At 45.6% G+C, this 71388-nt stretch overlaps 3 protein-coding genes across 4 annotated transcripts; 1 reads left to right on the top strand and 2 right to left on the bottom strand.

The window, feature by feature from the left end:
- Nucleotides 1-2270: 2270 nt before the first annotated feature.
- LOC307237819 (myosin-7-like) lies at nt 2271-16681 on the bottom strand. Its single transcript, XM_080010587.1, has 39 exons — nt 16555-16681; nt 16107-16185; nt 15690-15897; nt 13360-13503; nt 13020-13176; nt 12894-12921; nt 12679-12784; nt 12371-12463; nt 12187-12250; nt 11990-12088; nt 11190-11293; nt 10844-10982; nt 10610-10728; nt 9902-10051; nt 9610-9780; nt 9188-9497; nt 8922-8995; nt 8624-8829; nt 8420-8543; nt 8206-8342; nt 7859-8114; nt 7481-7723; nt 7218-7394; nt 6988-7133; nt 6776-6866; nt 6273-6662; nt 6049-6175; nt 5830-5948; nt 5530-5726; nt 5259-5442; nt 4994-5159; nt 4784-4908; nt 4359-4667; nt 4058-4261; nt 3668-3964; nt 3479-3583; nt 3284-3379; nt 2660-2794; nt 2271-2405 (listed from the first exon to the last, which is right to left on the bottom strand). The coding sequence occupies exons 3-39, from the start codon at nt 15888-15890 to the stop codon at nt 2385-2387; spliced, it is 5814 nt and encodes a 1937-aa protein (XP_079866713.1). The 5' UTR covers nt 15891-15897; nt 16107-16185; nt 16555-16681; the 3' UTR covers nt 2271-2384.
- A 14837-nt stretch (nt 16682-31518) lies between these two features.
- trnau1apb (tRNA selenocysteine 1 associated protein 1b) lies at nt 31519-51716 on the bottom strand. Of its 2 annotated transcripts, XM_080010593.1 has the most exons (10): nt 51553-51716; nt 50082-50179; nt 48815-48914; nt 47153-47205; nt 45728-45856; nt 45172-45288; nt 42834-43131; nt 41634-41673; nt 40525-40669; nt 31519-31896 (listed from the first exon to the last, which is right to left on the bottom strand). In XM_080010593.1, the coding sequence occupies exons 1-9, from the start codon at nt 51586-51588 to the stop codon at nt 40533-40535; spliced, it is 1008 nt and encodes a 335-aa protein (XP_079866719.1). In that variant the 5' UTR covers nt 51589-51716; the 3' UTR covers nt 31519-31896; nt 40525-40532. The 2 variants fall into 2 exon arrangements, with proteins under 2 accessions (XP_079866719.1, XP_079866718.1); XM_080010592.1 differs by lacking the exon at nt 31519-31896 and having other exon boundaries at nt 39775-40669.
- On the top strand, nt 34642-39625 carry fitm1l (fat storage inducing transmembrane protein 1, like). Its single transcript, XM_080010595.1, has 2 exons — nt 34642-35830; nt 38166-39625. The coding sequence occupies exons 1-2, from the start codon at nt 35652-35654 to the stop codon at nt 38839-38841; spliced, it is 855 nt and encodes a 284-aa protein (XP_079866721.1). The 5' UTR covers nt 34642-35651; the 3' UTR covers nt 38842-39625.
- Nucleotides 51717-71388: the final 19672 nt, after the last annotated feature.

The raw sequence follows: 71388 nt of genomic DNA, 5'->3' as shown, positions 1-71388 counted from the left end.
CTTTCTCTCTCTCTCTCTCTCTCTCTCTCTCTCTCTCTCTCTCTCTCTCTATCGCTCGCCCACTCTCTCTCTCTCTGCCAACCCCTTGACAGCATTTCACCATTCCAGCAGCGATGCCCGTTTGTTAATGGACATCACTGATGTAGAATGCGGCAGCAATTTGCCAGGCAGCACCTCCCACAGCGGTGGGTGCCAGTAACACCACGATACTGAAATTGTAATATCTCAGAATTACGGAGAAGCTCAACTTGCTCAAGCTTGGTGCATTTATCTGTTGAGGATTTTTAAAACAAACAACTGGTCTGATTCTACTCTGACCTTTTACTTCACCCTTGTATTATGTTTCACTGTTTAACCAGTGAGTACTGTTTCGGCCAGAAATGGCTGGTGCTCAGTCAACTCAAAATTGTGAGATATGCATATTTAATCCCCTCGAAATATAACAATTTGACTATTAATACTGACTGACTATTATGACAAACTTGACCAAATATTTAGATTTTTTTTGTCCACATAGGACAGGTTTCCCTCCATATTACACCATTCTTCTTGACGAAACTGACCGTGACGGTCATAATATGCATGTGATGTCTGTCTCGCATTTGATGAGGGGCAGATATGGCACAATAACATTCATTATGACCAGCCGCCCCTAACCCTACATCAAAACTGTGGCATGAATAATTGAATTGAATCTGCCTTCAATAACAAGGCAGCACATTTTTTGAAACTGCTCAAAGGCAGATTTCATGTCATGAAGCAGTGCATCTGCCAGTCTGCCGCGGTGCCGGCGCTGGGAGCGCTCTGATCATGTGTTCCACCGACAGCCTTCCCTGACTTGCACAGGGGGTGCGCAACCGCACCGGGGTTCCTCTCTTTCGGCCCGCGTGTGTTCTCCATCGGAGGGTGATTCATTGTGCTCTGAATGGTGTTCAACACCGTCCGCGGTTGCGGGCACCACCTCCTCCATCACTGTCTAAGATTAGAGCGAGGGCTTCATTGACCAAGAATCTTCTGCTCCTGTTCCTCCTCTGACAATCGCCTCGGAGTGACTGAGTGGGTGGATGGGGAGTGGGACCTTGTTACGTTATGTTTCATCTCAGACAGCAACCGAGTCGGTTCGCACAACGTGGATCTGCGCCGCTCTCATGTTATGACTCTGAGGTCCGCGAGGACCAGGACTATGAGCCTTTTGGAGATCAAATATATTTAGTACCTTCTGTTCAAATAAAAGGGGATGGTCTTTATGTTTGTGGTGAGAGCTGTGTGTGTGTGTGTGTGTGTGTATGTGTGTGTGTGTGTGTGTGTGTGTGTGTGTGTGTGTGTGTGTGTGTGTGTGTGTGTGTGTGTGTGTGTGTGTGTGTGTGTGTGTGTGTGTGTGTGTGCGTGTGTGTGGTCGTGTGAGAGTGAGACTTATTTATACAAGCTGCTAGCTCATAAAGGTCTATTCTCCTTTGTGGTTTAAACTGGCTGAAACACTGCAATGGGGTGCAAAGTGCTGATAGACAAAAACAAAAACATCACTATTCTGTATCGAAGTTCATGACCACAAATTAGGCAAAGTCACCTGGCCTCAGGTTGAAACAGGTATGCTACCCAGACTTTTAGTTATGGTAAACACCGCATTTGGGTCAAATCTGGCCAAGATAATACAAGGGATAAATAAATGTACAAATACCCTGATCCCAAAATGATCCCTTTGAAAGTTAAAGGACCACATCTACTTTAATATATTTAAATATAAAAATTAAATTCATGTGTCAAAGCCGGTGCCCAGATGTAACAAAACCTATCATGTGGGACAAAGCAAGATACTTCCTTTGAAATGCAGAGGAGTAAAGGTCAGAAGTCTCCAAATCTGAACATAACAGATACGAGAAAAAATGTACTTAAGCACAGTTATGAAGTACTTCTTTCCACCACTGGAATCCCCAACCAGTGCGGTACACCAGTTGTGTACCGCACTGAATGTGTGTTCAGCTGAGTACCCCCTTCACTGGCATTAGGAGTAAAATAAAAGAATAAAATGAACATAAATGATGTAATGTATGTGCGTCTTATGTGTTTTTTTCAACATTATATATCACAAATAGTTTTAGCACATCTTTTTTTAATACCCCCTGCAGTACCCCTGCAGTACACATAGGGGTACTTGTACCCCCATCTTAGAAACACAGCAGTACACCATGGCTTCAAACTTAATACGTCGATCACAACGTTCAATACTTAGTTCTCAGGAAAGGAAACAGAAAACAAACGTAGCATTTGATGTTGCGTTACAGCATTATGCGATTTTATTCAAAACTACAGGAGGTGGAGAGTTATAGTAGAGGGGGAAGCTATCGCACACAGCAGAGAAAGGATTGCCGGAGGGGTCCAAAGCTTCACTCCTCATCAAACCCTTTCTGTAAAAGCAGGGGGTGTTTGGAGAAGGGAAGAGAAATAAATATCTGTCATGTTTCGGGAGTAGCACCATCACATGAGTTGCATTAGTATTACAGAACATTAACAGTAATATGCGGGCTACACATGTTTTCCAGAGGGCCTCTGGTGAGATGTTTAAATAGCACACAGCGTTAAAACGATAGGCAGCCGGCAGAGGGCAGCGCTTGCCAGGGTCAGAGGCAGCAAGCCCGGTACGATGCGTGGCGCTACAGACCTTGGACGCCACGTCGCGGCTCTTGATCCGCATCTTGTTGATCTGGGACTCGGCGATGTCCGCCCGCTCCTCGGCCTCGTCCATCTCGTGCTGCAGCTTACGGAGCTTGCCCAGGTGGATGTTGGCTTGCTCCTCCTGCGGGGGGAGAGATGTATGAAGCGGAGCGGTCGCATGTCATCATGCGGCAGGGGCGAGATGCAGAAGCTCAACTCATGATATGAGAAACATACCCAATATCCAACACAGTAGAGTAAAGCCTGAGTTCTACAGCTTGGACCCATGTCTAAATAGAATATTGTTTGCCCGTAATGATTAGAATGACTTAGAAATTTGGCCCCTGGGTCATCTAAAATTATGCAGACATGTTGCATAAATGCATAAAATAAATGTTGCTTTGGATTCCAGTCCTATTCCGCTGTGTAATAATTAAACTCTTCAATGTTCACCGTGTGGTATTCCTTGTTTAACAACATCACGGCTGCTCGAGACACGTTTTGAGGCCCATACACTTACTAAAAGTCACGTTTTACGCTCGGATGAATGTAATTGCTTGATTATATTTGTAACGGTGTTTTCAAAAGTCATTCCGTCTCCCGCGAGTGAGAAGACTCCTTTAGGACTCACGGCCTCCTCAGCAGATCTCTTGTAGGCCTTGACTTTCATCTGCAGCTTGTCCACCAGGTCTTGAAGACGGGCGATATTCTTGCGATCTTCCTCCGTCTGCGGATTTGCGGAACATCAGAACATTTCACCTCCTGGGGGGTCACATCACATCTGGGGACGCGGTGGTAAGGACTGGAGAACCTGAAATCTACATACCTGATAGGAAAGCTCTTTAATGCGACGCTCGTATTTACGGATTCCCTTCACAGCTTCGCTGTTCTTCCTCTGTTCCACTTCAACTTCATTTTCCAGTTCCCTCACCTGCACATTGAGAGTGGTGAATTGGACGATTTCCAAAGTTCCAAAAATGTCTCTTAACCGCAAACTGTAGCCGAAAATACTCACCCTGGCCTCAAGCTTCTGAACCTGCTTCTTGCCCCCCTTCATGGCGATCTGCTCGGCCTCGTCCAGGCGGTGCTGCAGGTCCTTGATGGTCTGCTCCATGTTCTTCTTCATGCGCTCCAGGTGAGAGCTGGTGTCCTGCTCTTTCTTCAGCTCCTCCGCCATCATGGCGGCGTCGGTGATCGCCTTCTTGGCCTTTTCCTCTGCGTTCCTGCACTCCTGCACGGCCTCCTCCACCTCGGTCTGAAGCTGGGACGCATCCGCCTCCAGCTTCTTCTTCTGGTTTATCAGGCTGGTGTTCTATCCAATATATGTCACATTGTAAGAATAGATATTGGACATTAAACTGTTGCCCAAAGAACACAGCATACTCAAATGAAGTGTAAACCGTACCTGTGCGTGCAGTAGCTGCACCCTCTCAGTGACATCCAGCAGCTCTTGCTCAGCAAGCTTGCGGGCTCTATCGGTTTGTTCCACTAAGACCCTCAGCTCCTCCAGCTCGGCCTGCATCAGGTTGTTGCGTCTCTCGACCATGGCAATGTTCTCCTTCAGATCGTCATTGGCTCGAAGAGAGTCGTCCAGCTGCAGTTGCGCATCCTTGAAAGTGGGAGACAAAGGATGTAGATTGTACGTATACTATCACGTTTCTGGATGCGAAGAGTTCTGCGGTCCACGTTTGATCCCGCCTTCATACCTTGAGGTGAGCATGGACAGACTTGAGCTGCTTCTGGGCTTCGGCCGCCTGCCTGTTGGCTTGGCTGAGCTGGATCTCCATCTCGTTGAGGTCCCCCTCCATCTTCTTCTTCAGGCGGAGGGCCTCGTTCCTGCTGCGGCACTCTGCTTCCAGAGAGCTCTGCAGGGTGTCGATGTTCCTCTGCAGGTTCCTCTTCGACTGCTCCATCTCCTCGTCCTTCTCAACCAGCTTACGCTCAATCTCAGCCTTTATCTGGTTGAACTCCAGCTGGGCTCTGAGAATCTTGCCCTCTTCATGCTCGAGGGAGCCCTAGGGTGAACATCAAGTAGAAATTCATTCACCATTATTACAATGAATGTATACATCTATCAGCCGACATGTTTTCCATACCAACAGCGCTTTAAGATTGTACATTTGGCACATACCTCTGCTTCCTCGAGCGCAGATTGAATCTCACACTTTTCTTGCTCCAGTTGCTTGCGGACCTTCTCCAACTCATGAATAGTTTTTCCTCCCTCACCGAGTTGCTCAGTGAGGTCAGAAATCTCCTCTGTTGATAAGAGAAATAGCGTTTATTTGTTGTGTTTTTAGTGTTGTTCATGCTTCACTAGCCAGAGGATGTTCCGACAGCTTACCCTGGAGGTTCTTGTTCTCTCTCTTCATGGTCTCCAGGTGGTCCAGAGACTCCTCATAGGAGTTCTTCAGCTTGAAGAGCTCAGTGCTCAGGCACCTGGCCTCCTTCTGGGAGCTCTCCAGCTCGCACTGACACTCCTCATACTTCTGCTTCCACTCAGACAAGACCTATATTTCCACATGAAATTTGAAAGAGAAGTTTTGTTTTTTTTAATAAATCATTGATGGGATTGAAGTGTAGGAATGTAGTTGAATATTATTCTTTACCTTATCAAAGTTTCTTTGCTTCTTGTCCAGGGCGGCGGCAGCAGCATTAGACCGCTCCACATCCACCATGAGATCTTCAATCTCATTCTGCAGCCGGTGTTTGGTCTTCTCCAGGGAGGAACATTTAGCATTGGTAGCCTCAACAGCCTCCTCAGCATCCTGCAGACGCTGAGCCAGCTTCTTCCTGGAGATGGGATTGGAATATTATAAAAAATGAAATTCTTACATACATATTATAAGCCTTTCTGGTGACATGTGTAGGGTTACTTACTTGGCCTCCTCCAGCTCCTCGGTCCTCTGGATGGCGTCAGTTTCGTACTTGGTTCTCCACTGAGCCACCTCAGAGTTGGCCTTGGACATGCTGCGCTGCAGCTCGGCCTTGGCCTCCTGCTCCTCCTCATACTGCTCCCTCAGCAGGTCGCAGTCATGGCGAGAAGACTGCACTGCGTGGGCCAAGGCACTCTTGGCCTGTTTGAATTCAGAGAGTGTTGTTATTATTCATAGACCGGCCATTGCAGTCTAAAACATCTTGAGGAGTGTGAGGATGTCTTTAAAAGCATTTGTTTCATACCTTGACTTCCTCCTCTAGCTGTCTCTTCAAATCTTCAAGTTGTTGATTGTAGGAATTCTTTCCTCTGGTCAGTTGTGATACAAGAGATTCTTTCTCTTCCAGCTGTCTAGAAAGCTCTTCTGCAAAGATAGATGCAGAGATTAATGTGTTTGGAAAAAAATATTAAATATTGCAATCAAAATTGGGTTCCCTACTTAAATATGGAAGAACGATACCGACCATTTTCAGCTTGGAGCTTGGCCCTTTGAGTGGTGAAGTCATTAAGAGATCGTTGGTGTTCATCACACTTGGTTCTGTATTCATTCATTTGATCCTCCATAGTTCTGCTGACTTTCTCCAAGTTAGTCTTTAAGAGTACATGTCATAATAATTTTAGTACATTTAAAAGGTATTTATTTTTTGACTGTGATTGATATGTTAACCCTATGCCAGGGTTTACGCACCTTGGACTTCACAATATGTTCCATACTGGAGACCACATCATCCAGCTCGAGTTTGAGCTCACTCTTCTCCTTCTCCAGCTTCTGCTTGACTCTCTGCAGGTTGTCAATCTGCTCGCCCAGGTCGGCCACGCTGTCCGCTTGCTTCTTCCTGAGCGCGGCCGCCGTGGCCTCGTGTTGCAGAGTGGCCTCTTCCAGGTCTCTGCGGAGCTTCAGGAACTCGGCCTCCCTCTTCTTGTTCATCTCAATCTGGGCGGATGTTGCTCCACCGGCCTCCTCCAGCCTCTCGCTGATCTCCTCCAGCTCCCTGGCCAATTCTGCTCTCTGCTTCTCCACCTTGGCGCGGGCAGCTCGCTCCGCCTCCAGCTCCTCTTCCAGCTCCTCTACACGAGCCTATTAACATAAGTAGAACTTTAGATTAGAAATTCAATTTTTCTATGACATACCTTTGAGTTAGCTGTAGGGACGATTATTTGGTTTTGTTCATGATAGTGCTTGTTATCTACCTGCAATTCCTTCAACTTCTTCTGAAGTTGAGCAATTATAACCTGGTCATCTTCAAGTTTACTGTTCAGCTGACTGAGTTCAAAGTCTTTCCTGCCAAATGTGTTCAAAGTTAATTTAGTTGAAGAAAAGTGAGAAATGCATAGGCAATAAGACTGTAGAAAAATATAAATACCTATATATATATATATATATATAAATAAAACATTCATACTTTTTCAGTCGCTCCTCTAGTTGTTGCTTGTCATTCTCCAGATCCATTACACTCTCCAGGGTCAACTTTAGGTCTCCCTCCAGCTTCCTCTTGGCTCTCTCCAGGTCCATCCGAACCTTCTTCTCCTGCTCAAGGGACCCTTCAAGCTGCATTGGAAAATATCACAGATTCATCGTGTGCAGGTAATCACAGTGCGATCTTATTTGCATCGATGTCATTTGGACTCTCACGTCATCGACTTGCTGCTCCAGCTTGGCCTTGGCCTTGGTCAGAGTGTTGACTTTGTCTTCCTCACTCTGCAGGTCATCCAGTGTTTGTTGATGAGCCTCTTGGAGGGCTTTCTTCTCCTTGGTCAGCTTGGCAATGATTTCATCCAGAGAAGCCATTTCCTCAACCAGGTTCTTCACCTGCAAACAAACATTTGTTTGTCAAGTATAAAACCGAATGGAATTGCTTACATAGGCCTTACAAAACACCTTGAAAGCGACCATACCTTGTTCTCGGTGGCGTGCTTCTCTTTCTCCACCTTTGCCAGAGTTAGCTCCAGGTCATCGATATCCTTCTTTAACTCAGAACACTCATCTTCTAGCTTCCTCTTCTTTGCGGTCAGCTCAGCGTTCATCTCCTCCTCATCCTCCAGCCTCTCAGTGAGCTCTTTGGATTTAGCCTCCAGCTGAATTTTGTTTTTGATCAGACCTTCACACCTTTCCTCCGCATCGCAAAGGTTGTCTTGCTCCTGCCAAATTTGATAGATATTAGCACCTGATGACCACATGATGCTCCAAACCTTGTGCATGTTTACTGTCCTCCTGCTACAACATACAGTCTGTCAATATGTTATAGTTTCAGTATATCATTAAAACATTCTCACAGCTTGAACTTGGAGCTGCAGGTCGTTCTTCTCTTGCAGAAGGGACACCATTTTCTCCTCCAGTTCCTTCCTACGAGCCTCTGACTTTGCATAAGCCTCTTTCAACTTCAGGAATTCTTCCTTCATGTTGGCCATCTCTTTCTCCGCTTCGGCAGATTTCAGGAGGGGTTTGATCTTGAAGTACAGCTTCATCCAGGGCCAATTTTTGACCACCATGAAGGCACGGACGTTCCACTGGATCACCAGCAGTGCGTCCCTGATAGAAAATTATGGAAATCAATTTTAAAAGTTTGCATGGCTATAAATGTTGAATATTTTCAAACTAAAGGGTAGAAATATAAATGTACCGGCGTTCCACTATCTTCTGATACTCTAGACGAGACAAAAGACCACGAGATCTGGCCTGTATACCGGTGATAATTTTGGACAGACGCTCGTCTCTCATTTCCTCCAGCTGACCCAGCAGACCGGCCTTAAAGAACACCTGAGGAGAGCAATGTCTTTTCACCTCAGCATGAACGATATTTAGATCAGATCTTTCCCCTTCAATGTAAACGTTACCTTGGTGTGTCCAAACTTGTACTGGTTGTGATCGATATCCAAAGACCCAAGTAGTTTTTCAGCTCCCTTCCTGCTGTCAATGAACTGACCCTCGGGGATGGCGGCAGGATTCAGGATGCGGTATCTGCGATGGCAGGAATATAATATTTGATTCTCACGCGTTTAATCAAAGGGTGTCTTGCCACCAGTTCGTTAAGATGTTACCTCTGTCTGAAATCTCCGTACAGGATCCTGTTGGGGAAGCCCTTCCTGCAGATCCTGATTCCTTCCAGAACGCCGTTACAGCGCAGCTGGTGCATCACCAGAGGGTTCTCCATGGCCCCAGGAGTCTTGGTCTCATTGGGAATGATGCAGCGGACAAAGTGAGGGTGAGTGGACCTCAGGTTGGTCATCAGCTTGTTCAGGTTCTCCTGTTATGAAACAAGGAACAAAAATGGTATTCGTTGGGCAACCATTACTGTCTATATCATAGAACAACCTGTTTAACAGAGTGGACACGTACCCTGTGAAGAGCGGACACCGTTTGAAAAGATGATCCCTTCTTCTTTTTCTCCTTCTTGCCACCCTCTACCAAAGCTGTTAAAAAATGCAAGGTATTCTAAAAAACAATGTTCTAAAACAATTCACAATATGCAAAATGTCCTTTTTAAGAACATCGGTAGGAATGTCATAATGTGATATATATTGCATGACCCCTGTTTCCCATATGTGCATTTTAGAAGAAAAATGCTGTGAAATCTTTATTCTGAAAGACCTACAATAAGGTACCTGAGTCTGCCCCAGCATAGCCAATAAAAAGGATGGAAAGTAGCTTCAGGGAAGACTTTTGGTACAATCCCACCACTGTCTCGTTTAAAGGGTCCTTGTTCTTCACCAGCCAGTTGTAGATATTATAATCAACCGTCCCGGCATAGTGAACTAGAGCAAAATGGGCCTCTGGCTTCCCCTTGACAATCCTGGGCTTCTGGAAGTTTGCAGATTTCCCAAGATGGTTGTCGTACAGCTTTGCTTTAAAGGTTAAATCGCTGGCCTTGGGGAACATGCACTCCTCTTCAAGGATGGACATGATTCCCATGGGCTGGATAAAATAAAACACATTTATTCAGGACAGTTGTCATGTCTATGCATTCCATGTGCTACGTGTTCGGTCATTTGTTTCAAAAAGATAATGGCATATTCCCATGAAACACCTTCTCAATCAGGTCGATGCAGGCCTGCAAGTCCATGCCAAAGTCAATGAAGGTCCACTCGATGCCCTCCTTCTTGTACTCCTCTTGCTCCAGCACAAACATGTGGTGGTTGAAAAACTGTTGCAGTTTTTCGTTGGTGAAGTTGATGCAGAGCTGCTCGAAGGTGTTGAACTGAGAAAAATAAAAGGTTTTTTATTTTTCTTCGATAAAATTCATAGAGACATCGTAAGATTGAAAACAAACAGTAACAAACGGTAAACAGCTTGAGAATGGTGCTCTCAGAAGCGCTCACGTCAAAGATTTCGAAACCAGCGATGTCCAACACGCCAATGAAGTACTGGCGAGGCTGTCTGGTCTCCAGTGACTGGTTGATTCTGAGCACCATCCACAGAAACATCTTCTCATAAACAGCCTTGGATAGAGCCCCGACAGCGTAGTACACCTGTTGCACACAAATCATCGTGAGCACTATTAAAATGTAGGAATACAGTATATTGGTCATGTGTTATAGAAATATGGTAAATTCAAGTATTTGACATATTCAACATTGAATATGTTCAGGAAATTATATATACAGTGTAGATACAAAATGCTCATTTAATAATGAAATGCAGGTTTCTAGAGGTTTTTAGGGTAATTAAAAAATTCAGCATCACATGGAGCACGACAATCAACGACATGACAATCAAACCACGACCGTCAAGAGCAAATAATTCAAACCAATTCATTTTGAATTACGAAAAGAATAAATCAGGATACCTAATGGGAAAGAAGAACATTCAATTCAATCTCAAAGAAAGCCCCAAACGTTGAACTCGTTGGGGAGAGAGGCATTCTAGTTGGGTAGAGGAGGGTTCTCTAGACCCTATACAGATATAATGTGATGAACAGAATTTCAAATGCAAAAATGGATTCACATTCGATGCAGGAATTCTGTCTGTTCCTGCACATGTTAAAGAATGGACGCTGGAAGAGGCTACCAACACGCCGGTGGTCTCACCTGGTCGACATTCTGTCCCTTGGTGACCCACTCGTTTCCCACTTTGACCCTGGGGTGAAGGAGACCCTTGATGAGGTCGGCGGAGTTCAGGCCCATCAGGTACGCTGCTTTGTCAGTAACTATGGGAGGAAATTGAAATATCAAAAAACAAAAAAGAACTCCCCCTTTGGTGAGTTCTTCGCCATTTGTTTTTTCAATCGACTCAATTAACAAAATAAAAAAATATTTTCTCGCCCTCGGTGCCATCGGCCTCTGCCTGCTCCTCTCGCGCCTTCTGCTTGAACTTCATGTTGCCATAGTGCATGATGGCGCCGGTCAGCTTGTACACAGAGTTCTTTTCCTCTTGGGTGAAGCCCAGCACATCGTAGGCGTTCTGCGTGGAAAGATCGGCCACACAGTTGTAATACATGTCATGCGAATCCCTAAAAAAACACTTTATTGGGCCTTATTGCCGTATCCGGGCTCTGTGCAACCACGCTCTATATTTGAATGATTTATCTTGTGTTTACTGCCATAGCTACAACCGCGCCCGGATCCCAGCGTGTGACACTGTAAAAAGAACGGTGAGCAAGAGACTGACATCTGTCGCCATGAGCTCCTCTGCATCGTCGATGGAGGCCACTTGTGTTTCCCCCTGAGAGATGAAGGCGTAGTCGTAGGGATTATTCGTGACAAGCAGCATCTCTGGAGGACGGAGAGAGACAGGGGGGTCGGGCGGGGTCAGACAGATGGACAGGCGCTTTGGACAGTCTACAAACACACACTTAGTCACAGGAATACGCTGCGTTCTGTTTCAGCTGTCCATCTGTTTCTGGGGTTCAGATGGGAGCCGCTCTTTAAGCGGAACATTTTTCTGGACAGTTGTTATGGGTTATTTAAATTCTGTGAAAAATCCTTACAAAAGCGGTGGGGTTCCTGTAAATGTCGGCCAGTATATATATATTATATTATACCACAGTATAGTACAGCAGGGTACAGTGGTTTTCAGACTGTATATTGATATTGTGTCATACTGTAGATATATTTATATTTATAGTAGACATTTTAAATTCCTGAACTTTCTGTATTTTCTTTCAGAGTTTTTATGAAAAATTCTACAATTTCCTGTATCTCCCACTGGGGATTGGCCAACGTTAATTAAAAATGTCTTGATTATAGAGTGCGCATTCCTTCATCAATTTCAGGGCCAATGAGCCATCGTGAAACTTACTTCACTAATTTGTTGACAGGCAGTTTGTCGTCTATTCCACTTAATAAATGTATTTGCTGGGTTCGGAGACCAAAATGTGACTCTTCACATGGGTCTGGCTTAGAAAGGTTTGGGGCACCACTGCAGTGTGGGATCGGGAATCGGAGAATGAAGCGCTCTGCAGTACCCACCCAGGAGTTCAGGCTTCTTGTTGGACAGTATCTGGTAGAAGATGTGGTAATCCCTCTCAGCCTTGAGCTGGAAGGTCACCCGAGACTTCTCCAGGAGGTCTGGAAAGAATCCGGAACGGGGAAGTCATTAAAATTATCGCAGGTGAAGACGTAATGAACTTTTTCATTCTGAACTACAGCTATGGCGTTCTCCTTACACGTCTCGATATCAGCAGATGCCAACTTCCCCCTCGTGTCGAAATGAATTCGGATGAATTTACCCTAAAAGGGAAAACATTATCGTTGCCAGCGGATATTGATCCTTATTTTATTTTACTTCATCTCTATTTTATCCTCGCATCACTTGCTCTTTATTTTGCTACACAAATGTCAGGCTCTCACGAATCGGGAGGAGTTGTCGTTCCTGATGGTCTTGGCGTTACCGAAGGCCTCCAGAGCTGGGTTGGCCTGGATGATTTGATCCTCCAGGGTGCCCTGTGACGGGGAAACCCCAAACACTTTAGAACGAGACGTCGAACGCCGGGTCACGTTTTTTTTCGCTCCCGTCAAGCAAACAACGGGACAATTCCGTCGCTCACACGCAAGGATAGAGCGCCCTAGTCACACACGCACATTGGACTTGATTAAGGAGAACAGACTTGCAGAGACACACAGTACAGGAAATGTAATTAACATGGAGTGGAGAGGACCTTGTCTTTTGAGACGGTTTCTTTCTTTCCGCCTCCGGCAGCGATGCTGGCAAAGTACTGGATGACTCTCTTGGTGTTCACAGTCTTTCCTGCACCAGATTCTCCACTACGACCATAAAGCGATAATAATCATAACAATATTACCTCGGGGAGGATCAAGCGCATGCCAGCCCACGTGATGCGGATGTGTTATTTGCAGATCAAATGCTACGTACGTGATCAGAATGGACTGGTTTTCGCGGTCTGGAAGGAGAAGCGGAAAAGACAAAATCGTCATTGCGGTGGTTCAGACACGACAGCGGCCGAATGGGACCGTCGTCACGGGCGCGGTAGTCGGGCACCTGCCAGCAAGTACTGGTAGGCATTGTCGGAGATGGAGAAGATGTGAGGAGGAGCTTCACTCCTCTTCTTTCCTCTGTACGCCAGCACCACCGACGGGTTGTACACTGGCAGCAATTTGTAGGGGTTGACCGTCACGCAGAAGAGGCCGGAGTAGGTCTGGGGTGGGTGGAGGGGGGAAGAGGGCGGACGACGACGACGACGACAACAACAACAACAACAACAACAACAACGTGAAAATATAAGTAAGTGGTGATGGCGCAAACTGAGCTACGGGAAGTTTGAGAGCTCCGGCGTGCCTGCCGACATCACACTCAAATGTGCTCTCGTCCTTGTACCCACATAGATCATCCAGGCGGCGTAACGCTCTTTGAGGTTGAACAGCACGGCGGGCTCGTGGAGGAAGGTCAGCATGGCCATGTCCTCGATCTTGTCGAATTTGGGCGGATTCTGGGGCAGAATGTCCGACTCCTTGACCGTCACAGTCTGGAGAAAAGAGGATTTTACACTTAACCTCACGTCCAAACCAACTGACCGGTTGACTTCATCTGGCTGCTGTCATGACTGTAACGCCCTTCTTTTCTGCCGTCAACAGAAAGTCACTCTCCCGCCTCCAACGAGTTGGACATCACATCACCCCGATCCCAGGTTATCCCCATTGGCTCCCTGTTCGGTTCTGAATCGATTTTAAGATTTCAAAGCACGCCTGGGTCCGACTCCAAGCTACAGAACAGAGATGTTGACCCCATATGAGCCAGTGCGCAGCCTCAGATCCTCAGGCGGGCGGGGCCCTCCTGGCAAAGTCTAGACATAAAACACAAGGTGACGGTGCCTTTTCTGTCAGGGCCCCGCGGCTATGTAACGACTTGCCTGAGGAGATACGGCGGCAGAGTCAGTGACCTCTTTTAAATCACTTCTCAAAACCCATTTTTATAGATCTGCTTTTATGTGATGTCGCCCCCTTTCTTTATCTATTTTATTTTTTATTTACTTATTTATTTATTTTTATAATTTTTTTTCCCTTTTATTTTTTATTCCTTATTATCATATTGTATCTATTTATTTATGTTTATTTTAGTCTCTTTATCCACTTTTACAATTTCATGAATGAATTTAATTCCTGTTCATTAATGTTCCTTTGCCTTTAAAATTTATCACCTGATCATTCAGCTTTTATTACATCTGTCAAAGCACTTTGTAAACTGTGTTTTTAAAGGTGCTGTATAAATAAAGCTATAATAATAATAATAATAATAATAATAATAATAATAATAATAATAATTATTATTATTATTATTATTATTATTATTATTATTATCATTATTATCACTATTATCATTATCATTATTATTTTCATTATTATTATTATTATTATTATTATTATTATTATTAATCATTAATCACAAATGAATCAAAAAGGGTGTTTTATATATGAATATAACAACAAACACTAATCATTTCTATCCTCATAGTGTTTGTGTGCAGTATATTCTTTGTGTGTCACCCTCGTTCAGTTAACATTATTAACATTGTCTTCTCCACATTCTGAAGGGTGCGAGAGTTTTCATAACCGCGTGGCAGCGACGCCTCATTTCATCACCCGCCCGCCCGACGCGCAGAGCGGCGGGCCTATAATTGTGCCGACGTTCTTCACTGCCTCACGGACTCGCATTCACACTCACTTAAGAATTCACCCTTGAACAAACACACGGCTTTACACTCCAATTAACACTCAACAAGGCTGACCCGGGCAAGGGCCTACGTGCAAGGCAGCGTTACAAGACAGACTGCTCCTGGTCAGAGCATTACACGGCCACACTATAATGCAATCAGCTTCTCACTGTGGGGTTGTTGAGTTGCGTTCACTGGGGTGGAGTCGTCACGTGAGGCAAAGCGACTGCCCCAGCTACTGGAGATCCATGTTCGTGCGGCTTCATCCTCACATCCTTCAACCCACAACCCTTGTGCTTTGACTTAAAGGGTAATTCCGTCTTTCCACCCGGACCTTTCTTTCCCCACCACAGCGATCGGCTCAAAAACCCAAAAATGTAATGTCATTTCCACGACGGACCAAAGGTTATGCTGAGGCAATTGCATAGATTTAGGTCAGGAGACGGTAGCTGTGGTTGGAATAGATAAGAGTCGGAAAATTGGCTCTAGGTCAAAAATGGGCTTCATACAGTATATCCATTAACTGTGAGGTACTTATATAGCTTAGTAGCTTAGTTTTAGTGTTTACCGGCTTATTTAAAAATGTATCCACCTGTTCTCTATGTCAAATGCCCCCACCCCCCAAAAAAGAACACACCAAGAACTCAAAATGTTATGTACTCCGCCTCATCATCAGGGATGTTGAGTATGTATATTTTGTGAAAGATATATTTATAATTAGACCAACAGATGTCACACACTAGTCTTTACTGTGCAGTTGCTGGAGAAAAAAAAACACATTCAAGAAGAAAAAGATATTCAAGCAAAAATTATATTTATATATTTGAAAAAATATGATAATAACAGTTTTGCTGTGGATCCTCTGCAAATCCTTAGGAGGATCCCTTGGAGGCAGCAGACCCCAGTTTGGGAACCCCTGCTCTCCCTGCTCTCCTTGCAGTAGATGCGACCCTCCCCACTCTTCAGACCCTCGGCTGAACCCCTGACAGGCCGACACTCACCTTCCCGAACTGGGTGTCCACGGTGACCTGGTTCCCGTCTCGGCTGCTGATCGTCCCCTTGACGAACTCCTGCACGGTGTCGGGAACGAAGCACTCCTTCTTCATGTCGAAGGGGCGCATGGAGGCCTCCATGCGCTCCTTGTCCGACTTCCGCAGGAAGGAGGCGGCCGTCCCGAACACGGACATCTCTGCGTCCCCCATGGCGGCACTGGGCGTGGCACATGGCAGTGGTTAAGCTCTTCGACACTGCACACCCTGCCACGCCACTGTCTCCATCTCAACATCAACATCTGATTAGCACTTAGCGAAGACCACTTTGTTTTCAATTACAAAACAACCACATTTAAATGATGATAATTTATCATTATAAGGATCGCTTAAAAACGTCATTCCTCACTGAACAAAAAGAGACTTTACCTCTGGCTTCAACTGAGTGAAGAGCAGGGCTCAGGCTGTAGAGTGTGGTCAGTAATCCACCTGCAGCAGGCAAGGAGCTCTAAAACCAAGGAGAGATGAAGTCCATGTAAATAAAAACAATATTCTCAGAGAAGCCTAAGCCTTTACCGTGACTTAGGGTTAGGGTTAGAGAACGTTTTAATTATGGGGTAGTAATGGGGTAGTAGTAATTAAGTAATGCCTAGTGGTTAGTAGGTAGTAGTACCAAAGGACTTTGAAAAAAGGGTTATCTTTTTACAATTTCCCTCTGCAAAATCCTTTGGTTATATTTTACCCTATTACAAGGAAAAAAAAAAAAAATTAATAATTAAGAAAAGCAAATGTTAATGCAAAGCACCAGCAACGGTCAGCTGGGAACACAAGCACACAGGTGCGGGGTGGAGGTCAGCAGACTGTTCATCAGACTTACACCAAGGCCAGGTGAAGAGCGGTTGCTAGACCTGCAGCGGTGGCGGACCATCAGCTTTATATGCCCCGATGACCCGGCCTTACAAGGCCAAGGATGCCACCCCGGGTTATGGCTATCACACACACACACCCACACACACACACACACACACACACACACACACACACACACACACACACACACACACACACACACACACACCCCACTCATGACTCCTGACTGACAGAGCTCTCCGTGGCCCTTGTGATGTCTGGCTGCCGTCTCTGCCCGTTCGCCCGGACCTCCCACAGATCCAAATAATGTGACTTTTTGGGACCATGTCCAGGAATGTCCTCCCAGATAAGCCTCCCGTGGCCGATCCTCGCGCTGCCTCTAATTCACCCGCACTTTGTCATCTCCTATGCTGAATATTTACCAGGACAGGCTTGGATGGAGCCCAGTTTCCATTTGTTGCCCGGGCTGAGGCAAGGCAGAGAGGGCTGAGTGTGGGCAGAGTGATGAAAATGAGTCGATAACCCTCGGCCCTGGTCTGCTTATGAAAACGAGTTGATGTCATGTTGTTTAGAATATATCAGCGCCCTGGGCTTGAACGTCAAAATTGCCCCGAAGCACAACTTCTCTGAAAGTTTTTCCCTTTTATTATTCACCATTCAAGATTCATGAGGTTTATTCGTCACATACATATACATACTTTCATACATAGATGCAGTGAGAACGTGAGTAGCGTACTCGGTGGTATCCAATAAATGCACTAGAGCAGTGGATCTCAATGTGGGGTCCTTCCCTGGGGGTCCTTCGAGAGGCTCGAGGGGGTTTCAAGAAAAATGATTAATAACTAAATTTAACCATTCGAGAATGAACCATAATGACTGTTTTCAGAATCAGAATCAGAATCAGAAATACATTTGATCATCGTTTCACTGTCAACTCTGACTAAAATATGGAAAGGTATGGAGTTTTGGACTACGTCTTATCAAATGGTGTCAGTGGCCTTAGGCATATCAAATTGAGGGTCCGGGCAGTGAAAAAGGTTGGGAATCACTGCATTACATAATACTAATGCAGTCTGTTTTGACTCCATTTGCAATTTGGAAAATGTCTCGCTCTGAACACCGTGTCGGTTGCTTAGTAGCTTCCAAACAGAAGCAAAAGTTACTGGCAGCCAGATACCAGCCTGGTGACTAACTGGTCACATGGTGGGACGGCAGAGGTCCTATCGCTGTTTGGAATGGCTCGCGCTCCCTCTCCGGCTGCCCGGCCCCTTTCCGTTTGGATCAACCCAAAAAGTGTAGATGCTGTCCTTGTCGCCCCCCGGATGGAAGGTCGGATGCCATCTCTAAAAACCACCGTGCCATCATCATCCTGTCCCTTCTCCCTGCCCTCTGTGGGTGTGTCCGTCTGCATCTTTCGCATTGAAATTCTGGGAGAATGAGGTCACACTGAGATAAAATAAAAAAAGAAAAACAATACCTGGAAAATCTGATGCATGTGTCCTATCACTCTTCAACATTTATTAATAGCAGTGAATAAAAAAAAACCATCCTCCTGAGGCCAGATTGACAAAGCCTGTGGTGAAAAAAAGAAAAGAAAAAGAAAACATCTCAAATGGATATCTTCTGCCGTACAAATATGATAACATTTCATGTTTATTATAGGCTGGGTTATTTTTTGTGGTGGAGAAAAATCTAATTTTAAAGTAAAGTTTTCCAATCGATGCTATCTTAATTAAAGTGACCTCAGACCAGACTTCATCAAATTACTCAAAAAAAAAAAGTTTTAATTAACTAATGTGTAATTTATATCATTCACAATTATTGGTGAAATTAATTCATGTAATAAAGGATATTCGCTGTTTTTCATTTTTTACACAAAAGAAACAAAATCCAGCCGATATAATCAAAATTAATATAATCAAGTTTTGTCAAGTCTGATGTTTTGTAATATTTCAGTGGTCCAATGCTTGGACAGTGATAACATAAAAACATAAAGTGCTGTTATCCTTGAGAAGATTTTGGAAAACTGACGCATAGCGCTGCACCCTGCCCCCACCGGCACCGGGGCAGGAGCTCTGTATTAGTGCCATGTCACCTGTGTGTGATGTCCTGTCAGCACCCTGACTGAGTGCTCCGTCATGCTGCATGCAGCTCCATGAAGCCTGAAATGAACCTGTCTAAAATAGACTGACTGACAGACGGACAGACAGACAGACAGACAGACAGACAGATAGTAGGTTGATAGATAGACAGACAGACAGACAGACAGACAGACAGACAGAGAGACAGAGACAGATAGATAGATAGATAGATGGATAGATAGATATATCGATAAACAGACAGACGGATAGATAGATAGATAGATAGATAGATAGATAAACAGACAGACAGACAGAGAGATAGATGGATAGATAGATAGATAGATAGATAGATAGATAGATAGATAGATGGATAGATAGATAGATAGATAGATAGATAGATAGATAGATAGATAGATAGATAGATAGACAGACAGACAGACAGACAGACAGACAGACCCCCCTGGCTGTTCGTTATTCTCCTGATCCTACTCATTCTACTGACTTTAACATCGCTAACGACTACATCTTTCTCTCCACCTTCTCGGAGCTTGGGGTCAAGGTCTTTGAACACCCCCGGGTCACATCACATTTGACCACTGGCTCATTCCAGGTCTCACGGAAAGGATCGCCGTCCAGTCCTTGCACGCCGGACACTGGCGTCCCTCAGGGCTCCCTTCCGGATCCTCTGCTTGTACCTCAAATGCCTGGGTGGTGTGATCTCCACCCATCACTTCTCCTTTCACTGCTCTGCAGAGGACATTCAACAATCTCCTCCCTCCCCTTGGGAACACGGATCTGCAGCTACAACCCACTCCTGCAGGTTTCCCCTCTACAATGCCCCTCGGAACACACCCGTCCCTCATGTAGGAAGCGGTGCTGGGAAGTCCTGGTCCAGGTGCTTGTCATCTCCCTTCTAGGCTACTGGAGCCTACTTTTGGCTGGACAGCCTGTTCCATCGCGCCTCTAGAGCCCGCCACTGTCCTTTTCAGCCCAATTCACCGGCTTCACATCTGTGTTTGGATCAGACTTAAGACGCAGGTACTCTCCTACGAGGCCCCACAACGAGCGAGCCCCTCCGGACCTACGACCGCCGGTCGGGTTCCAGACTCCTCTGCCCTTGCAAGGACGCCTTGCTCCTCCGTCGCCAGGTGGACTCAGAAGTCGCTCAACCCGTCGTGACCACTCTCAACATCGTATAATGATGATTATTTATTAATGACTATTATAATGACTATTATAAGGACGTTCCAAAAAAAAAAGACTAAGAATTTACCTTTGGCTTCAACTCGGTGAAGAGCAGCATTCAGGCTTTGGTGTGTGGTCAGTAATCAACCTGCAGCAGGCAAAGAGCTCTAAACCAAGGAGAGATGAAGCCCATGTAAATAAAAACAACATTCCGAAAGTAGCGTAAGCCTTCATCGTGGCTTAGGGTTACGGTTAGAGAACATTACGGGGTAGGGGTAGGGGTTAAGTTCTCTGAGCAATAAGGAAATTTTAAGTCTTGGCATGGATACACCCACCAATGGACTTGCAAAATGCATTCCACGTTTTAAGACCTTTTCCCTTCCCACGACACACACCGGGATTCCAGATCACAGTGTGGAAGCCGAGACTTCAAGACTCACAACGACGTCAACGCGACCTGGTGTCCTCGCGAGAGGATCACGAATCACAAGAGTTTCTGACCGCCTCAAATCAAACCACCGGCGGCGGTAGCGCATTCTTCACCCCTGGTGATCATCTTAAGACCTCTCAAGATTTGTCTAGGACTCGAAAGTCCGATCCAAAGTCCTTTGGTGTATACGAGGCATTGGGCGTCTACTTTGGACACTTGCTTTAATTTGGTGGGGAACAAAAAAAAGGGTCAAAGCTGAAAATCAACAGCGTTCAACAACAATCAACAACATTTCAATGGCATTTTGTAATCTTTAATTCATGTAATATGATGTAATGCATTATGTATGTATATATCCAAATATGCTGCCAATTATGACATCCACAGCTTGTCAACAAGTCATCTCTTCAGACCCGTCTCTAACCTTTTTTTCTCCGAAATCTCCTCATTTTAAGAAGCCTCGCGTCTGCTGAATGATGTCATGTCATGCAATGTAGACGGACGGGCGGACAGGGGCGGCACACCAGTTGCTCCAGTGCGCTCGCGGGAATACGCTGCCAGTCATGTCCTCGCTGGATCACCAGTCCCCATTCCATCCACGTCCGACCCGCAGGGGGAACTCCATAGCAGTTATCCCCCAGTGTAAATGAGCCTGATGCCTTTTCCACGGATTTGTTTCGTGCCGTTGATTTGTGTGAGATCTTTGAAGGAGCAAAGACTTCAACAACGCGGTCAGGAATGTGTTTGTTGTATCAGTTGCTAAAAAAAATTTAAATAAACTAAAACTCAAACATTTACAAAACTTAAAAATAACTTTGTTTCAGCTCATGCCTTCAATGAATCCCTCACTTAGTGTTCTTAGTTGTTTTTAAATTATAAATATATATATATATTTTTTTGTATTTTAATGTTTGAAATTTTCGAGCCTAAAAAAGAATAGGAGTTTCAAAAGCTTCTGAGATAAGAGGTCAGGTAATTTGGTAGAAAGACAAAGCAGGTAAGACAAGTTAGCACAAGGGTATATTTTATATTTTATTTTGTGCATTTTGGGATGATATGATGATAGTAAAATCATCAAAGACTCCATTGAAATAAGAAAATAATTCTCTGATGAACACTTATTCTTTTTAAATGTATGTCAGTCTTTTAATTATTTTATTATTGTACTTTGTAAATGCATTTTGCTTTGCTTTTGTTGTCTCTATCTGATGGCCTCATTTTTATGTAAAGCACTCTGAGTTACCTGTCGTGTATGAAAGGTGCTGCACAAATAAAGTTTGTTACTATTATTATTATTATTATTATTGATATTATTATAATTCATAATATTATTTTTATTATTATTATTATTATTATTATTATAAATTATAATAATAATAATAATTTGAAATACTTTGTTCCTCCGATGCTTTATCATTAAAACCTAGTCCTAATGTACAACATGCAGAACACACAGTAGCTGTTTAAATAGAAGCACATCATGGGATGTTTCATTGGATAAGACCGTTCATTTGCTGAAGGCGGTCTTTCTCAGTTCTTATTAGTTGCAACACAACGCCCTTATACATGGCATGAGGATTTCATTATTTAAATGTGAGGAGGGGGCGGGTGTCATTTTTTCCACCTCTGTTTTATCTCACATTGGTCACATGATCTGCAAACCCTAATAGTTCCATAACACCTAAAACAAGCCTTTTTTATTATTGTGCACGGATTTGCACCGACACCTCTGTGCGGCTGTTAATCCCTTGGCCCGAGACCCGTGTGTCAACTAAACAAGCGAGGAGGTAAAAATAAATCACTCCCGGGCAAATGTCAGCTTTTTTCCAGCTTACACCTCTGTGATAAGGTCGTCACTTCATCACACAATGTGGAAACTAAGGCGAGGTGCGAGGGCTGAAAGGGGCTTTGCCTCTTGCTGATAGATTTCAGCAACAGATATATCCTCGGCTTCACAGCCGCCAGGGCGTGCAAATGAACGCCTGTAATAGTACTTTATTTGGGTGAAAAGGAAAACTCAGCACTTGTACTTTTACCTGTGTTCATTTCTAACAAAGTACTGTACTTCTCTATTTCCGTTGTCGTTAACAGCTCCAAGGCGAGTGTTTTAACATTAGTCCCTATAGAATTTTTAAACAATCCAGAGTGAAAAGTGAAGCGTTTCAATGTCCAACCGTATATTCTGCAGTCTTGTAAATGCCACTATAAGCAGATGACAGCCAACGTCAAATAAAAATATTCTCTTCTCCCAAATACACAGGGTGAAAAAAGTAGTTCCTTTTTTTGAGTAAACCAAGTATATCCTCACATAATAATAATAATAATGATAATAATAATAATAATAATAATAATAATAATAATAAGTCAAGTCAAGTCAAGTCAAGTCAAGTCAAGTCACACTTTATTTATAAAGCGCAATTCATACCAGGGCAACACAATGCGCTTTACAAAGAAATGCGATCAAAAAAAGAACATAGTTGTCAGCTGGTCATTTCAAAAGAATACCCCTGAAACAACAGCAACAACAAAAGCAGCAGCAACAACAAAAACAACAAAAACAGCAACAAATCAACTACAACTGCAGTAGCAACAACAGCAACAGCAACAGAAAACAACAACAAAAGCAGCAACAACAACAGCAGCAGCAGCAGCAAAATCAACACCAGGAGCAACAATGACAAAAACAACAGTAAAAACATCAACAACAGCAGCAACAACAGAAACAACAACAACAGCAGCAGCAATAGCAGCAGCTACAGAAACAACAACAATAGCAGCATCAACAACAACACCAACACCAGCAGCAACAACAGCAGCAACAACAACAGCAGCAGAAACAACAGAAACCGCAACTGAAACAGCAGCAGCACAGAAACAACAGACACCAACAGAAAAAGCAGCAACAACTACAGTAGAAACAACAGAAACAGCAGCAAAAACAACAGCAGCAGCAAATGAGACATCAACAGAAACAGACAACATAATAATAACCTTTATTTATTCATCACCTTTCAACAGGACACGTAACTCAAAGAGTTTTACATCATTTTCCTTATCATGACCATCTTCTCTACAGTCTGAGTACTCTTATTCAATGAAGTATTCCCAGTACTCTCCACCTTGCGGTGAAGAGAACTGTTCTTCCAGAGAACCGAGCCAGTTATCTTTGTTTTTTTTCATGTGTACTGGCCTACATACACTTAAAACACAGGTGCATGTACATACACTGTCGTGTGGTTGGTGCGGCGCTGGGAAGACGGGACGAGACTGCAGGGGAGAGGGAGCGTTTCGTGTCCTGTATTCCAACGCGCTGCGGGTCGGCGGCTGCTACGTGAGCAATTATGTAAATTGCCGGAGAAATGAAATGGGGTTGTACTCCACGTATTGTCCTCTGCAGCGTCAAGGAACAGTATATTACGTTGGTACGTTGGACTATCCGCTGCTGATTTTCACATCATTTTGGGCCAAGCATGTTTTTCATAACATAATAAGCATGTTGCCCCCCGGATGCTGCGCTCATCAAATGAGCGTCGCCTGGCTCTGCCGGCCATACAGCCACGGCAATCCAGGCTATTCTCATTTGTAGTTCCACGTTGGTGGAACGAGCTGCCAAAAATGACCAGAGCGGGAACCTCCCTCTCTGTCTTTAAGAAGCAACTGAAGACCCAGCTCTTCAGTGAGTACCTCCTGTCCTAATCTACAATTACTTAGCACCACCTTGCAGTATTTATTGTTACACCAATGTTGTTGTTACACTAATCTCTGTCGCAATGTAGCTGAATGTTATTCTCCCTTGTAAGTCGCTTTGGATAAAAGCGTCTGATAAATGACTAAATGTAAATGTAAATGTAAATGATAAGCGTGCATGTTTTTTACCGCCTGGTCCTGGTTGACGCTGCCCACCTAGCGGTCGCTGTCCGGCTGGTTTCCGCAACATACGACGCAATTAAGCTCAGAATGAGATGCTACTTGAACCCCAACGCCACCAATGGCACCAATATTCAATGTTCTAGTATTTCATTGTCAAAAGGCTCAACAAAACAGCACGGAAGTAGACGTTGCCGGGTAGAAACTTGTAAACATGGAGCCAGCCACAACATTGCACAAAAAGAAAGAAAATAAAGAGCTGAAAACAAGAAGCCTGCGTCGTGCAGCCGAGCGACAAAGGTATTTGGGTGGGATGATACAACGCGGGGTGAAGTGAAGTCATTGGGGCCGTGGAGGTTGGACGCGGCCGCGCAGCCCGAAGCCGGCGTGATTGTTCTGCTGGGCGGCGGGAATGGAATATCTGCGCGGTGAAGAGAGGCTTTGGAACGCCGTTCAAAAGGCTCGTCACGGTAATAACAAATATAAAAAAAGAACAATAATAAAAGAGTCTTCGGCACCTTTGTCAACCCCGAGCCGAGCCAAACCGGGTACGCACGCGGGAGCAGTTTATTTTAGAAAACGAATCCCCCGTCCAGTCGGTTCCGCCTTTACCGCGGGGGGTGGGAGCGACGTGCCGCGGCAATCTCTTCGCTGCCGCCTTATCGCCGGCATTTCACAGCCCTGATAACGAGGGTCTTTTGGCGGAGCCGGCGGTCACAGGGGAGGAAATAGCCGCAGCGGGCGACAGGGGCGCGGGGACGTCGCGACGGGTTCCTTCACGTTACATGAGTTGAGGAAAAACGCTCTTTGAGCCTCGCGAGCGGCATCGCATGGTCTCTACCGCGCTCGTCCCAGGAAACCATGTGATCTTCAGTCAGGTTCCATAGAAATATACAGTACTGCATATTGCACATTGTATATTGACTGGTAGAACGAGCCACCGGGGATATTTCATATTCGCTTTCGGGGGAATAAGTTCCGCTTCCTCTTTCTATTTTTCCCCCGCCGCGACGGATCCCTGCCCCGACGTGGTGAGACGGTGCCCGCCGGCGGGGGCAAACGCGGGGCGCTCCGCCGTGCATCTGACAGGGCAGCTGCCCGCTCCGTCAGCTGGGGTGGGGGGGGGAGTGGGTTTGAGGCGGATCAGGGGCCGGATCACGCAGGCGGCGGCTCACACCGGGTCAGGACGTGTTGCCTGAGAGCAGGTGAGTGGGGATTTAACCGTGACTGTTCAATAACGTGATGCACTACTTCACTGCAACGTGTGATCGGTCAAAGCTAATTTGATCGATCACGACGTCGTTTTTCGGAGGAAGACGCTTTCCCTCAGGGGGGGGTGTTCAAATCCAACGTTGAATAAAAATGTTTTATTGATTCGTGTTTTCATCTCGTGTGTTTAATTTATTTGAATTCAGTGAGTTTTCCGCTCTATATAGTGAAGTGGTGATCAAGAATGCAAAACCAGATTGGCGTCTGCAACGCCGATTGTGTCTCAAACCAACACACACGCACATGTGCACACACAGACACACACACGCACAGGTGCACACATACATGCACAACACACACACACACACACACACACACACACACACACACACACACACACACACACACACACACACACACACACACACACACACACATACATACACGCAGACACACATTTTCGAAGCCCAGAGAGAATTTCCACTCTTCCAGGTTATTGGATTGACATTGAGAGTGAGAAATACGACTAAGAATCGTATTTATCTTTTTTCTTTCCCATAAAAAACTAAACAAAAAAAAGCAAAACGTAATAACTACCGGATCCTGAGAGTTCCAAAATGTTGGAAACACTGTTCTATGGGGACTCACCGGTGCATGAAGGGTTTATTACCTGTGATAAAGCTGGTTAACGGTCCCCTTCATATTGTCAACAAAACAAAGAAATCTCGGAAGGAAGACGCCGTGTGCCGACAACAACAACAACGACGACAACAACAACAACTTACCTGGAAGGTGTAGCGTTGGTGAACATCAACACTTGCATATTCAAGGACAAACATCTGTGTGAATCATTAAAACCAGGACTCAAAGCGACATTAACCTTTAATGGGGAGAGAAGGTCCACGGGACACGCCCCTCTCCCAGGAGGAGCTGGGAGCGCGACACTGACTGGCATTGGTATGGGGATGGTAGCTCAGGAGGTAGAGCTGGTCGTCTAGTAATCTAAAGGTTGCTGGTTGGATCCCAGGCTCCTCCTGCTAGCATGCTGCAGTGTCCTTGAGCAAGACACTTAACCCCTAATTGCTCCTGATGGCTGCGTCCGTCGGTGTTTGAATAATTGGAAGTCGCTTTGGATAAAAGCGTCTGATCAATGTAATGGCATTCAGCAAACCTGAGTGCCACTTTGACTCGGGGCTCTGGGACTCACACAGATGTTTGTCATAAAATATTCAAGATGTTAGTGACTCGCCCTCGTTAATACATCACTTTGACTCCTGGACCCAGCGACCATGAATCACTTCAGAACAGAAAATTCAAACAGCAATTCATTTCATCCTCACGTCACAACTCCATCTATCCGTCTTGTCTGTCTATCCATCCATCTATCTATAGAAATGCGTGACACTGCGGCTCGTTCTGATGACTCTGCTTCCTGTCAAATGTGTTTTCCTTTGAACTCAAACTGCGTCTTCTCTGTTCAGTCTTGCTGCAGCACCATCTTACCTCCACCAAACTGGACTTGGTCTTGATTTACCATCAGGATCGCCCACGTCAATCAACTCAACTATGTTTCTCTCAGCTGAAGTCAGCGGTTTCACCCACTAGTCGACTCGTCGACTACTGTTACCACTAGTCGGTGCTGTTGGAAGCAGTCGACCAGTCACGGACAACATATTATTTGTCAATGTCACCAGATTTTCGATAATTATTGTGTTAGTAAAATCATTTATTAGAATATGTATTTATATTCATATCTTCAGCCATGCTATCGGATATCCGGGCGGAAGACTTCCTCTTCCGTGCACCCGTCACTGTTTACAGTCCGATCAGCGGCTTCAGACGCGAGAATGGAGCTGGAGCAGAGAGACGACGTCTACGACCGGATTGTTTCACAAGTAGTAAGTGGTACATAAAACAAACAAGACAAAAAATAAAAAGCTAAATCGGCATCGGACGATAGCCGATGGGTTCCAAGATTGCCGAGAACTCCTCTCGCTGCTTGCTTACATAATAGGTAAAAGGCGACTCGTCGTCTTGGCAACTAGTAAAATTCAATAGTAGCGAAACCCCGAACTGAAGCCAGTGTCACAATGAACAAGAACTTCAGCTGCGTCCCAAAAAAACCTCGATATGCATCAAAATGTCATTTTAAACAGATATCCCCATCCCTTATGTACTTGTGATTTGAGTGAATGCCGGAGGCTCGTGGATAGTGCTGCAGGGTGTTGCGTGTTTTCTCCGTCTTTACCTGCCGATGCCCTTGAGCAAGGCATTTAAACTAGGGGTGGTCCCGTCAGCAGGTGCCGGTGTTTTAGGAAGGAATCCAACATGAACATGCACTTTCCACTCAGCGACGCCCCAGTGAGGGTCCAACCCGGGAGCTTCTCGCTGGGAGTGGACACTAAGCACCGAACCGTGACAAAGACAAGGTTCTGGGTTTGAATCTCACTGGGGCGGTTCTGTGGGGAGGGTGACTCCCCGCAATCCCTTCCCCGCCCCCTAGGGGGCTGCAGGCCCAAGATTCGAACCTTAGCTGGAGGTGTAAAAAAAATAGTAAGAACTATACGACAAACCAACGAACAACAAAAATGAATCCAATAAGGAATTGAGCTGCAAACCCCCTCGCAATCCCTTCTCTGCCCCTAGGGGGCTGCCGCTTCTCCACTTCTTTGTTGCATGGGGGCCCGCTCACCTTTCACAATTTCAGTGGGAATCGTTTAGTTATAAGTGGCCAAGCCCGCAGGATGTCTGACGGCAAAATATGTCCAACCCGGCTAAAAACTATCTGGAACGCATACTCCGGCATAAGCGACGAAGACGGTTGAGGCGGCGTTCAAACCGCTATGCCACAAGGAGCTTGTGGTTTCGATTTTCTTCCAAATTGATCCACATACGGAGCAGATATTAGTGAAAAACCAAACAACATTGACCCCAAATATTCAGTTGGTCTTGATTAACTGACACGTCACACGTCTCGTTCTGAAATGAACGAGATGAGATTTACAGACACTTTATGACATCATCATATTATTTCCTATAAATGTACAGAGTCAGATTGAGAATGTCCAGTTGGAACGTGTCCAGTGTGCGGCGTGGAATCGGTCACTCCGTAGCGTTTAGAAGTTACCAAACTATCGATTTAGGTGCATATTTAAATAGCTTCTTACCTGGTAGAGGTCAGTAGATCTGTTAGATTGATATTCCAAATCTGTGGTCCACACAATTTTGCCGGAAAAATATGAAAAATAGAATTTGAAAAAATACTTAAAATGTCATTAGTGTGTCTCTCAAAACTACTGAAGTGTGCAACTCAGTGAAGCGTTCAAGATCCAGCCAGGTGTCAGAAAACATGCAGATGTGCAATGGAAATCAGCCACAGAAATAGTGTATCACAACGTTTTTCTTATTTCATGGAAAAAACTCAACTTCACAAAATAATTATATATAGTTATATATTATAATACTAACGTAGATCGACATGAATACCTCATAATCTAGGTATACGAGACAACGCCATCTACCGTCACAGAGACTCCAGATGTACTTCAATGCCACAAGGTAAGTTATAGCAATGACAACAAATTATTCCATAATAATTTGAATTGCAATTAATGTTAAAGTTACATGAATGTTATCTGCATTACAATAGAGAGAAGTAATCTATTAAACTGAAATATACAATTGTACATAGAACGAATAAGCTGAACCCTGTGCATTGCTGCCTGCAGCTATATTTATTATTATTATTATTATTATTATTAATATAAATATTATGACATTGTATGCATTGTCTTGTGATGCGGTGCAGTGTAGTGCTGCTCGCCGACAACACGGTGGCAGTAGGTCTTCATGGAAAGACACTGCATGGACGTTACTTCCATGGGGTTGTAACCTTATCGACAAAAAGTAGAAATAGATTAGTAAGGGTGAATTTGTATAAAATGTGTGCAGAATTTATATATATATATATATATAGACAGGTAATTTTCTTATTCAATTTTATTATTAAAACCCTGTAAAACTAAAAAAATAAAATAAAAACAATGAACCCAAAGAAGAGTACTATGTTATCCATGTTATGTCAAGGGTCTTGTAACAGGAGTCGATTATTAAAGGGTCTTGCGGTTCATTCCAGTTTTGAAGATCGCAGAAGAAAGTTAAAATATTTAAAGGTGCCGGTGCCGTGTTATGCCCCGTGTTGCACACGTTAGTATAGATCTCCTGAGGTCCCCAAAAACATGTTTTTGAAGTTTTTCTGCTGAAAATACCACTCAGATTATGCATCCGTGGCATTGTAACGTGCCTCCAACCCATCCTGTTCTCGACAGGCTGTTTCTGTGTGCGTCGCTCTAAATGCAAATGAGCTGCTGCTTCCCACGCCCCACCCGAAACTGTTGTAGCTTGGGTGAGGGGGGGGGTTCTTTTTGTTTCATTCAATTAGGAAACGGAGGAAATAAATACACCTACAATAAAAACACTGTTTTTATTGGTTGGGTTTGGAGAAACGCACAGAGGAGCGGAGATCGCTCTGAACCGCCAACTTTTTTCAATTTTCTTTCAATTAAATTTTCAAATTATTTACGGAAGGTTAAAAATATGGGAGATCTGCGAGAAAATATTTAAACGGCAGAACAGCAGGAAGGGAAGGGCAAATTACCGGAGGGCCCCGGGAAATCCGGCGGAGACGCTCGGATGGGGAGCGGTTCCAACTCAAACGAGCCTCCACTTGACCTGGGAAATGCGAACGACTCGACTTGACCCACGTGATTTCTGACTGAAGCTACTGAAGAGCTGGCGGCGTCGTCGCACTCCACAGTGTGTGCGTTAGCACCACCACCAGAGCCAAATGTACGTGCACAAGCACCGAAAAAAGGGAGTTTTTCTTCAAACCTCATTTAAACCCCTCCTGATCTGTGATGGAGGGAAAGTGAGCGTTGCAGAAAGGCCCAGAGTCCCCTCCACCCCTCCCTCCACCCTCTCCCCGTCTCTCTCCATCCATCCATCCGATCGCCCACCTCAGACTTGTTTGCCTGTTCCTCCTCTGGACGCGTGTCGGCTCCAGGATGGAACAGGAAGTAGAAAAATAAAGGAAAACAAAAAATAAAAACCCACGGAACCCGGTTTTCCTCCTCCTCCTCCTCCTCCTCCCAAAAAAGCTGTTGTTGGTTTCACCCTCAAGCGAAAGTCAGATATATTATTCACATGTTTTCCTCCAGCGTCTCCTCCAAACCAGAAGCGAGCAGCGACTGGTGCTGGGCTCATCGATTTGCGACGGGTGGGGTGGGGTGGGGTGGGGTTTTCTGATTGAAGATTTGAGGGAATTCCTGTGAAATCATCCCGATATGGGAATGGAAATTATTTTGTTTTTTTTTATCTTGTTAGTGCACAACAGAGACATCTCTGCTCCATCTCTATGAAGCAGATGTGTGTGTGTGTGTGTGTGTGCACTCGCTTGTTCTTTATAGTCTTCACTGTAAAATCCGGGACTCGAAATCGTGATCCTTCATGGTCTCAACTGATGAACCCAAAATCTGAAAATGGGTATAATATTGACTTTTATAAAATGCATTTTGCTTGTTTACTTTGCTTTTATTGTCAACATTTAACAGCCTTAATTAAATGCAAAACACTTTTGAGTTACATGTTGCTCCACAGGCGATTGTGGCGCCGCCCCCTGCGGTCGCCTGCGCCGGCGCTCCGGTTGACTTTTTCACATTTTAGTATTTTTTTCCGTTTTTATCATAATGTACGCCAAAAGAGCATCGGCAGTTACTTACTGTATTACGTTTTAGGAATCACTTAGTTGGTCTAATAAATAATTTTTTCCGAGGACATATTCTGTGTTATCACCGGGTGCGTTGCAATACATTTCACTGCATATATGTATGAAAGTATGTATATGTATGAAAGTATGTATATGTATGAAAGTATGTATATGTATGTGACGAATAAACCTCTTGAATCTTGAATCTTGAAATTAAGGTTATTATTATTATTATTATTATTATTATTTATTATGATTTTTTAATTATTATTATTATTATTATAATTCTTATTATTATTAATCATGTTGAATGCTTCAGATCATACAACACATTGTTCATTTGGATTCTACAATCTCGTACATTTATTTAAGGCTTGCGCTTTCTGTTGGAGGCCACATCCTCCACCTGCTCAACAAGCCAACACGCTCCTCTGTGACGCTCTCTCAGGTTTCATGTTCTTAAAAAGCTACGGGCGGGGTCCACATGGCCGCCGGCACTTTGAACGCTTTTCAACCAACCCCGGCTCGCTTCTAGAGCCAAAGCAAGACGGGAATACACAAATCCCAGATCTGAGACGCAAAGCACTTTTCCTCCCCCGGAAGCCTCAAAACGCCCCAGGTCCCGCCCTCCTGGAGGGACGTTTCAAAGCTCGCGGCGGCCGGCAGCCGGGTGGAGGGGATGGAGCAGCATCCTTCACGCCCGGAGCTCCGGTTCCAGGGCGGCGGCCCCACCTCCCCCCCGGAATTTGGGGGTGCCTCCTCCTGTCCGGGGTAAAAGGGAGCAGCGGATCGGCGGGAAGGCTTTTGAGGTTCCTGTGGAAAATGAATGCGCGCGCACACACACACACACACACACACACACACACACACACACACACACACACACACACACACACACACACACACACACACACACACACACACACACACACACACACACACACACACACACACCTCTGAATAACAGTTCAAATAAATCCCTGTAACAGATTCTTGTAAAACAGACGAGACACTGACTGTTTGCCGTTTGGATATTATGTTTAAAGATAACGTTTTGTCCATTTCAAATACACATTTTGGAGAAAGTACTCAATGAAGATGTCATAATACCAGGTCATTGAAATGGTAATAGCAAAGACAGATATATCTATCTATATATATATATATACATATTTTATATATATACACACACATATATATATATACACATATACACACACACACACACACACACACACACTGTATTAATATATATCTAAATATAAATCCCTCAGATCACTTTGGTAAAATCACGTTTTCTTGCTTCACGTTTAAAACAAAAAGAATACATCTAAAATGGTCATCTCGGATTTCTCAATTAAGGTGTTTCATGATTATGTGATTTCTCAATTAATTTTATAATTAAAAAAAACCAAAAAAAAAACCCCCGTACCAACTCAAAAACAACGTCCGGGGTCCAACCCGAATGGAGGTCAGCGCTCAACGAAAGCTCCGACTGAAGGTCAAGTGAAAGCCGTCCCGCGCGTGGCGGCGAGGAGGAGCGCCCGCCCGAGGGTCCGGAAGACGCGATTCGGGCCCCCGCAGCCTCACCCGTCTCCCGGCGCTCACACTGCGCCTCCTGCAGCCGGGGGCCAAACGGCTGCCCTCCTTCAGGCGTTTGGTTTTGTTCTTCATAACACGCTTTGATTATTTATTTAATTTTTTTTAAAGGTCAGTTGATTCAACGTCCTTTTTTTAAACTCGTGAACCTCGCTGTCCAACTGAGCCTCCCCTGCTCTAACCTGGGGAGGCCACGACTTTAGGGGGCGTAAAGTTGCCCCCGCACCCAGCCCTTCGGGGCTTCCGTAGTAATGTGTTTTTCGGTTTTAAAAAAACGAGGTTCCTACAATGTTGAGTCAAGGTTACAGCGAGCTGCTGAAATCGAGTCGTTTAAAGGCGATAAACGTAGACGTTGGGCGAAAGCAGCGCCTCTGCCTGGAGTCACCGAGACAAAGGGGCTTTCCAAAGGAGACGCCTCCGAAGGAAACGTGTGGTTTGAACTGGAAAACTTTGTTAACTCTTGTTAAAAAAGCCAAAAAGTCATTTATAGTCGTGACAACTTGAGAAACTTTTGGGGCTCGATATATATATTATTATATTATATTATATATTTTTTTCCTTCAACGCCATCATGTTTTTGGTCGTGGTGCAAAAATGTTATTTTGGGGTGTAACAGATCGTGTCTTACTTTTCGGATGCGTTTTTCATGTTTTTTTTCTTTTTTTGATCGAAAGACGTTCCCGTCTGAGCCACTGAACTTCCCGCAGAATCAAAACCTCTCGCTCAAATTAATTACCGCCGCTCCGCCGCGTCGCTCCAGGTTCCCGCCGACAAGACGTTGGTTGCCGCGTCTCGGCGGATATTTTTGACTGCCTTTCCCCGTGCCGAGTGGGGAGACACGCGAGTGTAAATGTCAGGTTCTATTTGCTAGCTTTTAAAACGGGCGAAACCGGGCCAACTCGTATCTCAGGACAGGAGACGGGTTCGAACGGAGACGGACGGCGTCTGGGCTCCGTCAGACACGGCGGATCAGACGGGCGGAAGATGAGGAGGAGCCGGGGACACGAGCGGAGGGGGGTGGCGGGGCGGGAGGGTTGGAGGGGAAAACGCTGCCGGTGATATATTAATACACCGGAGCCGGATGCTTAAAAGCAGGGGGAGCGGGACAGGCCTCAGTCCCCCGAGCAGAGCTTCGCCGAAGGAGTGGAACCAGCGACCCGGGCCCCTCCTGGGCGGCGTGAATCGCGTAATCGCGAGGTCATTAACAGGAGGAGCTCGTGGTCGGTAAAGTTATTTAAAGCGATTATTCAATTTCTCGCCACATTGCCGCCTATTGTTCGGGGTACTTCAGCGTTTATTTTCGAGGCGGGGTCCTCGCCATGTTCACCCCCGACCGGACAAATGGAGCAGCGCAGAGGGGGCGGAATGGTCATGAGCGGAGGGCTGGGTGGGGGTTTGTGGAGCAGCTGGGTGACGGGCAGAAACAGCTCAACAACAGCTGAGCCCCAACACTGATACAGGACAGAGGTTACTGCTATTAATACACCCACCCCCACCCCCACCCCCACACAACAAATGTGACATTTGCAGCAGTTGCATTATTACATTTTTATTTTGACCTTTGTGCGCCGCATTTTTTTAAATAATGACGGCGGCGGCGTTTGAAACCGAGCTGCGCAGCTCAGGCGGAACAGTCTGTCGGCGGCAGGAGCCTCCAACTGTTATTTTGGGGGAAACTCGACTTGGAATTTGGACTGGTTTCAATCCCCCCCCCCCCCCCCTTTTAATGACTGAAACCCTAAATAACGGTGACATTCAGGTTCCCGCGCTGCCGGCTGAACCTCTTGGAGACTTATCTCCTTCTGAGCAGCAGCAACGTGACACCGCCGAGGCCCCCGGGGGGAGGCAGCGGGGGGGGGGTACATATGGAAGGGTGAGAACACACAGCAGATCCAAAGGGCGGGGCCGCACCCGTGGGAGTGAGAGAAAGAGCGGGGGGCGGGGGGTTGTGTAGGAGAAGTTTGGCAAGAGGAGCGAGGAACAGGGAAGTTTCTGTGAGAGGGAAAGAGGAGACGCCGCCCCGACTGCAATCTCTCGGGGCGATATTGCAGGTGTGATCCGGGGGCGGCCATTGCCAATCCCGTGTGCCGCGGCAGCCAGCGGGCGGCCAGCCAGCAGGTGAGGGAACAGGTGCGGCCGGGGGGGCATCCGCTGCGGCGAAGAGCCGCCGGGCAAAAGGAAGGGGTCGAAGGAGCTTCCAGGCCCAGGTACCTCAGCGTCCAGGAGGAAGAACTCTGCGGCCGCGGGTCAACGTCAGCGTTCACGTTTGGGCGCTGGCCGGGTCGGGGGATACAGTCTGCACGTCACGGCACCGTGGGAAGTCCACCGAGTCTCGTCGGAAACGCCGCTTCCACAGCGTCTCCGTGAGCTGGGGCCAAAACCACAACTTTGCACGTGCAGCTTTTCACATCTAAGGGCAGTCTGGCGCGATTTGTTTGTACTGTTGTCTTGGCGTGCACAAGCCGGCCAACCAGCAGCTGAAGGGCGCCGAGGGTGCTGAGACACGCCAGAAGCTTCGAGAACACTCTGGAATTCCCCTCCACTGCATTTTTCAAAGACTATCTGTGCAGCGAGCGGAAAGTTTAAAGGCAGCTGTCACCTTTTGCACCGTCCGTTACGACACTCTGCTCGCCAGTGCCACTCACAGATGAGAGGCGCGCAGAGGCGGACTTCTAACATTTTTCACGGCAGATTTTGGAAACTGAACTGGCAGTCCTGTGGGTTTGCTCCCCTGTTAAGCGTAAAGAAATCCAAAGCTCTAGGAGTGCGTGACAAACCCTGTGCAGCGGATCACATTCTTCGTGTCACGTGAAACAGGTTGCATGACCTGGGCCCTGAGGTGAAAACCGGTTCCGTAGGAGCTGGCAGCCACACCGCTGTGCTCAGAGCCGCACGCAGTCTGTTCTCCCAGACTCGGTCAGAAGCAGACTCGGTTGGGATCCGTCGGAACCCGAAGGACACGGTTGGAGATGTTCCTGGACACGGTGCTGGTGGTCCTGACGGACCTGGCGGCCGGCATCCTGGCCAACGCTGTGTTTCGGCGACACTTTCCTCTGTTTCTGTCGGGGGTGGTGGTATTTGGTCCCGTCCTGAGCCTCTGGGTGTCCCAGTACAGCGTCTTCGCCAAGAGGACCCACTTCCTCTACAGGTGAGGCTACTTCCTGGTTGGACACCTTACTCGTTTTGTGTATGCAAAAAGAACGCCTTGCAGAGGAAAGCGATTAGATCGTTACCACTTTTAGCTTTGGATAACTTGCATGGGCGAGAACTCAAGGTGATCTTGGCACCCTTAAAATAAAAATGTCCTTGCAGCACTGATCTGATTTTATACTGTATGACCCGTCTGCAGCTCAGTAAAGAAAAACATCCTTCCTACTCATGTTTGCTCTGCAGGGGAAAGTCTTCACTGAATCCCTGTTTATTTTTCCACCTCCCCTCCATGTTGAAATTGGGAACCAGTTCCACCAGTTTCTTTCTTTGAGGCATATTTGACATATACTGGGATTGTGTCATGATGTGAAGCTCTTAACATGAAGCCTGGTTGAAGGGACCAAAAAGGTGACGGATGTTTTTATTATCCCCACTACTTTGTGTGGTCAAATCTGACCAACAAGAGTTTGGGGGGCGGTCTGTGAGTTTTGTTAGCTTGTGTTCCCATAAGCAGGGCTGGTGGGCGGGGTGAGGGTGTATTGGGGAGATTTCTCTTCATTTTGTTGTGGAAGACAAAACGTATAAAGGGGTGGACAAAATAACAAACACTAAGCAGCTCTGCACGGTCTTATCACAGCCAAGGACGAAGAGGGCATTGTACAGGGCTGTTCCCTCATGATGTCCCCATACTCTGCGTTGATAATGCAGGGTGTCGGTAAACCTGCTGCCAGGGCCGCTCCAACCACCTCATCGAAACGTCACTGTTTCTTTAGTGGGAAGTTCTGGAGGAAAGAAGCAGCGTGCAAAGTTTTCACCTCCTTCATCCTCAGAGAGCTGGATGCTTGATCATATAATATCCCACGACACACGGACTGTAAGGCAGCATTACAGGAAGAGAGAGGCACGCTGTTCTCAAATGGGCCCCATTATGCTCCTTTTTAACACAAGTTAATATAGATAAAGTCTTTTTGCTATAAATACCACTCAAGATGATGCATTGGAGACATTTTAACATCCCTCTAAATCATCCTGTTCCAAGACTTTTTACAAGAGTTTTTGGGATGCAGCCACCCTCTCGAGGCCCCGAGTTCTATGAGCCAATTGGATTCGAGCACAAGTTCCAGGTTCTGTGAGCCCAACGGGGTTTGAGCTTTATTCTGGGTTCTGCTGTATTTAATCTGCAAACTCTCACTTATTTCACCATATCAGTCCACCAAAATCGGTTTCTGAACAAAGTCTAGGTGATGAATAAGCAATTCCAGCGGCTGAACGTTCACTCATGTTAGATCTAAAGGCCTCATTTAAAAGCCTGTTCCTTTTGTTGCCGTTCTCCAAGCTTGTGGGGGGCACACCGGCACGCTGGGATTTTTTGTTTCATGTAAATGTCGGAAAACAAAATAAATACATCTACAATAAAAAAATAAAACAAAACACTATTAATTGGTTTTGTTTGGGGAAACGCACAGCGCCTAGTCTATCCGCAACTAAGCCTATAGTAGAAACACAGGTATTTTCTAAACACAAGGTTCTATCCTCTGCAGTTTCTTCACGGACAGTTTTTAGCTTCAGCATTCATTCCCCTCTCTTTTAAAAGATTTATGCTGGTCTTCGCGGCAGCGCTTGTTATTCTGTGTTATTTCTCCAGCCGCGGGTGGAGTTACTTTCAGACGTAGGGGCCGTGTTTCACAACGGCTTCACAAACGACCGACTGAATCCAGGCCCATCAGAAAGCCCAAACGTATGCGCACAAGCACTGAAAAAGTGAGTTATGGCTCAGGGCGGCCCTACTCTTTATTAGTTCCTTCATATAAATACAGAGTTTTGCACATCAGAGGAAAGTAAAAGGACAAGGGAGAAATATGCGTGCTGACCTTTACATTGACGAGCTACACAACCCTTCATTGTGACAACATTCTTTGAGCTACGTGGCCTTCCAACAACGCATAATCACCTTAGCAACACATTTCCAAAATAGTGTACCAACCCCCATGAAATTAATCATAGGAGACAAGAATTCTCTTGTGTTAGATAAGATTGGGTCGGAAAAAAACAAAAACGACCGAGACCTCCAGATTGTTCAATGATTCACGGCATTATTATGGGAATCCTGTCCTCATTTTAATTAAATGTTAAATGCCATTCTGATCCGAGAATCATTTTCATAAGCCAACGTGACAAAATTCAATTGTAAGATTTTTACTGCTTGGTGTCGCTTAATCAGGGTCATGTGTCTTGCTGTCCTGAGGGATTTAAATCTGCCTGCCGATCATTCATCTCTCCTTGTTCCCTCTCATTCCACCCTCCTGTCATCCATCTCTCTCCCACTCCTCTAGGATGTTCCTGCGCTCCGGCTGGGGCTGGACTTGCATCTTCGTCGGGTGCTTCGTCTTCCTGCTCTCCTTCTCCGCCCGCCGGTCCATCTCCCTCACCCTGCGCCACCTCTCCCGGCTCGGGGTGGCCGGAGGTTTGTGGCTGGGCTTCCGGAAACTCCTGGACCTTCTAGAGAACGCCACCGGTAGCTGCTACGAACCCCTAGCGGCCCCCCTGGAGGGTAGGCAGGCGGCCGCGGCGGCAGGCCAGCCTCTGCTGCTGCTGCGGGAAGGGGAGAGCAAGTCCGAGTGCCTGGCGGCCGGGATGATGTGGCGGGGGTACGAGGTCTCGGAGGACATCTTCCTGCTCTGCATCTGCTGCCTGCTGTTGGCCGAAGAAATGGCGGTGTTCGGGCCCTATCTGAACGTGGGCGGGATTTCAGGAGCACCTCTCAGGATCCTCTTTGTCTTCTGCATTCTGCTGCTGACATTATGGGTGTTCCTGCTGTTCTGTCTCCTGGCTTACTTCCCCGAGTTCCCCACACAGCTCCTGGGGGGTGCTCTAGGCTGCCTGACCTGGAGGGGCTTGTACCAAGGCTGGTACCCACTAGGCCCCAGCTGGTACTGCCCAGGACTGCCCGGGTTAGGACTGCTGGCCAAGACCGCAGAAAAGGAAATGAGCCAAAAACAACGCAACTAGCAGCGGCGACGGCGATACAAGAGGGACGTTTATCTACCCAAACATGATGGACGGATCTCATCAACACGTTTAGTTAATTGGCTTGAAGTGCCAAAGCCGTTCAAGATTGTGGCGTGTGATGGATCGATGGAAACATTTTCTACCCAACAATGGGAAAGTGGACATAAAGAAACAGACCGGTTACTCACTCCATCTTTATAAGAGGAACAGCAAAACAATTACAGTAGAGTGACTGCGGCTGCCAACAGGAGGCCCAATATTCTCGGGGCCTTTTTCATCTTATCTGAGGATTTTGCTACGGCCACTACACCGCCGTTGTTTCTTTCACTCAAAGAATGTGATGTCAATATATAAGCTCAATAAGTTTCCTCTAACTGAAATAACAAGGTGGTGGGTCTGCTTGCATGTAAAGCCACCTTCTTCTGAACCCTCTTCAGTAAATATATTTCAAAGGCTTTCAGATTGTTTTTCCTAAGACAGCAACAACTGCAGAATAGTGGAGGCCTAAGTTTGTTTAATTGTTTTTAAATAACCAAGACATCATGAAGGCCATTTTTCCTCCCAAATACATTTTATTGACAAAATGTCTCCATTGTATGTACAAAATACCGGACATCTGATTTGATCTAAATAATTACATACGTACAGCATCAATTTCACCCAACAAGGGGGATGAAGCTGTAGCTATCAGTCATCGCTTATATATAAAAAGTATATTTCCCGCATGGAATACACTGACAAATGATTGCAGATTTTGGTTGATTAAATCTGGTTATACCTTCAACGTTGTAGACTTCCAATTTAATGTTTGGAAAAAAAACAAAAAAAACCAAAACAAAACAAGTCCAACTTTAAAAACATGTGAAAATAAGAACAGGGTTACCAAAATACTCCTTCATTAAAAATAAAAAAAAATAAAAAAACAGACAGACTGAAGACTGTATACACACACAGCTACCATCCTTCCCCCACAAGGAAAACAAAGGCATTGTTTTGGTTAATGTAGTAAAGCGTCCCGAACAAGAACATCCAAACCATGAAGGTAAAACAGGGCAGTCTTCAAAGCTCGGTAGATGCAGATATGACATTTATAATCACATGGCTTTTTTTGCACACGTTTTCGACAAGTAACTCAAACGCTCTGTCAATAAACAAATCGGGGGGGGGAATAAAAGGCTAAAAGGGTATCTTTCTGGTATTTTGATATATTATGTAGACTGTTGTGGATGAACAAAGTTCATAAACCCATGACCTTTGGTCAATGTTGTGTTATTATTATTTGTTTTTAATAAATATGACACCCGCTAAAGTTTAATGAAAAAAAAAAAAAAAAAAAAAAAAAAAAAAAAAAAAGAAACAAAATCATGACTTGGCCTGACGCAGTGAAAAGGCCGCACAGAACGCACCGTTGAGGACGACAAACCAAATTCATTGTTATGTGACCCAGAACAAGAACCATCGAAGTGTAGTGCACTAGGTATTTAAAACTTTTCAGGCACAACGCATTTCCAGCTTGAAAATGTAAGATAAAAAATTGCATCTATTTTGCATCCAAGTCTTCATTCAGACCAGGGTGTGTGTGTGTGCGTGTGTCAGAGCTAAAAATCAGCCTTGCTACTGGCGTCACATTGTCATCAGAGATCAGAAGCGGTGGGTCGCGGATCGGAGAAGAGGAAGGAGAACCTGAGGCATCAGGAGAGCGAGGGAATACAGGAGGTGATGGAGTCCAGGGGCTGCCAGTAGCAATCCATCATGGCGTCGTAGAGCTCCTCGCTGCGCTGCATGAAGTCCCTGTTGCACTGGTCCACGTCCACGTCGGGCAGCGGCTCTGCCACACACACACACACACACACACACACACACACACACACACACACACACACACACACACACACACACACACACACACACACACACACACACACACACACACACACACACACACACACACACACACACACACACGTTAGATGGAGGTCTTGATACAGATGGGAGGGACGTTCAAAGCTACGAATTCAGATTTGCATGTTTCGAATCGACGACTTTCCCGTTTATAACATGCCAGTTACAGTGCGATTCGTGTTTTGATACCGCAAAAAAAAGGAATGCCGTACAACATAACACCGAATATAAACGATTGTATTCATTGACCACAAAAGTAGGATCGATCTAGACTTTAAGCAGGACGGAGAGACCCGGCCTGTCTTTTCCTTTTTAGCAGGAATTACAGCCCGTTTGAAGTGGAACGGCTTAATGGGGCTGTTTGTATGGTTCCACAGATGGACACGCTTGGGGGACGTTGGCTATGCATCACAGTTAAAATTAAACTTGCGTTTTGTCCACTTATAGGAGGGAATCTAGCGCTTCGCCGTGCATTGAATGTGTATGGTTCACCCCCCAGGAGAACCAACGCGATAACTAACCTAATTAAAGAGGTTCTGTACTGAGCATTAGAATGTGTTTTTGAGTCAAGTAAAATATCTGTTCTGTCTGTTCACAAATGAAACATCAATCCTGGTCAAACTATTAAGGGGCGATGCAATCCCCACCAATCGCCCTGAAGTGACGGAGTGAGGACTTTGAGGCCACGCCCATTTTTATTTATTTATTTATTTATTTTTAATAGACGCCCCCTTCTCACCCCGACTGCCTGGCCTTTACCTCGACTGTGCAGTGGCTGGAGGGAGGCTCAAACCAGGGGGTGGAAATGCCTCTTTAACAAGTTAACCCGAAAAAAAAACAAAAAAAACCCTTCACATTAAAACCAAAACAAACACGAGCGGGGGTGCTACCTTCTCCGTTGTCTGCGTCTCCCGTCTCCTCGTGGCCTTCCTGTTCAGGACGAGAGAGGAGCGGGCCCCAGTTACTCTGCGTGCGGACTAGCTTTACAGGGACATTACACCAGTAAATAAACATTTAATTCTGTTCAAGATCTCCTTTGCGGCGGAACCACGACAATCCCTGTAAGGAACGCGCAGGGATTGTCTTTCAGGAAAAAGAAAAAAAGGAATTTCCTTGAGAGCTTGAGCAGCAGACTTCTCTCTGCCGCGAATCGTAAAAGTCAGGTAGAGGATTTTCACTGCACTGAAGACAACACAGGGAGCTGCTTCACGGACCAGCTCATCTGTAGATTAGTGACTCTGGAATTTTAGTTGCACCCACAGTTGGCTGAATACATTCTCTCAATACTGGATCCATTAACAGGTCTCCAAACGATCAAAAATTTAGGTATTGGTTAAAAAAAAAAAATACTGTTGTTTTCCTTCAATGGGTGGCTGAGACAATGAGCCCTCAAATGTGCACCGACGGAAGAGACACGTGAAGACAGCTAAAAAGGTTTGGACTGAAGCAGAAATTATGATATGCAGGCATCAAAGGATAGGCTTGCTATATTTCAACCCAGGCTTTATTAAAATGTGTTTTCCATCATTTATATCCGTCCATAGCACAAGCTCACTCATCGCTTTATTAGTGAGAAACGTACCACTCTGCTGAACCGCCTCACTGGGCTTTAACGCAGCCCAAAGGGACAAACGTTTAAGCCTTTAAAAACATGTCAAACGTCCCTTCTGAAAACAGAAAATGCACAACATAGTCAACCGGTCTTTATATGTTGAAAAAGGTGGCAAACCACACCTTTGATCGGGTCTTTCAGGGTTTGATTGTTTTAACGACTGCCAATCCGCTCTTTTGGCTACATCCGCACTGAGGTAACAGACTAGAAACAGGAAGTTGCGCTGCATCCTACCCGCAACCTGTTGTAAGCAAAGGCCAAGGTTGGATGAAGACCGATCATTTTTGGAAAGGAGATTGAGAAATGTCTCTTTAAGTCTTAAATGTTTGGCCCATGAGAAGATGCAGCAGAGTGGTAAGTTTGTCAACAGTAAAGTGTTCCGCACAGTTATTATAATGACTGGAAGCTACAATTCAAAAAGGCCCGAGTTGAAAAACAGTGAAGCTATCCTTTAAGTGTTTGTGTGTGCGTGAATCACCTCTCCAACTCCAGACATGTCGGTTGCCGTGGGTGGCATGCCCGCGGGCGGAGGCGGCCCCATCATGTGTCCAGGCGGAGGGTATCCGTAGGCCCCGTAGTTGTAGTTGTAGCCCGTGTTGTACCCCCCATTGTAGCCGGTGCTGCTGTAGCCGCCGTACTGGTCGTATCCCGGCCACTGGGAGTAGTAACCCGGCTGCCCCGCGCCACCATGGCTGCCGTAGTAGCCCGCCTGTTGCTGGGTGTAGTTGCTCTGGTAACCTTGTCCCTGTCCTCCCTGGTAGCTGCTCATTTTCTGGCTGAAGAAATGGAGATCAGTGATCGCACACTTCTTTTTATAGAGTGTGAGACTCTGCTTCGGGGCTGCAGGGGCTTAACCAGGGTGTCCGCAGGTATCAGAGTCAAATTTAATACTTTTTAAGACCTTTGAAAAAAAAAAAAAAGATTCCTATCTATCTGGTTGAGGGGTAGGGGTGCAGACACCTAGTTATCACTCAATTCCTATTTCTGTGCGGTCAGAAAGTCATTCTGAAAGAACAAACGTGCACATGTACAACACACGTCATGCAGAAGAGATGGCAGGTCGGCTCGGCCGGGGTCCTCTGCGTCGCATCACACAACACACACTGCATCAGCCCACCCGGCACTAGGGCTGCAGGATCAAAATTTGAAATTTAGAATACTGAAATCACCATTACATTGTGTAATTTTGAATAAATAAATAGACTATAAATGTTTTGGTCTTGTTTTGATTTGAATATATCTGAATATTTAAAATCATAAAGCAAACAAATTCTAATGGGATTATGGAGGAATATCTGCAGCCCTACCTGGCACCAGCGGATCTCCACCGCTTCGATATGGAGGCCGCGCAGACGCACGAAAGTGAGAGTTGACGACCACGCCGATCGTGTTTTAGTACACGTAGAAGACAAGACACAGGTAGTAATTTGCCTTCTATTACCAGCGTTGCCCTTTGGCAAAAATGGCATCTGCTTTTCTGTGCTTATGTTGGTAAGACACTTCAAAGTAGCAGGGCTGGATTGCTATTGTTATTGCTCTGACTTCTTATTTTATTTTTAATCCTAAGTGTTTTTCAGGCTTAAAGTATCTGAAACACGGCAATGGCAGAGCGCACAGATATGGTGCAGGTCTCGTTAAAACCAGGACCTTTCGGACACATTGTCGGTTCGAGTTTGATTAATATTGACCTACATTTGGAGCATATATTAGTGAAAAACTGTTGCAATTTCATTTGTTTCAGCAGCGGGCCGCTTTGTTACATCTTCATCCAATGTTATAAAAGTCCAAGCTTCGTCTCTCGGAACTCATTTGCATCCAGCCACTTCCTGGTGCGACACCTAGACAGACAACTTGGGCGATGCTGCAATTGAAGGAAACTCTGAAAACTGTAACTCGCGCTGCGTTTTAAAAAACCCCGAAAAACTATAATAGTTCAAAGAAGACGTTTTCAAACCGCAGTAAGTTCGAAGAACCTTTGGAGGAACCAAGAGTATGGCTGTATTAACACAAGCATCACGGTGAGTTAAAGAAATGACAAAACCTGGTTTACAGCCACATGCAGACGGCTTCTTTTTGAAACTGCGTTTCACAGAACCCGGAAAACTGTAATGCGTACTGAAAATGACTAAACTGCATGCTGTGTATTGGTGCCTGCAGCTATATTTTAGAATTGTAATTATTCACATAAAAGTTACTCGTTGAGAAAGTTGTATTTCTCTACAAATCAAGACTCGATAGCTAACAATACAATGCTATTTAACAATGGCATAGCCGTCAGTACTGAAAATAATATATTTAAATTGAAAGTCAAATGGAACCATGGATTTGCAGAAAAATGACTCCCCTACTAAGTACATGGTTCTAGCATTCAACGCAACATGATCTGTGTCATGGAAAAACAGCAAAAAAACCGAATGACTGGTCGGAGTCATGGCTAGATATCTGATTTCTATGAGATCCAGGACCACATATCTAAGGCCTGTAATTGGTCTAAGGTCTGTAATTGTAATATGTTAAAATAAAAGGTAATGCCTGAAAGTGTTATCGAAGCGATGTTTTTAGTTTTCAAAACCTTGCCTAAAATGCACCTTGAACAAGCTGTTTCATAATCCAGCAACTTCACGCACCTCAAGTCAAAAGCAATTCGCATAAAATCCGCCAGAAGTGAGATCTCCACATGTCGACAGAAGAACCACGCCGACAGCAAGCGTTGCTCGGTTATTTCAAGGTGTAAAAACCGCTCACCTGAATATCTTTTAATCACCCAATAAATAAATAAAAAGAATGATGTGAATTTTACATGAGTGCTTTGGTACCTCTTGGCCACAGCGATGCTGAGTCGGAGCGGCTTGCCCCCCAGCACGGTGCCCTGGCACTCCTCGATGGACTTCTTCTGTTCATTCTCTTCCCCGAACTTGACAAAGCCGTACCCTCTGAGGAAGACATGCACAGTCACATCTCAACCTCCCCACCAGCGCCTGCCGCCGTGCTCAGTAATTAGAAAGCAAAACAGCCACTTATAATGAGAAACACAATATGATGGGTATTAATATGATAGAACTGAAACTGGTTGTTTTACTTTTTAATATGAGGTAGCATCACTTGAATTGTGAGTTGCTCTTGCTTATCCTATATGGGGAAAACAATAGTTTCAGTGTAAGATGGCAAGAATACATTTGGCTGTTCTTGTTGACGGAAAATAGACGTAGAGCTACCGATGGTGGAGGCCCACAGCGCCGCTACAAACACAGTCAAACCTAAACAGTTAAAAATCAATATAGAGATAAACATTCACAAAAGAAGAAAACTAAATGAGAAATCACATTACAGTTAATCGGGGTCTTTCCAGCACCTCTGGAAAGGCTGCAATACCTGGAGTTGCCATACTGGTCGGTGACAACTTTGGCTCCTTTGCAGGAAGGGTACTTCTTAAACACTTGGTGCAGCTGGTAGTCATCAACATCAGAGGACAGGTCGCCCACAAACACCGAAAACTCAGGCCTGGAGTGGAGGGTGACGGCTTTTTAGCACATTCACGTGAGTGATTCCTTGTGATACCTAGTCAACAGCATCATCTTACTGATACTGATATATTATTACTATTACTGAAATATAATTCTTCATGATATTTTGAATGGCCATACAGACTATAACAGGTTAATGTTTCTTTGCAAAAATAAAAGTGACACTATAGTGTTTTTGTAAATATTTCATTACAGTGAAGGCAGGGTCGGAGGCTGTGCTTAATCCATGTATTGCATATTGTATGAGTTTTCAGCACTGCTTCAGGCATTATTTGACATCAGGGTTTTTCCTGCATAGAGGATTACGAGGCGACCGCCTCCATCAGATTTTGCGTGGCCTCCAACTCTTGACAAAACTCTGACAGGTGTTTTTCTAAGGTTTTAATTAGCCTCAAAACCCTCGCGAGGGGGCATTCCTGCTCGGCGTGCGCAGACTCTTGCTCGCTGGAGGGCGCAGGGAGGGTCGAGCTCACGGGGCCACATTTGTGCACGCGGAACTGAAATGCTCCCTCGCCAGGATGCTTTTCCGCTCACGGATACAGTTCTGTGCGCGGGCAACCAACGAACACCCACTGACCTCTACCAGGTATATAAATACACAGGTAAATCGATAGTTTGGTAACTTGTAAACACTACAGAGTGAATGATTCCGCGCTGCACACTGGACAAGGTCCAACTGCACATTCTCAAAAGGAATCTGTACATGGATCGACTTGGATGAAACTTCAACCACAAGGTCTTTGCGACAGCGCAGTTCAAACAAGAAATAAACCGTATTGCTGTGTTATGCCGAACTTGGTTGATTATTTTTCCTTATTTTTCCTCTTACATTAACAATAAGGGGTTGGGCTGGACCCCTAGTAATAGTATAATAATATAATTTACTTAATTTATAAGAATAAAATAAGAATACATCTCCTTTGTTTAGCCTCATATTTAGCATTTTCCTTTCAGTCTTATGAATGCTTCCTTAGATAACGTGACACACTTGAACATCGTTCCAAATGAGCCCGGAATGAGTTTGAAAGAGAGAAGAGATATAAAAAAAAAGAAGTTACCACCGTAACAATTTTCCTGGCCCTCCAGACGAGGAGGCCTTGGACTACAAGGAGTGCATGAAGAGGTTTTATAAAATGAAAAACAGGAGGTTGTGAAGCGTGTAGTGAAAACAATGACATTAGAGATGTTGTTGTCGATTGTATGCTTGTTAAACTGACATTAAGACGGTTTGTATCATTTCCAAGACATAAACAAATAAATGAACGTGACGTACCCTGCCTCTGGCCGCTTCCCGTAGGTGGCATAGTTAAGCTTAAACTTCCGGGGCTGCGCATGGGGAGATAAAAAACACACACACTAAGCCCAACTTCACACCAGCAAGTCCTGTAGTATAGCACTGATATTGCTGGAAAGTGAAAAGAGTTGTTATTATGGTTGTGGTTATTTGGTTTTACATACCTCCACCACACAGACCAGCCTTTAGCCCATTCCTCAGTTAGTTCCTACCAGAGACTCTATCCACCAGCTTCAACAAAAGTACATTCATATACAACCAGCTTCACAGCCCCCTTCGGCAGCATGTACAGGCAGACAGACAGGGGAGCTCAGTAGCTTGGCTGGCCCATGTGCCAGGCCACGCCTTAGAACACGGCAGCAGGCAATCAAAAAGATTAAAAATGTTAGACATGAATGGTGTGCTATCAAGCTTAGGTAAAGCAATGTTTTTATTATGTTATACAGTAGGCTTGGGGAGGATGACGACTCAATCGTCAATCGGCGATTGATCGATCGCCGATTGACGATTTTCTTTTCTTATCTCACAGGGAAAAATCCTGTCGAGCATTGAAACTGTGAGAGTGCAGTTTACTGTGTCTCATTGGATATATCTGCTGTCCGTTAATGACGAATAGATTGCGTGATCTGATCGCGTCACCTGATAGGACAGCTGCATATACGGTCGCTCATGTCGCAAATCAGCGGCAGAACTGAACATTTTACATGACGGTGCTTTACGGTATCTGCACGTGGGAGCGAGTGTAAACAAAGAGAGCTTTGAAAATTAAAACTAGGGTGAGGGTCATTGGATGGATCATGGATTATTACAACATTTACCTGTCTGCTACTGCGCCGCAACATAAGGTGAGAGTTGACTATTGTGTTTTACTACATGTAGATGACACAGGTAGTGTCCGTGCAACTTCATTTGCCTGTTACTACCAGCTTTCACCTCTGGCAAAAATAACATTTGTTTTTCTTTCACTGTAAATATCAATTACAATGTTCAAACCGACAAGTACAGGCTGAATAATCTTTTTTTTTTTTTGATTATTATACTTATGTAAAAATCGGGACACATTGGCTGTAGTATTTGTGACTTTGTGTTCTAACACTCATTGTGCAGTGTATTGTCTGAATTAATTACGACCACATAAATGGAACGTGACGACGATCTGGCTGCATTACATTATGTTCTATGCACGTGCACCCGGGCCACGATTGGACAATTTTAACTTGGCACAATCGCCCAAGCTATTATATATATATTGATATATATTCCCCATTTATATATAAAAAATGCTTTCAAAGCAGACAGCGCTTAGCGTGTATCCATGTGAAGGGAGCACAGAGGACACACGGACAATGCGTGATTTTTGAGTGCCTGCTCCTGTGTTGTTTTGTGCTAACGAGGATGGAAAGGGCCAAGACTAGTGGAGCTCCGCTATCCATGTTCAGATTAACCAAATATAGACAGGCAATAAATGAGCACTGCTGGATAGCACTGCTCACACTGGGAAAACAGATGGAAGGTGGCATTTAATCGTCACTGGTAAATATTTGAAAAGAGACAATCATTTCAAAGTTGCAGAGATAATTATATCAAGGGAATGAAGGTAAAATATGTGGAGATGTTTTGGAGTAATGGCAGAGGACTCACCGGGTTTGATCCAGGGACCAGTTTTCCATTTAGCCTGTGTACACAGCGGTCGACGCTGGCTTCATCCGACATCTCCACAAAGCAGTAGCCAGCTGAACCACTATGGAGGCAAAGAAGCAAATAATATCAGAGGGGGCATTTCAAATGTCTCTTAGTAAGTGATCGCAAGCTTGTTGTACGATGATGAAATTCAAGTTTATGGCTTCACTCAATGTTTAGCAACTAAACATGGCAAATAGTTGCATATCCTCCCTAATGATTAAAATCGCTGTATATTTGGATTCAATGTTTGATGCCCTTTTGAGATGGCGAGCGATTCAAATGTCTCCATGATCTGCCTTTACAGAGAGATTGTACTGTGTAGTATTGTGCTACAGTGCACATTCTATCCAGTTGCAGTTCTATGGCTCATACACGCAATCCAAGTTATTTTCTCAGCCAAATTTTGTAATTACACTATTTGCTTGTCCGTGATTTGTAAATCAGGAGGTGCCGGAACACAGAGAGGCTGCTGAACACAGCAGGTTGGTGTCAGAAAAATTCACGGAACAGAACAGGGGCGGGGGTGCCATGCCATTGTTCCGACGGCCAATTATTCGCAGACACGCAGCGGAGAAAATATGTGCCGAGTTCTGCCTGCCTGACGAGAACTGCATGCACCTTACAGGAGCACGTCGGTAATTTCCGCTTTAGCTGCGCGCGCTCCCAAGGGGTGCATGCAGTTCTCAGTGGGCAGGCAGAACTCGACACAACACCGGTACTCCCATAATTGGCACGTTGGCGGGGGGGGGGGGGGGACCCATGCTGTTCATAAAAATCATTACTACCATTCTGTGAAATTGAACGCTCTGCTTTTTGCAGCAGTGAACATGTCAGTATGGAGCCATTTCATCACATAGTCAACCAAACGGCAAGTTTGTATGCCTTAAAATTAAAGTAAAAGGAGCCACAAACCACACGTTTGACTGTGAAGTGAAATGGGAGTAAGGTTATTTAGTAATTTCTGCTGAGTTGTGAAACATTGACAATAAATAAAAATGTATACAATTCTCTTTGTAATAAGCCAACAAAAAAGGGCATATGTTTGTTGGGGATATTTAACTGAATTTACGAATCATTAACACATACTAGACCGTCAGCCTGACAGCTTTCTGAAATAATTGGAATAAATTAATACCAATCCGCTCATCATTGACAGAAGATGACCTTTAATGAAGTTGGAGACTGTAGTGGTAACGAGTGTTTTGACGCAGATGTAGTGCTATACCCGGTAATCCTGTGGGTGATGATCTTGACCCCGAAAGCCGTCTCTCCCATGGTACTGAAGGCCTGCTTTATGAAGGCTTCATCCATGTACGGGTCCAGCTAAACACACAGAACAATTCGCTTTGATGTGAGGAAAATGCACAAACCATCAAACCATTACTTGTATCATTTATTTATAAGGCAGTCAAATGTTTAACACAACTTCTGAAATAACAATTATGACATAATCATGATTTTGTAAATACTGGTAATCAGTGGCCAGTTATTTCTGAATAATGACCACTATTTGTTTATAATGACATTATTATTATATTATTATCGGTGCCTCCGCCTGGTTTCTGTACCCCTTCATCACTCCTACATGCACTTGCTAACACTACCAAGTGGCATCCTGTGACGCTAGCTGGAAAATACAGTGAAGACTTCTAGGCATTAACGCAGATATGTCCAAGTTTACATTAATAACAGTAAATTGTTTAGTCATTTGTAGGACAAACTTTTCTTTTGTAGGGCAAATAGTTGACTATGTTGTTGCAGTGGACTACCTTCCTTAGTGGGAGATCTTTCAATTGTAAAATAATTTCAAAACGACATTTCCTCTCTGTGTATTTTTTTAATAGTAGGTAGCCGTGAAATGCACTTAATCTCTCCTATGACATATTGAAATCAAATGAAAACCAAGCACTGTCAGGTACTGTGTTCGATTGGTACTCAGGGCTGTGTGATACATCAGTAGAATGAACCATGAAACCATGAAATATCATGATATGAGACCAGATATAGTCAAATGTTGTCTTTTAACACCGCACCACAGTGAAGTAATGCCGTTTTCTGACCTTCATAGATGTCTACCTCTACCTGCTTCGCCACAACACACGCACACACTCGTGGCCGTTTCCCAACTGTGTGTTGTGTGTGTGTGTGTGTGAACGTTATGAAAGCAGCAGTAAGACATCCCGAACCTGTGCTCCCAAACCACAGAGGGCGCGTGTTAGAAGTCGCTCAGCACGCAGGTGAACACGGCAGAGGCGTGCGTACCGTGCTAGCTGAGCCCACTGGGGTCAGTTACTGTAAAATACACAAACTAGGTTAAGCCCACAGTACAGTGCAGTGCAGTGCAGTGCAGTACAGTGCAGTACAGTAGTGCAGTACAGTACATTGCAGTGCAGTACAGTACAGTGCAGTGCAGTACAGTACAGTGCAGTGCAGTACAGTAGTTCAGTACAGTGCAGTACAGTAGTTCAGTACAGTGCAGTACAGTGCAGTGCAGTACAGTGCAGTACAGTGCAGTACAGTAGTGCAGTGCAGTACAGTACAGTGCAGTACATTGCAGTGCAGTACAGTACAGTGCAGTACAGTGCAGTACAGTGCAGTACAGTACAGTACAGTACAGTACAGCTAGATGCTAGCCGCTAGCCGCTAGCCGCTAGCATCCGGGGGCCATTGGACGCGGAACTAAAAAGCGCGCGTACATCACCCATCCACAGGCTGGTCTGTCTGTTAAACATCTCGGGCCGACTGGAGGCTTCTTCGCCGGTGTGATTCAACCACCGCGGGCCTTTCGTTGTCCGCCCTTCCACCCCCGAACGAAGCAGAATCCCTCCCTTCCGCGGCTCCACACTTCCCCGCTTCTCCCCCCGTCCGACCGGTCCGGCAGGAAGCGCAGGAGTCGTAACTTCCGGTTTGGGACCTTCAAATTAAAAGTCCGTCCTCTGGCGGCTTGCAACCGCCGTCAGAGCTGCTACGTCATGAAGGGACCACGTGGCGTCAGGTTCCTTCAACGACCCAAGAAAAGACCAAAGATTCGATTTTTTTTTTTTTATAATAAATTTGATCACGATATTGGCAGATCCGTAGTTCTTAAGTTTGGCGACAAAAAAACGTATTTGATTTGTTTTCCTGAATTTATTTGAGCAATAATGTGGAACTTCCTTGTAATTCAACTGAAAACACTAACATGTAATATCTGTCTTACAATATTTTTGTCTGGTGTAAAATTACTTCTGGCCCTTTTGTTATTATTCTGAGTATACGATCCCCTCTTTAAATTGTGTTCAGTCTATTTTCCATTTTCTGAAATGCAACAATACTGTTTTCTAAAAAAAAGAAAAGAAAATACATTATGATTATTATAATAAAGATTATAATAATCAAATCATTATAATAAAGATAAATCTACTTTGCAAGGTGGAGATATTTTAATTATTTGAATTACGTTTTTTTCACATAATAAATTATTTCAAGGAAACCAAACACAATTTAGAATTTTTCTCTAAATAAAATTGACGTTAGTCTTAAAAATGGAGTACATTATTTCCACAAATGAATTCTATCAAACTGTATGTATTGCTTCTATATTTTCCCAAAACTTTGATTGTTTTTTTAAATTCAATTCTGAAAATATTTCATAAAGTTAAAAGTCACAGCAAAGTACTTTGTTCGCCCTGAAACAATCGTGTCGTAGAAAAGTGTCAGGCTTACAAATAACGTGTGACTTGACTTATTATTGGAAAGAAGGAACAAGAAAGACAGAAAGAAAGACAGAAAGAAAGACAGAAAGAAAGACAGACAGGAAGGAAAGAAAAGAAAGAACCACAGAATGAAAGAAGGTAAGAAAGAAAGACAGAAAGAAAGAAAAAGAACGAAAATAAATCAACTAAATAGCCACAAGTAAGGTTGTGTCTGTGACCCGGCGTTAGCGGCGGGTTAAGCGTTTACTTCTCGGTTGCCGCGGCAACCGGGGGGGCGTCGTCATGTGATGTCTTTGTGAAGACAATACTCTACGCGGACGCACACACACACACACACACACACACACACACACACCAATAAATCAGCCAGTGTTTTAACATGCACAGCATTTTCCAACTGAAGGGCGTCCGCCGCTCTGCCGATTGTCCCTGAGGTAAACGGATAAAACACAATAAAGACAATGCAAGTTCCCAAAATGTCACCGGAGGAAGGCCTGTTGTTCGGCTGCGTGGTGTCCGGGGACCTGGAGGGCCTGCAGCAGTACTTTGAGAGCCGGGAGGCGGGCGAGGAGCCGGAGGAGCGCGACCCGCTGGGCGGCGTGGACGAGGTGGGCCGGAGCGCTCTGGCCGTGGCCTGCATGCTGGGACGCAGCGCCGTCATCCGGGAGCTGGTGAAGAACGGCGCCGAAATCAACCAGCTCACCACCAGGGGTGGGTAGCGGAACGAGCGTGCTCTGCCAAATACTGTACGTCGTCCAATCAAATGTCACTCATGAAAGAGATGAGGATATCGTAATTAAGAACTGAAGTGAAATTAAATTAAAACACAGAGACTTTAGATGGTGGACGGAATACAGTGGTACCTCGACTTACGACTGTAACTGGTTCTATGACAACGCTCGTATGTTCAAACTGTCGCACGTCCAAGCAATTTTTCCATGTAAATGATGACGTCATGAAGGGTGAAAATACACGAAACACACAGAACAAACACAGTGAATATGAAAAGAAGATCAACAAGCCACCAACTACATGCACACACCAGGTGGGTCGCCCGCTGACTGACTGCTGACTGACTGACTGCTGACTGACTGCTGACTTACTGCTGACTGACCGCTGACTGACTGCTGACTGACTGCTGACTGACTGCTGACTGACCGCTGACTGACCGCTGACTGACCACTGACTGGCCACTGACTGACCGCTGGCCGACCGCTGGCCGACCGCTGACTGACCGCTGGCCGACCGCTGACTGACCGCTGACTGACCACTGACCGGCCACTGACCGACCGCTGACCGACCGCTGACCGACCGCTGGCCGACCGCTGACTGACTGCTGACTGACCGCTGACCGACCGCTGGCCGACCGCTGACCGACCGCTGGCCGACCGCTGACTGACCGCTGACTGACCGCTGACTGACTGCTGACTGGCCGCTGACTGACCGCTGACTGGCCGCTGGCCGACCGCTGACCGACTGCTGGCCGACCGCTGACTGACCGCTGACTGACCGCTGACTGACTGCTGACTGGCCGCTGACTGACCGCTGACCGACCGCCGACCGACCGCCGACCGACCGTTGACCGGCTGCTGACCGGCTGCTGGCCGACTGCTGGCCGGCTGCTGGCCGGCTGCTGACCGGCTGCTGACCGGCTGCTGGCCGGCCGCCGACGCGCCAACTGCAGATTCCCACGCTCGTATCTTGGGGCAGTTGGTCGCAAGTGGATGCAGGTTTTGGAGGCTACGGCTGCTGGTGTCTTGGATCAGTTGTAAGTCGACGCGGTCGTGGGTCCAGGTGCCACCGTGTCACAGAAAGCAACCAGGTGACGCCACCACGCCCCGTGTGAAGGCCACGCCCACAAGACTCCAGTGTTTTTAGATGATCTTTCGACTGAGACGTCCACTGAATTTGATGGCGCATTTTCTTCGCGTTTGCTTGTTTCCGTGCGTCGCTCGCGGTAATTATCCCCCGAGAAGCAGCGATGATTGGTTGTTTACTTGACCGTAACGCTGACTCCTCCCCGTCATCCCGTCATCCCACGGGTCATCCGCAGGACGGCGTCACCTTAAGCGCTTCTTGCTGGTTGTTAAATATTCACGCTGCAGGTTGAGAATCTGAACTCTGCCATGAGGCCGGCTGACGGCACCGTTTAGGGATAAAACAGAAGATAAAAGAGGGCACGCCGAGCTTTTAGAGACGCAAAATGACTCCGGTCGACGTAAAGGCACCGAATTAACATTTCCACTTCAGTCAAAGCTTTGCTTTTATAAGTTCTTGGCCCTTAAATGTAGTTAAATATTTAAAAGTAAGAGCACTCACCGCACCCAGCGCGGCCCTGATATTACAGAGCCGGAACGCGTCATAAAGCGCGGCGGTGACCCGTGGCGGAGCTGGTTCTGTCAGACAACTCGACGGCGCCACGCGCTTCCACGCCCTTCAAGCAGCCCGCCCCCGCCCCCGCCCCGCGCCGCTGTGTTGCTGCGCTGCCTCCACCTCCCCCTGCATCCACCTGCTGGGCTCTGCTCGGCGATTGGAGCTCGCCCCCACCGGCTGGCCGCAGCGTGCCTGTGTCCCCCCCCCCCCCCCGTGGAGCCCCGCCCGGGCGAGCACAACCTGAGAGGCGCCAGCGTCGCCAAACAAACACCTTTTAGCGCCTTCTCCGCCCTTTCAGGTGACACGCTTGGCCGTACTATCCCCCCACTTGAGAAGGCAGTGCCAGTTCATTTTTTGACCGAAAATTGGGGGAGAAAAGGCGCCACGGCAAAGCCAAGAAGCACAGGGAAAAAACAAAAAGATGAAAAGCGGGAAAAAAAACAAACAAACAATGAAATCCAGGGGCCGTGTGAGAATGAAGTGATGAAATCACCCCAAAGAACCCTCTCCGCCCAAATTCTCCCGTTTCTCCCCTCCGTCCGAACAACCCCCCCACCCACCCATCCATCCATCCACCCACCCTCCAGGTTACACCCCCCTGCAGCTGGCTGCCTGCTGGGGCCACACGGACGCGGTGAAGACGCTGCTGGAGCTGGGGGCCGACACGCAGCTCGCCAACCACCGCGGGGGAGAGGGCCCTGGAGGTCGCAAAGAGATACTCGCAGGGCCGGTGTGCCGAGTGCCTCGTCACGTGGGGTACCTCCACCTCCTTTTCCACCTCCTCCTCCTCCACCCTCCTCCATCTCCTTCTCCTCCTCCTCCACCTCCACCCCCTCCTTCTCCCCCTGCATCTCCTTCTCCTTATCCTTATCCTCCTCCTCCTCTTCGTCCTCCTCCTCCTCCTTCACCTCCTTCTCCTCCTCCACCCTCCTCCATCTCCTTCTCCTCCTCCTCCTCCACCTCCACCCCCTCCTTCTCCTCCTGCATCTCCTTCTCCTTATCCTCCTCCTCCTATTCCACCACCAACTCCTCCTCTTCGTCCTCCTCCTCCTCCACCTCCTCCTCCTCCATCTCCTTCTCCTATTCCACCACCACCTCCTCCTCTCATCCCCCTCCTCCTTCTCCACCTCCTCCTCCTCCTCCCTCCTCCACCCTCCTCCATCTCCTTCTTCACCTCCTCCTCTTCATCCTCCTCCTCCTCCTACACCTCCTCCTCCTCCAACACCTCCTCTTGATCATTAATCAATTCCTCTCCCCTTCTACCTCCTGTTCATCTTGTTCTTCATGTTCTTCTCCTTCCTCCTCCTCCTCTTCTTCTTAACCATGTTCTTTTCTCTCTAGCTCTCTCCTCCTCTTCCACCACCTCCGCCTCCGCCACCTCTTCCACCTCCTCCACCACCTTTTTCCTCCTCCTCCACCTTCTCATGACTCAATTCTTCTCATCTTGTTCTTCACGTTCTTCTCCTTCCTCCTCCTCCTCCTCCTCCTTCTCCTCCTCCTCCTCCATCTTCTTCTTAACCATGTTCTTCTCTCTCTGTCTCCTCAATCCTCCACCACCACCATCGCCTCCTCCTCCACCTCCTCCTCCTCCACCTTCTCCTCCTTCTTCATTAATCACTGATCATTACTCAATTGTTCTCATCTTGTTCTTCATGTTCTCCTCCTTCCTCCTCCTCCTCCTTCTTAACCATGTTCTTCTCTCTTTCTCACTCTCTCCTCCTCCTCAACCACCACCACCTCCTCCACCACCTCCTCCTCCACCTTCTCCTCCTTCTTTATTAATCACTGATCATGACTCAATTCTTATCATCTTGTTCTTCATGTTCTCCTCCTTCCTCCTCCTCTTCCTTCTTCTTAACCGTGTTCGTCTCTCTCTCGCACTCTCCTCCTCCTCAACCACCACCACCTCCTCCACCACCTCCACCTCACCTTCTCCTTCCTCTTCATTAATCACTGATCATTACTCAATTGTTCTCATCTTGTTCTTCAAGTTCTCCTCCTTCCTCCTCCTCCTCCTTCTTAACAATGTTCTTCTCTCTTTCTCACTCTCTCCTCCTCCTCAACCACCACCACCTCCTGCACCTCCTCCTCCTCCACCTTCTCCTCCTTCTTCATTAATCACTGATCATGACTCAATTCTTCTCATCTTGTTCTTCATGTTCTCCTCCTTCCTCCTCCTCCTCCTTCTTCTTAACCGTGTTCTTCTCTCTCTCACACTCTCCTCCTCCTCCTCAACCACCACCACCTCCTCCTCCTTCCTCTTCATTAATCACTGATCATTACTCAATTGTTCTCATCTTGTTCTTCATGTTCTCCTCCTCCTCCTTCTTATCCGTGTTCTTCTCTCTCCCTCTTGCACTCTCCTCCTCCTCCTCCTCCTCCTCCTCCTCCACCTCCTCATCGTTAATCTCCGACGGCGTCTTCCCCTCACTCCCTCCAGACCATCGACCCCCCCCCGCCGACTCCCCCTCTTCTCATTGTTTGTCCTCCATCTCAGCGCCTCCTTCCTTTCCTGGGACCCCGCTGGGGCTCGGCCCTCAGGGTCGCCTCGTTCCCTCCTCCCGTTTGTGCGTCTGCTTCCGTCTCATTTTTTTTCCCCCAGGAGCCAGACTGGAGCTGCTGGCGTTCATCGGCCTCGTGAGGGACACCGTCTCCGACCGCGAGAAGACTCAGGGGAAACTGAACAAGGAAGAGAAGGTGACACCGATCACCCGCCTGACGGGTCTCTTTTTGGGGGTCCTCAGGTCCAGGCGTTTTGTCTTCGGGATTTGAATAACGTGGTGATTTGAAGGGGTTGGGGGGGGGGGGGGCGGCGCTCTTTTCTCCATATTAAAATCTTCCCGGCGAGCGCCGCCGTCGGAATCCCGATTCAAAGATTGAATCTGGTGATACGTGGCCTGGGCAGGTTGCGTCACGCGGGATGAAATGCCTTTTCTTCATTGCAGATATCGAGCGTCTCGTGGTTTTGTGTGCTCTTACGCAATATGCCCCCGATGTAGGCCATTTGCGTCAACGCGTGCGCCGCCAAAGCCGACTGGATCCAGAACGCGAAGGAGCCCACGGTGTCGGAGTTTAAAGAACAGAAGAGGGACATGGAGGAGACGCTGCAAACCATCCTGGCCAAGCTCTCGGCCCAGTGTAAGTGCAGACACGCGGCGTTTTGTTCCCTCGCCGGGATTTTCAATGTCTCCAGGATCAGTTTAACAAGATTTGTCCTCCCTTGTTTCGCAGAGCGCGTCACGGATGAGCAGGATTACGCGCGGCTCTTTCTCTCGACTCTGGATGGTAAAGCCGGCATTCTGGAAAACCTGCATCTCCCTCGGAGCTACATGTTCGGAAGGCTTTTTTTTTTTTTTTTGGGCCTTATTGCCAATAAATGAAGAGCAATGATCACAAACTGTCGACACCCGACAGGGCTTTGTTGTCCCGTGGAAAGAGGACAGTTTTGTGGTTGTTTTCTTAGGTTTTTTCGGTTTTAATTTATCTGCCTTCATTCTTATTTGCTTTTATATAATGTATTTTTATTCGTATGCAAAACACTTGAAATACCCTGTAGAATTCCGCTGCCAATGCCATTTCTTTCCCCCTGGGAGAAGCAAAGTACCACTACCAGTTCTAAGCAGAGCACATGAACACAAACATATAAGGCCAAAGTATTGAATTCAAGGAGGCAGATTTCAAAAGGGCAAAAGAGCGATAGAGCTCTTCATCTGTGCTTTGGCGCGTCATCTTGAACTAAACCATAATATGTTACAGACCAGTGCGGTCAGATCAGATCTGCTCCGTAGCCTCAGCTCCACGCCCGGTTTGTACGAGGATCAAGCTGCATGAGAGCGTGTCTGTGCCAGACATGTGACCAAGTCCCTCTTATCCAAGTCACAAGTAAGTCCCAAGTCATCTTTTCTTGGCCAATCAAGTCAAGTCGAGGCCCAAATCAAGTCCCTTTTGTTGTTTGACATTTTATCAAAAAATGCAACATTTTAAAATAAATTTGAAAAACCTTTAAAAATTTGAGAACATTGAACATATAATCACAAATAAATAAATAAATAAATGATAAATTAAATCGATAAGAAATAAACACAGAGCTTTTTGATAAATGTCAATGAGGACATCATTTTTTTTTCCGAGTTCCAGTGAACGCATCATCACTTTCTAAAGGATTCGCTTTCCGAGTTTACCTAGAACGAAGCAAGGCTTCCTGCTTGGAGAGCCGTGTCCGTGTCAAAAACTTGGATGGATTTATAAGGCTGAGTCAGACTTCTGCGCTTCTCTTGGTGAGCAACTTCAATGTAGTGTATTACAGATAAGTAAAGGATAAATAATCCATTTTTTTGTTTGTTATACTTATTTAAAAAACGGGACACATCGGCTGCATATCTGCCAATCCCGATGCGGTCAAAAAAGTCAAATGAAGACGGATATCAGTCAGGCTTTTAAACAGTTTCTATCGTTTTGTCGCTTTTAAACAGTTTCTATTGTTATGTCGCAAATCAGCGGCAGAACCTCTTCACGACAATATGTGACGTCATTTGGAGTCACCGCCCTTTACGTTATCTGCACGTGGGAGCGTAGGGAAACGTGCGCGGAGCGTGGCGCCTCGCGCACCCGTCACGGCGCTTAGCACGGAGGAGGCAAAAAACACCGTCCCTTGTTTGAAACTTTCTAAACGCCAACTTGTGTTTCACGAGGAAATCTCAAATCGCGACATTCATGGACGACATAAAACGTCTTGTCCGTCTGCCACCGAGCCGCGACAGCATGAGGTGAGGGGGGGCCGAGCCCAAACAAAGGACCTTTTTGTTTGCCCATCGTGTTTTGGTTCAAGGATCCAGTGAATGAGGGTGGACACAAACAATTTCCAAGTCGAGTCTCGGGTCATTCATTTACCGCCAGGTCAAGTTGCAAGTCTTCAAAACAGTGGCTGGAGTCGACTCCAACGACTCCAGAGTCCACATCCCTGGTCCGTGCACACGGTGGTCGCCCACGCTCGCCATGCGGACCATTGATGAGCAGACATTGCTGATTTTTATTATTAATTAACTGATTGTAATTCACCCTCTGTCATTGTACACCATGTGTGGACAAAGCCTGGTTAAAAAAAAAAAGAAATTAAATCAAACACATGCTTCGTTCACTTTTCTGGGAGTGTTTATTCCAAATATAGTGTTGTTTTGCTCATCTCGTTCAGACTAGTATGCGTCCGCTCGCTCCCTCTCCGACTCCAGCCGGCGGGCGGGCGAGGCGCTCGGTCCCGATGTCAGCGCACCGCACCCCTGACTGTAACAGACACGTCGAGGGTCCGGGGGTCATTTTTAACAAGAGAAGCATGAAGCGTGAAAAAATAAAGACCTGTCTCCGGTTTGTCGTCTTTGCAGCCGAGCGTCATTTTCCCGAATGTTTTTTTTTTCCTTCCTGCAAAGTCATTTCTAAAATATTTGTGCGAAATAAATATTGTTTAAAAACCCACTATTTGTGCTTTATTGGGATTCGGCTCCACCCCTACTTTACGGAAATGTTCCGGTTTCCAGTACCACGTGCTTCCAGTCACAGCCTTACGGCATTTTCCCAAACTATACTATATCGAGAGTGAGGAGATTTAGGGAACAGTTTTTACAGAACAACGACACCGAATCCTTTTCTCAACACGATGCCAATACGGAACATATCCAGTGGGTTTACGGCTTTCAGTGCAAGTGGGAAAGGGACCGAGACCCCGGTCATTTCTGGACTGCTGACATGTGCCCCCTGGTGGAGGTTGGTGCACACTACAGGCAGTGTATTTTTCATTCATTTAAACAACCTCAGCGCCTCAAGCTGCGGCAATCTGAAACCTGTACGGTTACAAAGTGATTCACAAACACAAACAGACAAGTCGGATGAAATGAAACAATGGAAAATTAAATTAGATTAAAACAGAGAGGCAAAAAAAAAGGCAAAGATGAAATTTCATAAAAGCCATATGTATAACAAAAACATTGCTGCAGGCAGCAATGCACCAATTTTAGTCCCAGCAATTGCACCAATGCGAAAAGCCCAAAAACTGACATTAAGGATAACTAACGTACCACTACACAAAGTAAACTGGAAACCCCCCATGAACCACAAATAATATGTCCACTTACTCAAACTCTTGGAAACATTTTGCAGCTTCACCTGCGACTGCTTGCCGGCTGCTCCTAACCACATTGCATACTTCAACAACGAAAAGACGCCGCCATTGTGAAATCCTTCACGGGAAGTTTGCAGGTAAAAATTAAAAGGTCTTTGGGTTTTCTTGTGAATCTTGATGGGAGCGGCGCTGTGCAAAAAGCCTGCAGAAGCCTCCCCGTCGCAGTATTTCTTGGCCTGACGCGTCATCTCTCCTCGTGTTTCTGGAGGAGCGCCGATTCATTTCAATATATATTCGTACGTTTGTGCATATTCCTCACAAAGGGAAACATCACAAACGTGTCCTTGGTGTTTGTGATGCAGTTCAACGTGGAGGAGATGATGTCATCGATGCTCAGTGTCTCTCAAACGAGTGAATTCTATCCAGAAATGCCCTTCATATCATTTATAGTTTAAAATGGGCTTGAAAACAAAGGATGCTAAGACTAAATTGCCATTTAAGGAATCCGGGGAGAGTTTTTTTTTCCACAAAAAGCAGTAGAAGTCATGACCAAATTGCAAAGAAGATGGCACTATAGCGCCCCCTAGCGGACGATGCCACCCACATTTGACAGACCAATTGTCGGTACGTTGGTGCATATGAGCGTCTAATGTAATGCAAATCAGCCATTGCGAACCCTGTCCAAGTGATGCTGCAATTTTTAATATCAGCTTCTGGGATGACAGCCTCAGCCCGGCGCTCAGAAACTGGGAAACCCACGGAGACCAAACTTGCATGACAGGTTCGACATGTTCCGAAACGTGGAAACGCAAAAAAAAAAAAAAAAGAAAAAAAAGGGATTCGCCGGCCAGACGGCGGCGCTATAACCACCGCTTGTCGAGCGTTGCCTTGGTGCAGGCAGGTCAGGGGCCCCGCAATGCATCCGTTTGGCAAACCTCAAACAGGGCGCGTTATTTAAAGCCGCCTCGCCTGCCCAGCCCTCGCCGCTTCCTCTGCAACGCCACCTCCAGCCCAGCTCCTCCTTTCACGCCGCGTCTGGCTCATCGGCGTCATGTGCTGCCGTCGATGCCGCTCTGTTCCGGTCCCTCGGGGTGGTCTTCCGTGGCTGCTCCCCCCCCCTCCTCAGACTTTCCATGTGTGCAGCTGGAAGGGGCAGGGACGTGTGCTCTGTCCTAGGACACGGCCGTACCGCCAAATATGTCTGACCACAATTGGAACGGAAGTTTCTTTGACTGAAGTGGTCCCGGCTGAGTTACATTTTTTTAGGATGGCTTCTGAGCCGCCGGTCGTGGAGAGCTGCGTTGGTGGATTCCTCGGGCGCCGCCTCGCTCCAAACACCTCCAATCGACCCGGACCCTCAGGACCCCCCCCTCAGGACCCCCTCCACTGCAGTCACAGTCACACACACACACACACACACACACACACACACACACACACAGTCACACACACACACACACACACACACACACACACACACACACACACACACACACACACACACACACACTCACACACACACACACACACGCTCACACACACACAAAGATTAAAAAAAAAAAAAAAAAAAAAATACAGTGGAAAATTGATTGTTATATAAAATTTAAAATGGATAACAAACAAGGTAAGAAAAAAAGTAAAAAACTTAAAGTTGTTTCTGTTGTTGTAACTCTACTAGATGTAACTTTTGACTAGAGGGTCACAGTTTTAATTAGGGCTGGATAATTAATCCATTCAAACCGACATCGCAATGTAATATAACGCAATTTTGAAATCGCAAAGGGTGCGATTTAAAAAAAATAGGGCTGTCAGTATTAGTCAAAAATCATGTCCAAATTTTCCTTCTGAAAAACACATACATTCGAATCAATTATAATATCTATTATAACATCTATTATAATATCTATTACAATTTTGAAAAGCTATAATTGGACCACCATTGTCCAGCTCCTCCGCCCAGCCCTCCAGGGAGCAGAGACCGAGACCTTTCTCTGGGATAATTACACGATTCGGTAATTTCATTTAGCTCCTCTGCTCTTTATCCTTTGTTGTGAGATTTTAGAAACCGGCCCCAAAAAAAATAAATTAAAAAAAAACAAAAAAAAAAAAACGCCCAATTAAGCGATGGTTTTAACCGAACCTCGTGCTGCTCCGTCCGTGAGACGCGGTGCTCCGTCCCGGGCCGCGCTGTGCGGGGTGTGTTCTGGAAGAAGAGCTCTGCTTGTTTGTTATTAACAATTTTATCTATTTTTTTAATGACACTGAGGACACATCTCGGTCACTTGCGCACACACAGGATGTACAGTATGCGGAGGCATGCGCGCAACATGTTTACCAAAAATAGTACATTTCTGCTGAAACACTGCATTTTATTTCCGACTGTTTATTTTCTGATTCGAAGGCTTGAAGTTGGATCGATCAGTTAGTATTCTGTGATTGAAGGTTTTTCCTTTTTACAATTAGTCAAATAAAGGTGTTATTCACATCAATTCATGCATCAATTCATCTGATTTCATCATAACACGTGGGCCTGGCCGACAGGAAAGAAAATTTTATATGTTGACCGTGTCCCGTGTTGTGTTGATCATACTATAGAATGATTTATTGTTGTGTGCAGTGAACAATACAGAAGGTGAGGAACTTAAAAACATGTATACTAAATCGCATTTTCCCAATTCGTTTAGCCCTAATTTTAATACAAAGTTCACAAACTCGCTGTGGTGGTATTATTATTAGGGGTCCTGACTCTGAAGGGGGCGGAGACCCCAGTTGTTTTTGTTTATGAGAATTTGAGGTCAGTGGTGCATGGATGTCATGGATCCAACGTACCCACGGACATGATGAATACAATTTGGAATCAATTCCGACATGACATCTTTCAACTTTGATCCAGATCGGTCCATTTCATTCGGAGAAGTTAGGGAAAAAAACCACACGCTGCGTTTCTCATCTCAGCAACGGTCACGTGATAGCACCCACCTGCAGACCTCTGATTGGTCACAGACAAGCGTGTCATGGCGTCACCGGTCAAGTGTAATCACTTTGTGCAGGTGCAAAATGGGAATGCGCAACAACTGCCTGACATTAAATCAGCCATTCGTAAATATACCCCAGATATTTAATCTCGACAATTGGATTGGACTTTAACTAAAGGAATACAAGACATGGACTTGACCGACTGTACATACACAGAAGCACAGAAGCGTAGAGATAATCACCGTTAAACAGGAAGCAGGTATTTGGAACGTGGATAATATAGTTTACAGTCTTCCTGAATCGCAGTGAGTTCTATCAGAAACCAAACCAAATTACACAGTGACAGGTTTTACTTTATTATGCTTGAAAAGAATTTGATTAAAGTATTACCAGAAGACAACTGGATGAAACAAAGCCAGCGTATTAGGCATCATAAACATACACGCTTCTGAGGGCAACTGACACGCAATGACATTCAGAATTTATAGACATTGCAGAGATATCAATGTACACAATCTTCCTGAATTATAATTACTGGTAACAATTACCATAGGAAATAACATAATACAAGGAACATGTATTTATTGTGTATGTGTTTTGAAATATTTTCATTCTTTTTGTGTTTTAGGTGTAGCCTGCTACACACAATTTATTTAATTATATATGCTCTACAACTGAAGTCAGTTAAACCACTTACCTGAGTTTATTCATTTGTAGGTTTATAAAATACATTATTATTGTGAAGGCGGTTTTCTGTTGATTTACAAAGTCATGAAATAGTTTTGTTTCCCCAAACGGAAGAATAATCGTGATAAAAACAAAAAAAACAACAACAACAACAACAAAAACAAAAAAAAAAGGCACCGGTGCCTCCGCTCCGCTGCGCCAGGGCAAAGCTGTCAACATTGGGATTTGGAAATTGGGGAAATGATCCTCCGCCCCCGTCACGCGTAGCGGGGCGCTGTGTGCCTGCTGTGCTGTGACAGACACTTACAGCCCTGTTTCCACGCAAAGGTCAAAGAGCCTCGCAGCGGGCCTCGTGGGAGGCTCGCTTCCACCTCTAATTCAAAATGAGTTTTCACACAACATTTGTCTCAGGAAGGGAGACCGATCCGTTCAGTCCCAACAACAGCGGCGGCGTTTTGTAATTCATCTTGGTTTGTGCACCTTGCGTAATGTCTCCCCCAATCACCACCTCTAAACGTCGTTGAACCGTGACGGCAGGGACGCTCCAACAGACTTCCAAAATCCTAAGGACGGCGCACACGCTGCAGGATTTAGCAAGGACCGGGGACCTGAGGACTGCACATTTTGGGGATCCTGACAGACGCTACAGGAGCCGAGACTTAAGATGATGTCAAAGCCTTATCAAACCCGCCTGACATGCTCGCAAGGCTAGTCTGGACCGATCACAAGAGCTTCTGACCAGAGATTTCCTCATCGTTCTCTTCAGATTATGGAAATTTTTGCTTTCTGGGAATTCCGGGTTTTCTCCCGGAGAAATGTTGTAGCGTCCGCCCCTCGACACCGTTCAGGACTTGCATGGGATCCTTTTAAGGCTTTTGAAGCTGTGACGCTTATTGGGTGCTGAAAACGTTGGCGGTTTCGGCTATTTTCCGATATCTTGTCCAAAACTGAACTCAATAAATGTCCACAGTCTCTCTGCAAACACCGCTCTACCTCCCCTGTCGATAACCAGTCGCTTGGTAGACACAACATAACTGAGTGCATAAAAATGGGCGTGATGTTTCTCGACTGGAATCACTTTACTGGTCCTCACAGTGGATATATACAAAAAATAAATAAAAATCCGAGGATTGATTTCATGTGTTGCTGCGGATGTCTTCCACATGATTAAATGTCATTTTGCTTTTCCATACGCAGGACAGAGCTGCAGGAGCCCTGGCACAACAATATACGCTGCTATAGCATAGAAAATGACTATACGCTATTCATGGGAAGAATGTCCTTTTATGCACGTTTCTATAGTGCTGTACCATGATAAGTGCTCACTTTTCTTTCGTATTATCGGCGTACGTATTTATGCTCATAATCCAATATTGGACATACTGTACGCTGAATGCCATTATGGTCAATTTTCAAGACATAATGTCCCTGGGGGCAGTGGGGCCCATCCTGTATGGAATAAATATTTCAGAGCATTTCAATAAATGTTCTGCATTTTCCTTAAACTCCATCAAGGGCTGAATGATTTATTCCTCACAGATGTGTTGGATCTGCCTTTAAACCTGATTATTACTGAAGACTCCTGGCATTCCAATGTTCTCTATATCAGGGGTTCTCAAACCTTTTAAACCAAGGACCCCCTCACCTGTCCCAAAAAATCATTTGATTGTTGATATCTCAATTGTATAGTACAATATACGTCCATGAGATATATAATCGTATATATCTCGACTCCCTGTTTGTTTGATTAGCCTTTTTTAAACTTTTATTATTAAAAAAGCTTTATCAACAAGTCCTTTTTTCCCCCATTAATTTGCACCCTAAAATATATTAAAATGGAAACAAACATGTACTTTGAGTGTTTTATTAACGTGGTACATTTTCACCTTTACTTGAGTCATTTTCTATGGGAGTAATTTCACTTGAATATGGAGAACTCCCAGGCCTCCCACCACTGGATATGTCTCACACATCTGCGTGTGAGACACTCAAGGGAAATGTATTTGTTGCACCATTCCAAAACACAGAATACAAAAAAGAATGCATTCCATCCAGTTGACACCGGTGATGTGCGAGTTCGAAGGAACCGTTCCAAGCGAGCGGCTCTTTTTACGGACTAGAGAGCCGCGGGTCCTCGTCCCCCGCGAACTCGCCAAAAGACTCGCCCCTCCTGCCTGTTTCTAGCTGGACATTTTTATTATTGACATAATTTCCCCGATGCCACTATTGCGCAAATCGCACATTAAACTGTATGTGTGGATTTGCATCAAGTGAATGACTGTATTAACCCAGCCCCGCGAGGAAAGGAACCACTTTGGCGCTCGTTTCAACTCAGTGCTCACTCCAGTCGCTCCCCCGGATTGGCCTGACGCCAGCTGCTGGAATCCCTCGCTCTCCCCGGCCGCCCCGAGCCCAAGTCAAGGTTCCGACTCTGAGTGAGCCCCTCGCCACCCAAATCAGTGACTCGCTCAGCGCCGGCCTTCCCCGGCGCCGACGCCGAAGGTCTGAGCGGGGCCTCCGCCGCCGCCGCCGCCGCCGCCGCCGCACGGCCCCCCATGACCCGCAACCTCCGTGGCGCGCTGGATTTTAATTCGTCCCCTTTTAGTCGTTCACGACTACACGATTCTGATTGATCGTGACATTCAAGTGACATTTCAATTAGATCGAAATTAAAATTAATTTAAAAAATAAATGGGTTTTTTTTCCTTTGAGAACCCTCGGTGGCTCCGTCTTTGATCACAGTGATATGGATCATTTTCCTGAAGCAAAATCGGGGGCCCGGTTGGGTGCACCAGCGGGGGGGTGGGAGTGAGTGACTGGATGACTTGATCCTCGGCCGTCAACGCCTGCTGAGCAGCTCTGGCTCGCGAGTCGGCGACGGTAGCTCTGATTGGCTGAGTGATTCTACTGAGCAAGGCCCCCAGGAACAGCGTCGGGGGCTTTGAAGCCAATTTGACGTATGGTGAAAAACAACTGTCCCGCACACAATCATGGCAAAAGGAGCGGCTTTAAAACGGTGGACTCTTTTTTTTATTTTATTTTATTATTTTTTTTCAGCGTCACAGCCACCGCGAAATGACTCGTCTCACAATCACAATTCTATCCATTCGGTCCGATGACATTTGGAAAGTCTAGCAGAGCCGCGCCATTAAATCATTTTTTGCCATTCAAATTAGCGGAGGGGTTTATCCACATGCTCTATGGACGCTGGGGCCGGTCGGGGATTCCCCAATCTTTGGGTGACTGACTCGGCGACTCGGTGGCCCGGTGACTCAATGACTCGGTGACTCGGTGACCCGAAAAGCCGACTATCTTTTGTGAGAGATTCATAGAAACTCGAGTCAATAAAACGAGTCGTGTCTCCCACAAGCCTAGAACACGGCAACGGATGTGGGAACAAACTTTTAAACGAGGCCTTGTAGATCTCATATGAGTGAAGCTTCAGCAGCTGGATTACTTACGTATCACCTCACCTTTGTTCAGAAACAGATTTTGGTGGAATGATAAGGTGAAATCGGTGAAAGTTACGGACTAAATACAACGAACCCCATAAACTTGCGGAACCCGTAATTTGTACTCAAACCCCATTGGCTCCCAGGAGCGTCTGGAGGGTGGCTCCTTCCACAAAAAAAAACATTTTTTGGGGACCTCAGAGACCCGTATTAACTTGTGTGAAAAGGTAATTGGTCACCTTTAGAAATCTCTGAGGAATGACGTTATTAATTTTTGACCTTTTGAAAAAGGTTTTTTTTAACACATTTATTTCAAGAGGAATGGGAGCTTGAGTTCTGTTTCCCCGTCTGGACCGCTGCACTCAACTCCTTACGCTCTGTCGCAACACTCTGGTCCGTGTCTCCAACTGACAGATGGAGTACCATGGTCTGAAGCTGTGTGGTTTATTGTTCTGCAACAGACCCCAAAAACCGCCTCCACGAGCAGCTCAGCACTGTGAAAATGGGAACGATAATTAAAATGTTTCCTACAAACATGGCAGCTGCATGGGTCCTCCGCTTTCACGCTGCCTTTCCATCAGCTTTGACCACACGAAACGTGCGACCGCAAACCACTCTCTCTCGCTCTCTTGCTCTCTCTCGCTCTCTCTCTCTCTCTCTCCCGTTGCGCTACAGGGACATACTTTGCTGTTTTATAGGTAAATCTGACCGTTTGCACTGTGTTTGGTTGATTCCATTGATGTCACCCCCCCCCTTTTTTCTTGTGTGGTTTATAATGTGTTCATTTTTTTTTGATTCATGTTTTTATTTAATATTTAAGACCCAAAGGTCCGGGAGCCCTATTGTTTTTGTTCAAGCTAAACCCACGTCAGTATTCTGCTGACGTGCTCACAGACAATGAGCAAAATGTGTATTGGGGGCAGCTCCGACATGGCGCTGTAAAAAAAACATAATTATTTTATCATCGCTGCAACACTTGCACAATTGTCAAAATATATCAAGTTGTTTATTTTGACAGACCACATATTTTGTCTATGATCCGATGTTTTTGATTCTAAATATAATTGATGCAACTGTGCTTTACTCTTACTGACTCCTTATTCCCGCTGAGAGCAGCAGAGAGGACTTGATGCATAAATAAGCACAAATTGGTGCCTAAAGGACCCCCAGATCCCCACTTGATTTGTGTCCCCCTGGGCGTGGGGCCCGCTGGCAAGGTGACCTTTATTTATTTATTTTTTTCCACATTGAATTTGGCAACCCTACAGCACGCGCGAGAACTTGTGACCACTGTGAATGTCTTCTGCACAACTAGTGCAGTGACAATTTAATGAAGGGCCATCTTACCCGGGCCCCCGCGTACTTACCTATTACATTACTAATATGCATTTATTTTTTAACTTGCATTGTTCATTGAATTGTCTTCCGGTTGTTTGTGCTTGCGCCTCAGGAATCAGTAGACACCCCATATGTTAAATAAAAGAGCTTAAAAAATCTCTCTCTCTCTCCCTCTTGATCTCTCTCTCTCTCTCTCTGTGTAAGATGGTCTGCGCAGATTTCAGGGGAAACATTTGAACTCAACGTGAACAACGGCCGTTCTTCTGCCTCAGATCGCTCTTTCAACCAAAGGCCTTTGGTTCAGTTCAAAGGGGACAAATGGGGCAAAAAAAAAAAAAAAAAAAAAGAAAGAAAATGGAGACAAAATTCTCTCTCTCTCGCTCCCCCCCCCCTCTCTCTGTCCCTCTCTCTGGATCCCCTTTGATTTCGGCGCATTTCAAATCGCCTGAAGCGCTCCGGTCTCGCTGCCATTCATCATGGCTGTCTTTGGGTGTGTCTTGCCGAGCAGCCCGAGGAGAGGAGCGGGCCATCGTGCAGCTGGTTCCGAGGACCAGGTGGATCGGGGACTTCTGGCGGCTTGTTCCTCAAGCAGGTTCTGTGTGACCCTGTTCCGTTCGGGCGGGAGGCTCTGCCACTCGATTCCTGAACGGGGATCGTTTTAATGAAGTTTTGGTCATCTCACCAAAGCTCCCTCACGCAAGCCGAGACAAATAACTAAAGAGAAATAATAATAATAATAAAGTCTTTTTTTTTTTAAGAACCAGTGCATTTGTCACTGCGAGGCCAAGGGTACGGTCATTCCATAGGGCCTGGTTGGGTGATTGCCTGGGGCCTCGTGCACTCGGGGGCCTCGCAAATTTGCGTGGATTTTTATTATTATTATTATATTTATTATTTATTTATTTATATTTATTATATTATTTTATTACGTGTTTTACTTTGGGTTTATTATTATGATGTTGTTTCCTTAGTCGATCACTCCAGCGATCAGTGCTCACTCCTGATGAGTAGAATTAGGAAAAAAGTCAGGACAGGGACACAGTGGGCGGAGGAGAAGAGACACGCACTTGCAGTGTTGAAATGTTCGTCTCTGTCCTTATGCGCCCAAGCATGAGAGCCATATCATTTTATTTTATCTATGAAATTGTATGAAATATGTTATAAAATATATTAATTCCACTGCAAAAACATAGCATTATTTTTAATGATTTAATATGACCCTGCAAGTCCACCTGAGGAATCTATTGGAAAGGACCCTGAAACGATCGTTAGGATAGGAAATTATTGGAGACTCGCTAATTATTTTAGAATCGCTTGCAGTAGTAGACAATTCAGGAGCAGATCATTTCAGACAAATAAAAATCGTTCACTGAGTTGTGATTGTGATCCTTCAATGATTGATGAACCAACACTGTAACTAAGTATAATCAAAATATATATTTCATTATTATTATTATTATTATTATTATTATTATTATTATTATTATTATTTTTATTATTTTATTTTTTTATTGAAGCTGCTCTCCCTTCTGAACATTGCATAGCATTGCTTATCTAATAAATAATTCAGCAACACCAATTATTTTCAGTGATTTCCATCGCAGCCTACAAGGGCTAGAATCTAGGAGTGCGTATATGGACTCTGTCGCATGTACTTGAGGGCTTTTTTTAATAAAGTGCGAGGACTCTTGGAAGGAATATTTTTCAGCATATTAAGTATCAGTATATACCTTTCCATTTAGTCTCTTCAGGCTACATTTTGCAGCTTTGCAGATATGATGCTCAAATGCGCTCGGGTATCATCTCTGAGTGCCGTTGCTGTTTACTGCGATATGAAATCCTGAACTGATCCATAATCTATTTACTCGTCTCGTGCCCTGAAGGCAAACGCACACAAAA

The sequence above is a fragment of the Zeus faber genome (assembly GCF_960531495.2).
Source record: "Zeus faber genome assembly, chromosome: 12".
NCBI lineage: Eukaryota > Metazoa > Chordata > Actinopteri > Zeiformes > Zeidae > Zeus > Zeus faber.
Note: the sequence above shows the minus strand (reverse complement) of the source record. Positions and strands in the feature narration are given on the sequence as shown.

Bases quoted from the DNA above. Each gene is read 5' to 3' on its own strand.
- trnau1apb (XM_080010593.1), bottom strand. From the start codon at position 51,588: ATGTTTAACAGACAGACCAGCCTGTGGATGGGTGAT. The intron at 48,915-50,081 runs GTATAGCACTAC...TTGCCTCCATAG, and splicing joins ATCACCCACAGGATTACCGG to TGGTTCAGCTGGCTACTGCT. The intron at 43,132-45,171 runs GTACCAAAGCAC...CCATTTCTTCAG, and splicing joins AGCATCGCTGTGGCCAAGAG to CCAGAAAATGAGCAGCTACC.
- fitm1l (XM_080010595.1), top strand. From the start codon at position 35,652: ATGTTCCTGGACACGGTGCTGGTGGTCCTGACGGACCTGGCGGCCGGC. The intron at 35,831-38,165 runs GTGAGGCTACTT...CCACTCCTCTAG, and splicing joins AGGACCCACTTCCTCTACAG to GATGTTCCTGCGCTCCGGCT.
- LOC307237819 (XM_080010587.1), bottom strand. From the start codon at position 15,890: ATGGGGGACGCAGAGATGTCCGTGTTCGGGACGGCCGCCTCCTTCCTG. The intron at 11,294-11,989 runs GTGGGTACTGCA...TCCGTCCTCCAG, and splicing joins CAAGAAGCCTGAACTCCTGG to AGATGCTGCTTGTCACGAAT. The intron at 8,544-8,623 runs GTAACATCTTAA...CTGCCATCGCAG, and splicing joins TACGGAGATTTCAGACAGAG to ATACCGCATCCTGAATCCTG.